At 39.5% G+C, this 72,089-nt stretch overlaps 1 protein-coding gene across 2 annotated transcripts; it reads left to right on the top strand.

Moving 5' to 3' along the window:
• The first annotated feature begins 26,575 nt into the window (after positions 1 to 26,575).
• Positions 26,576 to 68,939, top strand: HAPLN1 (hyaluronan and proteoglycan link protein 1). 2 transcript variants are annotated; one of them, XM_072860704.1, is made up of 5 exons: positions 26,576 to 26,632; positions 34,935 to 35,060; positions 47,180 to 47,554; positions 57,446 to 57,748; positions 64,879 to 68,939. In XM_072860704.1, coding segments are annotated over exons 1-5 (1,095 nt in total). In that variant the 5' UTR covers positions 26,576 to 26,631; the 3' UTR covers positions 65,169 to 68,939. The 2 variants fall into 2 exon arrangements, with proteins under 2 accessions (XP_072716805.1, XP_072716804.1); XM_072860703.1 differs by lacking the exon at positions 26,576 to 26,632 and having other exon boundaries at positions 47,183 to 47,554.
• Positions 68,940 to 72,089: the final 3,150 nt, after the last annotated feature.

Below are 72,089 nucleotides of genomic sequence, written 5' to 3'. Positions count from 1 at the left end.
CGTCGGCCTCCTCCCGCCCCTCGCCCCACCGCCGGCGGAGGTGTGTGTTCGCGCCGTGCCCCATCAAAGCCCCCTCTGTTATTGAAATATGAGGCCGCTTCCTTCCCGGCGGAGGCCGCTGGCGGGAGGCGGGGACCGGCGGGGCGGTCCGGTCCGGTCCGGTCCGGTCCGGTCAGCCGCCGCCGTGAAGAAGCGTCTCTTTGTTCGGGCGGGAGGGACCGGGCCGGTGCCGCCTCAGGCCGGGGCACCCCCGGCCACCCCACCCGGGTCTCTGAGGCACTCCCTCAGCTCTGACCCCGGCCCCGAGGGGGAGCCGGGGGGTGTGGGCAGCCCCGGCCCGACGCCTGGGTGCCCAGCACGAAGGGAGCGCGGGTGCCGCCTCGGGCCGGGGATGCGCCTGAACCAGGCGCCGGAGGGCACCCGGCCTCCAGCCTTGTCCTTGCATCCTTGGCACACGAAATGCCTCGCTTGTGGCCACCTGTGCCTAGTTATTTGACATCGGCGAAATGCATTGCGCCTTTTTTTTCCAGTAATAATAACCACAAACCAATACCCTGATATTTCTAGGCAGAGTCCTGTTTATTTGTTTGCTTTTTTTTTTTTCTTCCAGTGGGATCTGCTGTGAAGTAGCTGATGAGACACAGCAGTGGCTGACCCCTGCTCGGTGACTCTAGTAAAACCCATGTCTTCAGACGTGCTTTTGCACCAGGATGTGTTAGGCTCTGGCATTTCCTGATCGAGTGGGATTGATGAGCTGCAGCTTCTTTTGATGGTGCAGGCTGAGAGTTTGACACAATGAGACAAGCTTAGCAGGGTCCAGGCTGAAAAATGATGTTGGAGAGTTGCAGTGGATGTGACACAGTTACATTCTTCTGTTTAACATTGGAGAAAGGGAGGGGAAAAAGGGATAAAATGAATCCACGAGACCAAGTTGCCTGGGTTACCTGTGTTTTCTAATCTAGCAGAATTTAGAGGTTGATGATTCAGGCATACATTTCCTACCATTATTGGGAGATCAGGCATCAAGAACCTTATTTTTTTCAAGTGGAGGAAGAGCAACTACACCTGCTTTCAATTCAAATGATATTATTTGGGCCCCAATTTGCCACCCTGTAGTACATCAAGGCTTGGCCCTTTTTTTTTTCTTTTTCCTTTCTTCTGTTGTTGTTTGCTTTGCCGTTTTTGTTTGTTTATTCTTTTAAATAACAGACACATTTAGAGATACAAAAGGTGCTGCCATTGTTGTCTGTAGTTGTAAGAGGCAAGGTTTAATGTGTATACTTTTCATGCCATGGGATTTAGGGGGTTAAAGCATGGATTTTAGCAGACTCCTTTGGGGTTGTGTGTCTCCTGATGTGAAATGCACCATAATCCAGAGATTTTTGATGCTGGAGGAGCACTTTGGCCCAAGGTGGTGTTCAGAAATTGCATAAAGACATGGGGTCAACAGTTGCCTGACTTAAGGGGTTTGTGATGCCGGTGCCACAGGCAAGGCGTGTTCTGTGTTTGGGGTGTAATAAGAGAAGCTGGGCTTTTTTCCTGGATTAATAATTCAATTGGAAGTTGGGGGTAAAACAAAAACACAACAGGATCCTGTTAGGTCCAGCTGTTTCCACCCCACTACGCACCCCCCGCCTTTCATGCATCACTTTCTCCCCATCTGAAACCACGTTCCCACCCTCAGAGTTAATGATAGGGTGGGGGTAAATAAGGAGTGGGGGCTGGGAGCGAGCAGAGGCAAGTGGTCAGAAGTATCATGTTTCTCAGGGTGTCACACACCCTAAGTCCCTAAATTCAATGATTCCTTCACGAGGAACACTACCAACTTTTCTTTTTTTTTTTTTTTCCTTCCCTCCTTTTTTTTTTTTTTTTTTTTTTTTTAGCCCCGCGTAGTTTTTTAGCTCGGGACTTGCGTGCGTTGCGAGAGGCTTTTTTAGGCGCGGATCTGGGAGGGCAGGACCTAAGGGGCGAGGACAGGGACCTGGAGGGACAGGGCAGCGTGCTTGGGTGGGTGGGTGTGGGTGTGTGTGAGAGAGAAACCGCGTGTGTGGGTTTATTTTTTCCTCTCATTCCTGGGGTCTGAATGGAAAGCACGTTGAGCTGTAATTAAGACATCTTGGAGGCGTACTTAACTCATGACGTGTTGCTTTTCTTTTCCTCTCGGTGAGAAAGTGGCTCTCTCTTCCCTGAATCAGGTCCTCTGCCACCCAGAGCCACAAAGAGACATTCGGGACATAGGCACACACACGCACACACTGACTTAAGGTGAGCACCAAAACTTCCTCCGCACTTCGCTGTCCTCTGTTTCAAACTGCTGGAGAGTTCTGAGAGCATCTCAACTCGGGAGCTCTGCGCAAGGTAAAAAAAATAATCAAACTTTTGTGAAAGATTTTTACTCCTTTATTTCTCTTAAGTCGGATGGGGATCCAGTAAGCAACGTCTGTGGCATCAGCTCCAGGGCTGCACTGAGGGGATTTTTCAAGCGATCTAATTTGGCAGCTGAGGCGGGGGGTGAGGGCGAAAGACAGATTGAAACTGGCTAACTTCAATGTGTTTGACTTTAAGTGCTCTGTGTTACCAAAGGAGAGATCATATTGCAACTGCAGATTCTGTCTGAAAGACAAAAGTTGTATACTTCTGCTCTGTGGCTTCCTCCTATGGGATTATACAGTTCACAGAGATTTGTCTTTCTTGAGGGATATCTCCATCCAGTCAGATGCTTTTAGAAGTTTTTAGAACGTAGGAAAAGGAGGACAGTAGACAGCAAGAATTTCAAGGGCTGGAAGTAGATTTGCATAAAGTACTGACCATCCAGTTAGAAGGAAAAAGATTTTGATGTGATAAATTACATACTGATGTCATATTTGGCAATTTATTGTCAGAGAAAGGCTGAATAACATTTGTTATAGGTTTCTGTATCGTCTCCACTGACCAAGAAAGTTAGGATACGACAGCATTTTGAATGTGTAGCTGCACATTAGCTGGTCCATGGCTATGATAACTATCATTTTACTGGCAGTTTATTTGTTTTTGGGAGTCAAATACATATAACAGTGTCATTCAAAATGCTTTTCATGGCAAAACTACTTGTGTGGTAGGTTTCTATATAAAGGGTTGGAAAGCAGTTGCATGTTTGAATTAAGGAGGTTTATTGCTATTGTATATCATTAGAAAGGGGATTCGTTACTGCTAGGATCTTTCAGGGCAGAAAATGTTGCCATATATGTTGCCGTGTGATGTCATGTAACTGATATAGCACCTTCAGGAGACTCTGGGAGCCTGGCAATGTGTACAAGAGAATCATGTAGATTGTTAACAGCAATGAGTTTGTATTAATGGCTAGCAAGACTGGTTTAGTGCCTAAAGGTGAAAAGAAGCAATCTGGAAAGATTCCTATTGTTTTGTTAATAAAATATTGTTAGGAATATGTATGATGTGGTAGTTGAAAATGTAGATGCAGTGAGGCTGTGTAACTGGATACACACCCCCTCAATAGACACTGTTTCTAGAGACAGAGTATTTTCAGCACGTGGAGAAATGTATCGTAAACAGGAAAATTATTATCGGCTCCTGTGGAGAGGGAACCAGGAATCAGCAGTCTCATGCCAAGGCATGTCACGCAGAATGCCAAATCCTCGTGCTACAAAGAGACAGCTCATGCCTTCTTTGTTTTTTCATATCTAATGGAGGCAGATCTTCAACTCCCATAAAGCATAGCTAAGTGGAGTTGCTCTGAATGCGTTATTTGAGACTCCAACCCGTATGTACTTACCTGTATTACATTTAGTGACAAGGGGAAAGGGAAGAAGGAAGAAGGCAGGAAGGAACAGAAAGAAAGAAAAAAAAGATTAATTTGTGATACTTTTCAACATAACACTTAAAGCAAAATGGGAAAAACAATTTTGTAGAGAGCAGCTTTTTCAAGTTAAATAAAAAAAAGTCAATGTAATAATCAAGACACTGCTGGTTGGCACTGAAATTGTGCCAAAAGGCCTGTCTTCCTAATAAGATTCCTGAATGTATAAGCAGATTCCAATAAGAAAGGGAAAAAAGCCCTGTGTCATTATGAAGAAAAGTGTTATCCACAGCAATGTCCTCTTCAGAGACGTGACTGACAGTGTAATTCACAGCAAAGCATCCTTTCATTATAAACCTAGTGGGTTCAGTTTCCTCTCATTTTTGGTTTAGCATGGTTAAAACAACTAGCAGCTACTGAAAAAAACATAAAGTAGTACAAAGGCTTGGGGCTGGGTGGGGAGAGGTTTCAGAAAAGGGTGCAGGGTTTTTGTGGCATGCTGCAGTGCACCTTTGTTTTTACAGTTTTTAAAAGGATGAGAAGAGTATTTTCTATTGCAGGTCCCCAGCCTCTCTGATTTTATGCTGATATGTGACTAAAAGAAATATTTTTGTCCACTATTGTTCACAGTCAGGAGCCAAAGAACTGTTATCAATAGTTACTTAATCAAGTCACTTAACCTCCTTGCCCCTCAGTAAAAATCTGGAAATAATATTGACCAACCTTTAAAAAGTGTTTTGAGATCTTCAAGTGAAGAGTGACTTTGCAATTGCTTATGTTTAAATATATTCAGGATTAAAGTGTGAGAACTGAAATTAGTATTTTCTGCTTTTCATTTGCTTTTTCATTGAAGCAGTAGTTAAACTATCCTTGGAAGTTGAAATACTTTGCATTTCTGTTTTGTTGTAAACCTGACAGTGTATTTCATTACTTAAAACTCTCTGAAAATGAAAAGTTTTGGAAAAAAAATTATTTTCATATGACAAGCTGCTTCTGTTGCTTCTAAGGAAGTATTAGACATTCTGTCTCCACTGTTAGTAACTGTAGTATACAGTACTGCGCTTGAAAAGGTAGCTTGTAACTTGTAGGTAACAAAATGTTCTTTGGGGTAAAAAAAAGTCTGAATATACTTAGGATTTCAATCAATGGTGTTTAAGGAGGATTAGAGGAAACAGCTGGCTAAACAAATATTAGGTGTAGAGTGGATGCAGTGGTATAAATTAATAATGCAGTTCTTTATCTGCTGTATGAATGGGAGGTTTTGTGGAGATAAGATGACCTAAACATGGTCACTGCATGCCACCTAGTGGATATTGCAGAGAGTCTTTCAAAAGATTTTTCTTTTATTCAGAACATCTGTAGCGAATCCAGGTGCAACTTAACTGTAAGTGGTTAGTTTTATTCGGTTTTACCATTAAAAACTATCAGCTCGGTTTTTTTTTTCCTTTCTTGATTTCTTAGGGGAGGTTCTTTCTGCTTTTTAAGTGCCTGTTAGATCTGATAAAAATCAGTTCAGCTTTTATTTAATGTGATTTGCCATTAATATCTGTTTCCAAAGACTTGTTAAATTCTTCAGTAACAAATAGCCGCAAATTAACACTTAATTTGGCATACTGAACTGTTACTGTAAAAGTGAAGAGATTTCTGTACAAATATTGCGGCAGGAGAAGCTATGTTCAGCAGTAAGGATTTCAAAGCTCCTTCCAAAACTCCTTTGTCACGTAGGATGTGCTTTTGTTAAATCCGCTTTTGTTTTGTCCCTGAATATTTTGTCAATGATAAGCATAGACAAAGAAAATGTCAAATTATTTCTGATGGCTAATAAAAGGTCATAAACCCTCTCCATCTTCTTTTTCTGTGCATGTCATTTATCTCCGCCTTCCTCAGACCTCACACACGCTTATTGCTTGGACTGTCCTTTCTCTTTATTAGGGAAAGGAAAATTGCTTTTTGGTCCACTGGATTGCTTATTCAGTAGTAGATGTTCAGGTGCTGTCAGTTCTCATAGCTCTGAAGGATCCCATGAAATGACAAGGTTTTAAGCAGGCATACATCAATCTGGATATACTTTGTGACTGTTTATGCTATGTGACCAGCTTACATGCTTCTGCTTACTAAGTTTTTTTAAAATTTCACCATCGTCACAGCTTTCACTGCAGCCATCTCCTAGGCACCTAAACCAAGTGATGAATCTATGGTTCTGATCCTACATTTTTCAAATAAGTTCCACAATGGCTACTGGAGCAAAGAAGTATTAAAATACTGGGCAAAGTCAAGCTCCCTGAGCTTCTCTTCCTCCTGATTTTCATCACTGTCTGAACAGCTGAACAGTAAATCAAATGGCAACATCACACTTAGCAGAACAAACAATTTGTGTCCTTCTCATTCATGTAGCTTTGAAAACACATTTTTTTTGTTTCTTTTTAATTAGTACAACAGAATGGAAATCTTGAATATGATCAATGGCTCTGAAAACAAACATTTAAAACATGCATTAAGAAGTCACAGAGCAGTAATCTGCACTGACCACTTTGAAAACTTTTCTCAAGAAATGTTACCATAGGAGGTTGTTAACATGATGCATGAGTTAATGCCTAAAGTGAGAAGGAAATCTGCCTTTCCATTAATCAGGCAAAGTTTACAGATGAAAGTCTAGGAAAGTAAAATACTACAGGAACAAATGGGCTAATTGATTTGACGCTATGCTTCATAGGTGGCTACCTTTCTTTTTAGTGCTGCCTGGCCTGGTACTGTGAATCACAAGAGCTGCTAACAGAATCAAACCCAAACTGTATTAATGAGAGTCTTTGCAAGGCCACATAGTCTCTCCCCAGACAAAGCTTTCCACTAGTGTCACTGGGACAGAGTCACCACCATTTCTTAGAGCAGGGCACATCAGATATTATGGCAGAATCTACATCGTTAATTGTCTGACATAATAGAAATAAAATCATGAGACCAGAAGAATGTCCCTGGATATATGCCTCTTGCTTCAAAAAAATGTCATCTTGGCATTTGTCTGATAGCAGAAGACCATTATCTTGAGACAGCTTTCCATTAATAATATTTCCTAATTACTTTAAATGCTTGCAGCCTACAAAGAACATATGGGCAATGGAGACGGGTTAGGTTAGAAATGCGTTTGTCAGAAATCTAAGTAGTAGAAAACAAATGTTTCCAACTACTCCAGGGGGAAAAGAAGGAAAAGTTACTTAGAGGTAGTTCAAATTTGGGTTTGATCACTTTTGGTCTGTACTTTTGCAAGTGGAGTATTAAGTTTGGGTTTGTTTGGCGTTTTTTGCATGCCATATCATGTTAATTTACACTGCTTATGTCATGGTACCTGGTAACTCATCATCTAAAGTGTATCAATAAGTATTAGTGCATTATACCATGAGGTATACCAACATCTTTTGTGATTAACATTTCTTTACATGCAGAATTCTTTTCCTACAGCAATGCCTATACACATAGAGAAGAGGCAGTCTGTGTGCATCTATGCCTATGTATATGTGTTTATAAATATATATATATGCTCACATGCCCTATTAGAATGCATAATTTATTTTTTGGAGCCTGGTGATTGAAAATTGATTGTGTAAAATGGCACGCTGCTGTTGGTTTGTAGTCTTTAGCATACAGACTATTACCCTCCATTGTTTTAAAACTGGTGATTCATTGTTCCACTGGTTAGTGGCTATCACTGCTTGGCACTTGCGTTTTGGAAGATCATATACACAAAAGGCATGGTACAGTACCACTGTGCTGTGAGATTCTGATGCAGCAAAACAATGTATAAGCAACTTTACTTACATTAGTAATTCAGTGAAATCAATAGAAACTCATTCCTCAATGAATAAAACTATTCATCTATTTGCAGAATGGCATCCATAATATCGCACATGGCTGTGTGTGATAGCAATACATAAAGCTCCTAACCTGCAAATCTGTTTAGCTTTATAGACATAAGTACCTCAGTGATGTCAATAAAGTGTTAAATAAAACTGTGCACATTTACAAAGAGTAAAAGAATCAAGACCTGCACCTATGGAATCTCTGTGTAGAAGTAGTACATGTTTAATGTAGGAAAAAAACTTTCATTGCTAAAATAACTTCCTAGACTCTCCAGTTCGAACGGAGTAACTACTCATCTCTTTATTAATATTTGAGAAAATACATGCTACGCCCCAAAATATCTATGCGGTGGTTGTTTTTTTCCATAAACATATTTTTCGAGCAAAAGAAAAACTCAGCACTGAGTCACATACAAAAATACTGCCTAGAAATGGGAAAAGCACATTGCAAATTTTCCTGTTTTGTAATAGCTGTGAAAATTTTATAGTGTTGAGCCCAACTAAGAGATTTATGAGACCCATATCGGAGAAAAATAATGTTACAGTAGGTGCAGTAGTTCTTTTACTGAAATTGCAGTGACACATGTGTTGCAACTACAGCAGACCATAACGGTGCTGCCACCTTCTGATACGCACTGCTTATTGCCTAAGGTAATTTGCTCTCATTTTCTAACACCCGAGATGCTGTACGTGCAGTAGTGAAGCTCTTGCATTTTTAATTTCATGCATAACCTGAAAGATTAATGAGCACATGTTATTTTCAGATAAACTATGTTTCCGGATTTCCAAATGTCTGAAGCAAAATGTCAAGTTTTGCTGAATCTTTGTAACTTGTTTCTTTAATAGCTTTGATTATGTAGATTTAAAATAGGTGTACAAAGTGTGATTCAGCTTTTATTAGCAAGTCAAGCAGGCAGGCAGATTTTTTTGTTTGTTTTGGGTTTTTGTTCAGATGTTGCTGTATTAATTCTTTGATTTGATTGGAACACATTTAACTGGTGTACTGAAATAAACTACAGTTGGACTCAATCTTAAAGGTCTTTTCCAACCTAAATGATTCTAGAACCTGTATTAATGCAGTGACTGTGTATTTGGTTGTGCATGTGGTTGTGTGTCTGGCCACATATATCATGTCATGCTGTTTTGATCTTAATGGTCATCTCTGTGAGCCAAGAACCACTGAGAGACAGTACAGATGTTGATCTCTCAAACATTTTTTGGATTTTGCCCAGCTGAAACAGTGAATAGAGAGGATGGTAATTCAGCTGTTATTATGGATAAAGATAACTACAGACTAGTATCTTCTTACTCTTAAATATTGATTAAAAGGCTTAGTAAACCAGATTATAATCTGGCCGCATTGTACTGCAGGTCTGTTCTCTCAAATGTTGTTGCAAATGAGAAAAGAAACATAATTCAATAGATTAGCTTTAGCTTTTGCTAAAGGAGTAGGCTATCAACACGTTTGAGTGCCAGGGTAGGAGGCACCATGTTCAGAGTCATTTACCCAGCAGCTGGTGCCTGGTATGGCACACTGGTGTGACTGCTCCCTGTGCTGGTTTGAAGTGGCCTGGTCCCTTATGCCCCATGCATAAGGGAGCTTGTAGTAGGAGACAGTAGAAGCACTTGGCTGCTGCAGGGGTTTCAACACAGCTCCTTTGAGCCTGTAAACCATGTGCCAGAGAAAAAACAGTTGCACTCCAGATGTGTGACGTGCTGGTCTCATTTGGACAACATAAACTATAAAAAGCAGAAAAGAGCAGGTAGAAGTAGAATGTCTGTACAGGAGCCAAAGGTGCTGTGCAATTAAATAAACAATGATATGTCCTGGGAAATCCAGCAGGAAAAAATGCAGTTTTTAACCAAGAATCTCTCAAAGTAGATCAAAAGAATAATAAAACATTTGTCGATGTGTCTGAATGGTTCTCTTTAATACCAACATCTGGTCTTTTAGGCAATGAATGTGTTGTTGCATCCAGTTTCCAGGCATTTCATTCTGTTTTCCCCCATAAGCAGGCTAAGAGAAACATGCAACTATTACATTTTTCCAAAGCAACCTCCATATCTGATTGCATCTGCATTTTAATGTATGTTCCACTCTGATCAAATCAGACAATAAGAAAAATTTTCAAATCCAGTAGGGCATTCCTCAGTCAGATGGGAGAATGATAGTGGCATGTATAACATCTTCATAAGCAAGCTAGGAAGATATTGTCTTGATAAAACTAGTGTAACGTTTTCAAAACTGGTTAGGAAATCAATAGCTCACTGTGAAAACAGAAGCACATATCAATTGGGATTTTGCCAGGGCGGGTCAACTTTGGTACTCTTCAGTATTTTCATTAGTAACTTGGATAATGGAATGGAAAATATACTTAAGTTTTTAGAAAACACTAAACAGGGAGACATCGAATTATTTTGGAAGCTATGCTTTGAAGTTAAAATGTTCTTGCCTAACTGGAGAAAAAAATGGAAAAAAATCTTTTCAACAAATAGAAAGTGGTAAACTGAGGCAGATAGAAAACAATCTACAAAGATGAGTAAGGTTTGACATCTCATTTGAGCTTGTTCTGGTGCCAGGTACTGCATTTTGAGAGCTGTATAGACCAGCTAAAGAAAGTCATAAGGAAAATAATAAAAATGGTAATTTAGGAAGCATGAGTTGGAGGAACCAACTTAAAAACCTAACCTAGCCTAGCCTAGCCTAAAAATGAGTACACTGAAGGACAGGCATAATAATAGCCTTTAAATCATAAAAAGATGCTACAGAGTAAATCACCTGCTCCCTATGTCTATAGCAGAGAAAAGGAGAAGTGTTGAGTGCACGTTGCAGGAAGAAAGACTGGAGAAAGAGGTTTTTTAAAAGATGAGAAAGCTCAGGCATAGGTTGCCAGGAAAGCCTGTGAAGTCCCATTGTTTCAGTTTTCAATACCACGTTAGACAAAATAGATAGAAGTATGAAGGTGGTGACTCCTTTTGATTCTCTGTTGGACAGCTTTTCTACAATTCTACTGAATTATATAGTTTTATTTGGGAGAAATACTTTTGAAAATTATGAATTGCTTCAGCATCTAAACAAGCAGAAGAGTGTTTAACAAAATCTAAAGAGGTTAATGAGTTTTCACAGTTTGTCACTCATGAAGATAACTCTTTGTTCTTGAATGTAATAATTCAAATACGTGATCTTTGCAGATACAGTTGAGTCCAGTCTGGCTTCAAATATCATTTGGATAAAGGGACCTTGAGAATTACTTATTTTTAATCATGTACTGCAAATCTGAAATGAAAGAAGCATCCTCACCTATGCATATCACTATACTGAGTGATTCATTTTAGGTATCAAGTTGATAGAAACTTTAGATTTACTGTTTTTCAAGAACTATCAGGCAGAAAAAAAATATGCAGAGAATTATAAGATAATGTCACTTGAACAGAACATTGCCAAGGAATAATGGTCATCTATCAGAAGATTAAAGCTACCACATTTATGGAAAGCACTGTAAGTGTCAAGGGAAAGCACAAACATTTATTTCCAGACCAGGGGACATAGATCCTGTCAAGTCATGTTGTGAGGGTGACTTATTTTTGGTGCATCTGATGATTGATGCAGATTCTGTTATTTTATCTGAGGAATGTTGGTTCAGGACTGCACCATTACTGAATTACTGCTATTTGTTTGTTTGCACTTCAGCCTTCTTCTGACATTATATTGGGGAAATGTGACTTTTTATTTCTAGTTGATTATGAGTTAGAGCGAATCTATATTTATTTCTGTGACTTGCATTTTGCAAAATAGTCATCTCGGAAAACAACCCTCCTTCTGCAGACAATGATATTCAATGACTCATTTTTATTTATTTTTTTTATTCCTCCAGAAACTGCCATGGAACTATGATTTACAGCTTTTATGCTTTTATATATATATATATTAGTACCAACTGTCCAGTTTATATTGAGTTTCTCACATAAAAGTTAAATAAAATCTTACAGATGTAGTGTAGTAATGGAGCCCACATGTTGGAGGGCAAGAGCTCACCGTAATATATCTAAAGAGAGGCAGATGGGGGTCTCCAATGTGGAAGCACACTGTCTTTGAGTTTCTTTGATACCAAATAGCCAGTTTACCATGTTTCTTATATCAGGCTTGAATATGCCCTAAACTATGGCCCAAAGTCATTAGAAATCCAGGATCTTGGTTCAGTAAATTTTGGCTTTCTTCTAAGTCCACATAAATGCCACCTATGAGCAATGGCTCTTTTGGCAACGGAGTCACAGTCCCATTGTGTCTGCTTCAGGGAAATTTATAGATAGCCTTTGTAGTCTAGAGGAAAACCAGAAGCAAGAATACGCCTCTTCTTTTGCAATTAAAGGTTTGCAAGTTCAGTTACTGTGCAATGTGCAAATAAATATGAACAAAAGGACGAATTAAACACTCTGCTGGTCAACAGCTTCAACTTTTTATTCCCATGTTTTTAGGATGCATATTGTAATTTTAGGAAATCTTGCAGATCTGAAAAAAATGTAAAAGGCAATTCTGGTTCGCTATAAGCTCTTCCCAGACTTCAGTAAGGACAATGTAGCATGAAGAAATACATGTGGGCTTACCTCAAGGAGAATTTGGTTCATATCTCTCTGTCATGGAAGCTTAAATATGGCAGGTGGCCTAGAAAGCATAACAGTCAACTCTTGCAATTCTGATAACATTTTGTGGGTTTGTTTTATTAGGTCATCAGTTTTAAAGTCATAATATTAGATAAGAGTCTTGACTCCCACTAAGAAAAGTCTTTTTAGTCTTTGTACTTAAAATGGAAAGCTTGAATATGTGAAGTGCAGAAGTAAATTAGAGAGTCCTAACCACATGATTTGGTCTAGCAATTCTCTGTATCACTGGGCTCAGTGAGAGTGAAAGGGGCATTCTCATCTCAGTGGTGCCTAATAACACCAACAGGAGGCAAGGGACCCACAAAGAAATACAAGAAATTCTGTTTAAACATGAGAGAAAACTGAGAGGGTGATTGGACACTGGAACAGGTTGCCCTGAGATGGTGGAAGTGTTTCCATTCTTGAAGACAGTCCAAACCCAAGAGGACACAGCCCTGACCAATTGGCCCTACCTGACCCTGCTTGAGCAGGGCAGTCAGACTAGACTCCTACAGTCAAATTCATACTTGCTCATATATTGCCTAGACTCATGGTACTGAAGAGAAAAAGAGTCATTGATTTTAGCTAAAAAGGGCTATAGATTCTTTCTTGTCTGCTTGGATATACAAAAGCACAAGAATAAAGAAGGACAAGATATTACAAAATGATGCAAAACCTCCACTCTAAGCAGCATTTTCCAATGCCATTTAAGGAAAGAGGAAGAAGGGCAAAAATAATAGGAAAGAAAGAGTAAAAAATATCAAAATTGCAATATTGCTTTTCCTCAGACAAGAACAGAGAGGTGTGAGGAGAATGCTCACCCCTTCTGTGCACGGTAACTACGGCTGTCAAATGTTGAACAGGCCTCTTAAAACTGTGTTTAGCTGAATCTAGAGAAGGAAGCAAAGAAAGGCAGCATACAGAAAACATGAGGCTCATTTACACTATGTTTCCCAATTGACTCTTCAATTTCCTATCATGCAGCCCTTAATTGCTCTTGGCTTTGACCTTTAATGCAATTCTCCAGCACTAAACTGATCAGCATCTCTAGATTGACTCAGGAAGCTATGGGTACTTCATGGTTGATTCAGTGCTAGAAAAGCCTTTTGAAGTGTTATCTTTCATCTCAAAATTACTTCAAATATATTCCATATAGTGTATTGCTTGGACAGTGAGGAATGAACCAACAGATTGGCCTATGATTCTGACCTTTGCTTTCCTCATTCTGAAATAAAATCACAGTAGAGGATAGCCAAAGGTCCGTAGGCACAAAATAGACCATTAGGGATAAGTTAGTGCTTGCTGTATCCTTCTAATACAGTCTATCATTTCACTGCTGCAGGAATTCCAGTATGATTACAAGTCAGGCAACTTTATTGAAAATCTGAAGACCAGCACCTTACCGCTTATATGTCCCTGCCACTGAGACTGAGAATTTCTCAGTGCATAATGGAGTGCCCAGAAAGGACTTACCGGGCATTTGAAGGGAAGAACTGTGGTTGCTGTACTAGCAGAGAGAATGTTACACAATATCAATTTGAGATTCAGGCATCTGAAAACAGATATTAGTTGTTATCTTTTAATTATGTATTACTTGCAATAGGGAAGAAAGTATTACTTAGTATTACTAAAAAGACATTTTACTGTAAAGATATTTTACTTTTGCTTGAGAAGCATAGTTTCAGTTCCCTGGTCAGACTTAAGTCCCTGCATGACCTTGAATAAGTTGGGAGCTCTTAGTCCTTCATTCCTCCATCTATAAAAATGGGATGATAAAACTTCCCCTCTTCAGAGGGATGGTATGAAGATGCAGGTATTAATGTAGGCAACCTCATCACTTTATCTGGTAGTGGTATAGAGCCACCTATAAAATGTGGCTGTGCAACCAGTTCCGTCAAGCAAGGCATATTATTACCTCTAGCTCAGTGCCATACATATTTCTTCTTGTGACACTATTCCAGAAAGTGTATATCTGCCTTCATGCAAGCCCATCTAATCCTGACCATCTCCAATGGCTTTGGGAGGGACTATAATGAAGGAAATCCGGAGGAACTGCATGGAGAGTACATCTATATCATCAAGCGTTGCTCACTTGATACCACTTCATTGTTTTTATGCTAAACTCATGGTTCCAAAGGGGTTTATGAGCTTTCGTGCAACACTGAATCACAGCAAGCTAGTCACTGAGCCCAAAACAACAATTCCTTTAGAAGCTGGAATACTTCTCAGCACTTGTATTGCTTGGGGCTGTCATCTTCTGTAGTACTTCAAATAGTCATTATTCCAAATAAAGAAGAGATGCCTGAACATTAAAGACTACAAGAAAGTAAGAAGATGAAAATGGGAGCGTAGGTAAAGAAAATAATTTAGATAGCTTGAGAGTACTGGGAATTGTATAGTTTAAAAAAAAGTCATCTGCCCCAGACATTTTTCTATTTGCTTCTAGAAAAAATACAACGAACTACACAGAAAAGATATGGAAACAACAACAAAAAAACCTACAAAAAATTCATACAGCTTGTCACTTATATCTATACACATTTTAGTGATCAAAATTAAAACTAAAAAGAATACATATAGTAATAGAAATTATATATGGAAATTTGTGCACCTTTTTCAATGCAAGACAACCCCCATTATTCACCTGGTTTAAGATATATTTTATGTGAATGCTGTGCATTTACTTTACAAAGATATAAATGTCTACACAAGTAGAAGGCAAATAAAAATCTGGTCAAAATGCTTTGAGCAATGAATTATTGCTTCATACGAAGAAGACAAAAAAGGCAGTTCTGGCTCATGCTTTGTTGAAAATAGTCATGTAACTTTCCATTGTTTACTTCTCCAAAGGTTAATATAGCAGCCTGAAAAATGTTAAATAATTACAGTAAAGATTGCATATCCTAATGTCTTCTGGCTCATTGACTCAAAGGCCAATAATATTCCTTTTGATTTTCTGACTTCATCCTCCCTTTAAAGTATATCTAGCTTCTGAAATGATTAATTTATAAATCTGTAGACTTAATGGGAATACTTTTAGGTATTTCTTACTGCATATCCAAAGTAGGTAAAATTATTTTATATGCTGGCCAACAACATGATCTGTCATGTCAATATGTCTTGTATTCCATCCCAGCTCCTTGGGTTAGATGGTTTGCTACTGTCCTAAAGGTTTTATTCCTCCATGGAAGGAAGGATTCAGTTATCAGCATACGTGATCTTCTCAGCATATGTGATCTTCTCTGTGTCAAAGCGTTGGAAGGTGGCTAATTGAAGTTTGAGAAAGCTAAACTTGGGAAGCCAAGCTTCCTGTTGCACTGGTAAGTCCTCGTCTAGCCATGCTACTTCTTAGGCAATGACAGGCTGCAAACCCCACATTGAGCTGTAGCCTTGGGCAGGACTGTGCCATCAGTCTTCTCTCAAGCAGTGTTCCCTTCACAAAACCTCTTTGGCAAACAGTGCTATGGGTCTGACCAGCTAACACGTGTCCAGGCCCTTGGGTTGACTCTCAGCCAGCATGTCAATCCTTGCTCTGCTGATTTCCTGATTATATTTCTGGGGGTATGTGCTTGATAAAGATGTCACAAAATAAAGTTCACATTTTGGTTCCTGACATCTTAGTCATGAATGTTTGCCACCACAAAGGAGACACTGAATTTTGTAATTCCAAGGAGGAGGGTTCAGGCCTTTTCTTCATCAAGCATCTTTTGCCACAGGGCAAGGATGGGAGGCAGACAGAGCTGGAACAGAATGCAGAGTGAGAGAGGGATGGAGACCTCTCCCCGGGCCACTGGGTGGAAAGCAGCAACAGGGAGAGCAACTGCTGTGCCTGGGCGGGTGCAGCTGCCCTTCTCACACCAGTAACATCCATTGTTCCACTCACCCTCCAAAGTGGGTGAGCATCAGCCTTTCCCTTGGATTCTGGCACAGGCAAACAACGCAGTGAGATCATGCCTATTCCAATAGTCCTAGCAACTGCCTGTTTGCATAAGATGCCCTGAGCCACTTTTGATAGCACATGTATCAAAGAGGCTTGACTCTTTAACCACTGCATTAGAAATGCATCTCACATTGCCCATGTCAAATCTTCCTCTATTCTCCTCTTATTCAGCCCAGTCAGTGCAGCACATCTTGTGCGTATTTATTTCATAAGGAGCCTTGGGCCAGGGCACCATTTTACACACCATTAAGTGCACTCCCAAGATACTTTGATATTAAAACCGGTTTCTATACACCATGCTCACATTTTAAGCTAAGTATTTATTGCATAAGAAGATATCAAGGATTTTAGAGAATTTAGGGTATTCAAGATTTTAGCATGTGAGAGAGGACATTTATGACCTTGGAGTTTCAGGAAAGCCAACATGAACTTGAGCAAACAGCAGTAAATGATGCTTTAGGAAGTGTGATGTCTAGTGCTATCCCCCCTGTGAGTAGATATGATACCTGCCATAGCAATGTGGCAGAAGTGGCACATGGAAGGCCCAGAGGTTTAACCCCATATCTCTCAGCAGTTTGTATGTGCCCATCCACCTGTTTGCAGTAGTTGACTTAGGCAAACTAGCTGAGTATTTCTGCTAAAGCTGTTACCCATGAAAGCATTAATTGTGTTGTATTTAAATAGTAATTGCTACACTTATCACATTATACTTCTACCTCTTTGAAACAAATAGGAGCTGTGGGCCCCTCTGAGAGATACCGTTCTAGGCAGAATACTGCAGGTTCAGCTAGGAACCATGGAGCTGCTTGCCACGAGCTCATATTCAGAAGGTTTTCTTCAGAACCATGAAAATAACACTTAGTTCTTACAAATCACATTTCATCCCTACGTCTTAAATTGCATAACAAAGATGGCAACTACCATTGAGTCATTTGGTAAAAGTGGAGGTGAAGTTAAAATTATTTTTTAATTTTTTTAAAATAAAATCTTATGTTCTGTATGACATTTGGCAGTTTCAAAGCAAAGAGAAATCTCAGGGGTTTTGCTTGTTTGTACACATCCATTATGCAGAGAATCCTAAATATGCCAATATATACAGATGGTGACGAACTCCATTTACAGTGTCTGTGCAATGACTGCATCCTGTGCACTGCTTAGAGATATTGTACAGAGTCACCATGATTCTCAAGTAACAGACTAGCAAAGAACACTTTGCCAGAAAACATTTTCAGGACAGGATATTGCCTCAGCTAGCTTGCACTGCTGAAAATGTTTACTAAATTTATAGCATATCACTACCGTAAGCTGTGGATGTCTCTGGTGAAATTAATAACCTTTGCTTCAGTGACCAAGAAGTATAGACAGTGTTGTTTAACCACTCCTCTTGCATGCTAAAAAACAAACAATATTTGTATTTGACAGTACCTACTACTCTGTTTTGCCAACCCCCAAAAGTTAGATCTTTTGTCCTTTCTTCTGATGGCCAGTGAAATAGAAGCTGTGCCTACACAGATATTACTGTATTTTTCTTTATCACTGTAAAACATTAAAAACCAGCAGTGTCAAATACCTTCATATACTTTAGAAAACCTTACTTTAGTTTTTTTTTGTTTGGTTAGTTCATTTTTCGTATGTATTTCCTTTTTTTCCCAGCTAGTAGCATTGTTCTAGGTATTTTAGAACATCTAGAGGATCTATTTCTAGATGCCCTAGGAAACGCTAGGTAGTTAGATTTTATTCTCTTATTTTCTTACCATGTGAACACAAGAAAGGAGAATTTTTAAGCTGAAGGTGAACATGCAGGTGGAAACACAGTGGAAAATGGTTAAAACTTTTCATGAAGAGAAAGAAGGCTTCTGAGGAAAGGTAGAAAAAAATTACTTTGGCTAAAATCATAATCGACTGACAAAGTGAAGGTGCTTAACAGTCACAGAAGTTTGAAGTGAGCACAGAGAGGATGGATATTAAATTGAAGGATACCGTAGTCCTGGATGTTCTTTCTTCCTGGGATTGACTGCTTGTTATGCCATGGCACAGCAAGGAACTGCACTGTATTGCTCACTGAGCAGCAAGTGTGAAGCCTTTCACTGCAAACACATCTTTTGTTTCCTGTCTGAATAATATTATGGGAAAAGTTTCTTACAAAATGTTATTAAAAGGTAAATAAATAGTAAATAAATGGTAGAAGTGATGAAGAATTGTAAAGAAAGAAATCGGCTAAAGCCCAAATATTGTTTCTGAATTCAGAGCACACAATGAAAGTCTATGTTGTAGTCAAGGTGCTATTTATAGCTTGTACGTTCAGAGTTTACACTAGAAATGAGTTTATAATGGAAAGTATGTCAGATTATGAGTGTGCCAGTATCTTTTTTCCAACAAAATCTAATTTGAGACATTTAAACAGAAGTGTTTGCAGTAGAGGACTAGTGTTGAAGGCTTTTTTTTTTCTTTTCTTATGACCAATTTGAAATCCTTCATAAAATATGTGTGCCAGTCCTTTTATAGTAAAAATGAAGGGAATTTCTCGGCTTTTAAATAGCATCTGGCTTTACAGCCTTTGATGTCCCAGTTGTAAAACAGAGGTCACCCACTAACTCACACAGTAACTGTAAGGAATGGTGCACAGCCACAGCACATTCTCAGTTCTTTCTCTGATTTTGGTTTTCTCCTTTTGCTCTCACTCTGCTCCCAAGAGATGCTATCTGTTGCAACCACCCTCTGCTTTATGCAGAATGGTCTGTCAATTGGCTATTTGTGGGTATGAATGTTAGACTTGACTCAGTCTCCACTCCTGTTCTCCCACTTGTTTCAGCAGGGAACCTGCAGTCCTTCCTACAGTTGTACTTTTGCCCTCACTGCCAAAGTCTAGACTACAATCTGCTTTGCTTAGCATAGCATTTATGCATTTAGAGCTGCATTACAGCTGAGTAAGAGCTGTCTTCCCTTGGGTGACCCATGTAAAGCACACCTAGAACTGAAGTCCCAATCAGATGCTCAGCCAAAAAGTGTTCCTCTCCTCTCCCCCAGCTCCGCACCCACATTCTTGGAGAAAAAACTTGTTTTGTTGCTGCAATTGCTCTCCCCTTCCCATAGAAGAGAAAGTATCACATTTCTTTAATTGGTTTTCCCTGCAGCACATCTGAGACACTGTGACTCCCTAAGAGTAATATGCCTCTGGTAGCTAACGGCAGGAATTGTTCCATCTTGACACCAACAAAGATCAAAGCTAAATGCCGCAAGTTAGTCTAGAAGTGCAAGGAAAACGGTCCTTACTCTACATTTATATAAAACAGATCCATTACTATACCTCAAAAGATGTGTCATGTAAATTTCAGATGAAGATAGCCGGGTTCAAAGGCATTAACTCTATGTAGTGTAATCTTTTAGTGGCATGTTGGAGGTGTGAAATTGTTCTTCATTAAATGCAGGCTTTATATGCATGCTTTTATGTCTATGTCACATTTAATTAGAGCAATGACCTGATTTTTTAGAAATAGATTTCTACTGTCTACAGCTTTTCCAGCAAAACTAGATTATTAAAAAGCTCATTTATTATATTTATGCTTTTCAGATTATTTCATTTTGAGGCTCATTAAAGTACTTTTTAAATAGTATCCATTCCTCAAATTGACCAAAAGGCAAGGGTATTTTATAAGATTATTATCATGTGTCAGCCAATTAAACCATGGTTTTTAATCTTCTGCTAATTTCAGTGACGTTTTCTTTACTACTTTTTGCTATAGTACTAGCTATGGCCCCTAAAATGACAAACTCTTCTCCCCTTGGATGTTCAGTCCCTGTGAGAATGTTAAAATAGCTGTTGTACATGAATAACCCATTTTAGAAACAGATAAACCATCACAGAAGTATGAAGGAGAGGTGGGCATGGAGGTTGCATCTGGGACCTGCTCAAATCCATCCTGTGAGTTTCCAGTCCCAGAGAACAGCAAGTTAGTAGTTTGTGAATAAGTATTCACTTTCTGCCTGGGATCCATAATAACTGCATAAGTAGTCATTCTTTTTTCAGAGCAGATAATAATGTGTCTTGGTGCTTCAAGAGTTAAAAAGAGAGACAAATTATTTTACTGCAGATTTTGTGTTTGGTAATTTCTCTCCTTGTCTCAAGTAGACGTCTCTAGAAGGAGGATGACAGAATTCCTGCATGCTGGTTTATCTTACCAGCTTTTACTGGTGCAATCATGTCAGCTAAAAGCATATCTTGCTTTATCAGAGTATGTTCAAGAGCCAAAGTTTGAATGGTCATCCATACATACGTACATATACATATCCTTGTACATGTACATATACATATATACACATATATAAATATGTGTGTATATCTATGTAGCATTGTATATGTACAATGGGGGACCTAGGATAGGTTTCACTTTTTTTTCCTGTTGCGGCTCAGGCGGAGCATCTGCCCTCCAGTTCCCTACTGCAACAGCAGGTACACCATCATGGCCAAAACAGGGGCAAGTTGCTGGGCTGGTTCAGGCATGCAAACTGTAGGCTTTCTGCAAGGCAGCCATGGGCACAGGAGAGCAGGACTCAGGGTCTGTAGTTGCTCCACAGGTCACTTGTCCACTGTGTCATGTCCCATTGATGTAGTTGCACAAGTGTAAGAAACCTGTGCTTTCTATAATAGAGCTCATTTTGCTCACCAACTGCTATCAGTTATGCTCTTGGAGGCTTTTTTTCCTCCTACAGCTATTCCTACATTAGGACTGACCTGTCAGCATTGCTCTACCTATCTAGCTAAATCAACAAACCTTCTCTAGTGTAGATTAAACTTAATTAGGGATTAGCACAGCTCCCAGTCTCTTGTTTGGCAGCCCTCAGGCTGGGAGGTGGAGCTCTGTTAGGGTTAGTTTATGGAGGCCTTCACAGGGATAGGTTTGGGTGTTTTGGGCTCTTTTTTAACCCCCGCTATTTTACTCTTTAAAAACCCTACCCTGGCAAAACAGCCTGGAGAATGGCATTTAGACTGCGAACCCTGACATTTGGATATAAGTGAATCTGTGCATTTGGCCTCTGAGAAACAAATGAAATTGAGCTGCCCTACAAGACTGAAACTACTGGTAAGTGAGAGATCCTAGAACAGTGTCCCATGCTCTGTGTGCTCTGCAGTTTATGTATCTTGGGAAATTTCTACAAGTCACTGAGACGAAAGCTGGCTTAAGTAGAAGCCAGTATCTCAGTTAATTTATTTGATAATTTGTGGTCCTAGTTGAGAATCACAACCCTAACTTCTAAAAGCAATAAAGAAACAGTAAACCCTGCTGATGCTTAGCACAGATTTCTCATGGTCTGACAAATACTTAAGGTACGTGATGTTACATGTGGTGTGGAGAAAAATCATGATTATTCCGTAGTACAGGCTGTGGAGCATCTGAAAAGAAATGAGCAGAAAGACCAGCTTTCCAGGGCAATCTTTAGTAGTTTCTTCTGTTTTCTCATCTTCCCTGTGGGGCAATGGAGGCTAGCGGCAACAACCCCTGCCATTAGCACACCAAAGGGAAAATTAGTCCTTTTTCCACTAGCAGCACTTTGGGGCAGGGAGCCTCCACTCAGACAATTTTGGAGAGAAGTAATGCATTGTTTCCACTGCTTTTCAATTCTTCACCCCAGGCCAGTTTTAACACTCCTATTTGCAGTGAGTGGAGCTTACTATGGAAATTTTCCTGTTGTCCTCCCAAGCGGTTTGTCAGTCTAGTCTCTGGGACAGGTACGTGGTGTGAAACTATCCGTGAAGCTTTCGTAACTGAAAAAAAGAGCATGAGAACGGCTATACTGTGTCAAGGCAAAAGTCAACCTTGTCCAGTGTCCAATGATCACCTGCAGTAATTGCTTAGGGAAATAATATATTTTTTAAAAAAAAGGGCGGGAATAGTGCAGACCTCTGGCTCATGTTTACAACATCTTTGTAAGAGATCCCTATCTGTAGCATATGACTGTTCCTAGGATTCCCACCATCCTTCACAGTGTGACAAACCCTGCCTCATGAGCACAGCTTCACTTCAGATGTGAGTATGTGGATTGGATAACACTGGTTGGAGGGTGTTCAAAGCCTTGACAAGTGCTATTCGAGAACTGGGAATTATGTCTGTGAAGTTGAAACAGCCTGCATAATCCTGAGGACATTAAAGCACAAACAAAAGCCTTGCATTTATTCTGGATGACTGTAGAAATGCTGATCCCTGTAATTAACTTGGTTGAGTGGCACTTGCAAAAAGTATGTGAATCCTATCTGTCTGCCATTTATTTAAACTGGATATCCTACTTATGTATCTTTGAAACCCCATTCATTTTCAGCCTACCAGTGTTGCGGGTATTCTTATTACTGACTAAGCAAGGATATGGCCTTGTCTGGCATAATCCAAATCAATACAATTTGCTTGTTAACTGAGTTTTCCAGTTCAGAGATTGTCAAGAAAACTGTTGTTGGGTCTATGTTGGGGTTTTTTTTCTGAAATCTGCACAGGTTTACTCTACCTGAAGGACCGACCAAAAGCCAGCAGATATTGCTGGCAGACAAAATAAATGTCAGAACAGTTCAATTAACAATGACATTGATTTTTTTAAAATGTCTTCTGTCTCATGTCATATTTCAACAAATTAAAACCTGTCCTTAGGCTTTTGTTCTCACAATGCCTATCTTTGTGTATATTAAACTCAACTCTGTGCTGTCTGTGGCTTTCCACACATTCTTTTTCTTAATATATGCTTATATGTTACTTAATTTTGTAATGCAGAATGTAGGTGTTTCCTGGATATAGATTCTTCAGTCACGTCTTCCTACATCTGAATATATCTGAATCTAAAATATGATGTACTTTTGTTCTTGTACTAGGTGCACTAAACTGCATACTCTGCAAGCTGTTTTGCTTACACAACTTAAGAGAGTTTTATTTACCATGATATGTTCTGCATTATGATTTTATCAAACAGTTGCATGTTATTCAGTTAATCTTAATTCTATATTTTACATTTTCTGAAATTTACTCAAACCATTATACTATTTCCCTATGAGGGTGTTAAGCCACGACAGGCTGTTTGGAGGAGCTCCTGTATTCTATTTCACATTATATCTTTGATTTACAAGTATGTGTTGAAATTCTCTTTATTTTCTCAATTTAACACCCTGAGTCATTCTTCTTACTGGTCCAGAGTGGAAATGGAACTGCCATTTTCCTGTATTTTCACATCATCCTAAATCTCAAAAGCATCACAACTAAAATGCATTGTGGAAAGGTTGCATTGCCCTACCACACCTCTGGAACGTAAGAGCTGTCTTCTTCACGTTTTGCACATAACCACTGCAGCAGACAGAGCCAAACCTTCCGTCTGACTGAGCATTGCAAAAGTCAGGCCATTAAGCCAGCCACATGTGTCTCCATTTCATTTGCAGATATTTAATGATCTGTATCAGGGACAGCAGCATTGTTAAGTAAAGCATAGACTCTACTTAGGAAATTACAGGAGTCAGATACCAAGTCAGAATATTAAAAGCTGCTTTGAGGTATCTCTCATAAGAAGTCCCAATGATGAGAAAGGTGCTTTGCTGCCAGTGCTGAGTATTACTGAGAGCATGTTTGTAGCTGTATTTGGAGCAATAGGAAGCCCTGTCTGAGTATATTGGATCATATCATTAATAGCAGTAGCCAGAAGACTTTGGACCTGCCAAAGGGGGAAAGAAAAAATTTCTGCTTGAAATAGGAATTGATTAACCTACTTAAACTGAGGCCTTTGCCAAAAGCTAGGTATACAAGAACAAACAAGAGGGATCCCCTGTGTCATTACCTAGTCCTTTTCTATCCATGTTCCCCTTCATCCCAGGCAGTTTTTCATAGAGCACGCAAGTTCTGATTTAAAACTAGCTGTGTTTCTTTCCTCCCTCCTAAAATGTCTTTAGGAAGACTGTGATGTTTTTCTACAGCTTAAAATAATTTCCAGTTTAAACTTATTTATGGCCCTACTTGTTCTGTTCCTAAATTTTAGCTGAAATGGTCTTTTTCTTCTCTGGCATTTACTCTGTGATATATTTATAGAGAGCAATTATATCCTTGCTCAGCTGTGTTTTGCCAGAGTAACCAAGACAAGCTCTTTTGGTCTCCTTTTATAAAACAGGTTTTCCTTTCCTCTCATTGCCCCAATAAACCCTTGCCTGCTTGTGTCCCATTTTAAGTTACTACCTCCTCATCCCATGGGACCAGGGATGCAGGCAGTATGTCTGAAGCTGTTGCCAGTGGTATGGAGTTGGAAAAGAGATTCCCAAGGTGATGGTGATACAAAGTGGTCAGTCCAGCTCTGCGATGCTCCCTGGCAGCTCCGTTGCCAGAACTTCCAGTTTCTATTGCAGGACTCATGGAGGCCATCTAGCTAACCATCCACTTAATCCAGTACCACGTGCTGATTCCACTCCATACAGACAATGCCTTTGACATTTTTCCATCCATAGCTTAAATTGGTATGTATCTACTTTCTGTGCCGGTTCATTAATTAAAACACTCCATGTTACAAATCTGGTCCTGAGATTGCTCCTTGAACTCATCTGTGATGCCCTGTAGCAAAATTTGGGTTTTAGCACAACTATAATATAATCTACTTTTTTAAAAATTCTTTGCCTCCTTATACTAGTCTCTTCCTTCTCTGTCCTAAATAATAATTTCCCATGTTGAGTCACAGCCAATGTTTTGATGCTTTCCTGGAAGCCAAGTAGCGTAACGGGATCAAGTTCTTATCTAAGCACAGAACTAGTCTGGTGTGATCTACCTGTAGCAAACCTTTTCTCCTTCGCTGGCACAACATTTACTGTTCACTCATCACAAAGAACTATTCCAGTGTCCCAGATGTATTTCTTTAGGACTGTCAGTTTACAACTTGAGTTTTCAAATTATAATCTTTTCCTCTTGAATCCAATAAATTATTTTCCTATTTATTTCTAGTGCTGCTGTTAACTTACTTAGTTCAAAGTGCAGAACAGCAATCACTATTTGCCAATATCTGCAAGTGATAGATAGATGGAGTCTGGACCCTTGAATAAAGACTAATTTTTGGCATCTTTCTCACATCTGAGTGACCAAAGATGTCTGTGCAAGTCTCTGTTATCATTGCTGTAAACCAGAAAAGAATATTTTTTAATAAATAATTGAGTCATGCACTTTTTGACTCAAAATAAAAAGTAGCTTTCAGACCGTAGTTTGAATTTGTGGTATTATTGCTGTTGTTGATTGTTTTAACCCAAAACAAAAAAAAAGTGTACGCATAATACTGAGGTGACGCTGTTTAGCAATAAAGTTTGAAAGTGTTGCCTTTATTTAAATTGTCTTACAAACATCCACAATCTTAAAAATGTTTATTGTTTGTTTTCAATAGAATTTAACTAACAAGAAGTTAACTAAACCATCACATGACTCATGGTTTTTTCAAGTGCTCTCAGGCTTAAGATGTTGGAATGAAAAGATATTTAAGAAAAGCAGGGGGAAACTTGGTACGAGTAGATGTCTGCATGTTTGTCTGCGTGTATACATATATGGTCAGCTGTCACACGGTGCTTCAGCACGTGCGTGTAGTGTTGTAAGTTGTCCCCTTATGAAGAAGTCCCCTTCTGTTCTAGATACTGATATGTCTCATTGCAGCAATGTGAGAGCTCCTTCTAACTGTAAATATATTCACTTCCACAATACCCTCTGAGCAACAGAAAATACTGTTACACTGCGTCACAGATAGCGAGCTAAGATAACGAAAGCTAATCCTCCCCACCGCTTCCACACCCCCCAAGGTCCCATATGAAGGGTAGAGAGGGCAGAGTTGAACTCGTGTCCCCCAAAGTCTGAACTCATGACCTAACCTCTAGACCTTCCTCCTCTTTAGAATAACTGATCTCAGTAGAAAGTATGTTTTCCCATTGATTGCTGATTAATTCAATTAAAAAATTGTTGAAAGCATTGTGCTTTTCCAAGTGATCCCCATATGGCTTTGATCTGGCTGCACCCACAGCTGATTCTTCGTGACCAAATATCCAATGGAAACTTATGTATCATTGCACTAAGAAGCAGATGTTTGATGAAAACAGTGCTGTTGTAAAATTAGTGTTTACCTTCTTAGAAGCAATGATTCAATGGGGACTTGCACTGGCAATGTGTAACAGCAATTTAAAAATATATATCACTGTTATTATTTCTTTAGGAAACTGAGTGGCTTGTTAAAGTCATTCTCAATGACATTGAGAGTGCAGACAGTGCAATTCTCAGACCACAAAAAAGAGGGAGGACAGGACTAAGCGCTCATGGTTGGCTGGACAAGGACTCCCGTTTTATGCTTTGCACCAGGATCCATGCCAAAAATGGTATACTGCTAGTAACTCCTTACAGCAGGCTGGCACCGGGCTCCAACTCAGTAAGTTTGGCAGTGCATCTGTTCTCTCACATAGTGGGCTCCTTCAAAGATGTGAAAGCACTGTTAATGTTTTTAATTTTTATTTTTATCTTGCTGGTACAGTCGGCTTAGCTGGGGAAAAGGAATGAGAACTTCATTGAATTAAATGTGGGACACTCAGAATAGATAAAACAGATAGGATCTGGCCTATTTGCATATCTCAAGGTATTATCATTACATGGACTGTTTCCTAACTTTACCTTTCCAATAACTTCCACAGTATTTCCTAAGCAAAAAGTATAAGACTAAGTTTTAAGTTCTGATTACATCATTTGGCTTGAGTGACTTATCAAGAAGTTTGAATGAGTTTAGAAAGCTGCTGTCTACAATGACACAGAATTTCTACATACAGTATCAACATGTCATTTTTCTGGCTTCTCTTGAATTCATTCCTTTTTGCCGTGTTTCCAGAAAGGAAACTTTCTTCTTTTCTTTGCCCTTATAGGGGGTAGTATTTGGGGCTCATTTTGTTTTTAATGTGTAATAACAGTTTTTCCACCAAGTTTACACTTGTACTTTGTGGAAACTGGTGAAGACTTAGGTTGTGTAAATACATCTTCTAGGTCTGCTTCAAAACATCGGCAGTTTTTAGGTGGCTGAGGGCACAGGAGGACCCTTGGGAGAGACATGGCATGGGTTGTAGTATGGATGAGCAACCATTCACCACAGAAAACTATGAAATGAGACTAGTATTTAGAAAACTTGTTTCTTGTCATCCTGGGTCCTGCGCCTGGCAGAGCTTAGTGGCGAGGCAGCCATTAGTAGTGCTGCTTTGATGCTCAGTAACCTGAACATTACCAATGGGAACTAACAGTCCTAAAGTCTCCCTACTCAAATGTCCCAATCTAATGCTAATTAATTAAATGTCAGAATGTCCACTCACCTGAATTGGCTTTGAGTAAAATTCTTTGCCCTTTCACTGTGTACAAAAACCTCCAAAATTCTGTCTGACTGCTTAGAAATGGTCCATGGACTGGACTAAACATTCACTTTAAAGCATTAAATCTGGCACTGCAAGTTTAGATACAGAAAGGCAATTCAAATTCCCAAAGACAGCAATTATAATAATAATTAAAAATATAATCATATTCTTATTTAGTATTATAAACAGGTCAAAAGAACAGTTTGTAAGAACCTGTCTAATGATATATCATATATGAGATTTTTTTAATGATTTAGGCATCTAGCTTTCATTCACCTTTGGTAGGGGAACAGAGCACTAGAAACTTAAGTCATTTATGCCCCTGTAGAAATCCAAGCATCCAGAAAAGAACTGGCAGAACTGGAAGCATCAATAGGGTGAAGGTTAGAGAAGCTGAAAAAACTCTGGCAGACTTGAAGTAAATGGCCTTGCAGAAGTTACGCAGGCAACTGGGAAGTATAGCTGCAACCAAGAAAGCACCTTGAAGAAGAGGTGTAGGTAATTGGAGGGGACCTGGGAAGCAATGAGGGCCTGATGAAAAGCTACCTTTGTAAATATGACCAAGAGGCACGAAAAATGAGGGAGAGAGATCAAGTTTTCTTACTGACCTTCAGTGACCTCCAGGCTTGCATGCTCAAGGCTAAAAGAGGCTTTCTGATGAAGAAGATGTCAAAATACAAGCACAATCTGGGTGGAGAGCCAGCTCTTGAGCTGGATTGCAGAAAGTTTTTGAAGACCACTGATACGTGGCAATTGCAGTAAGTACTTTCTCTAAAGGAAGGGACTGCAAACAAGTGGATCTGCTTTATAAAGCAAAAAGTGGAGTTACCTTTCTATGGCATCACACTATGTTTTATGAAAGAACATCCCATTGCCATACTTCAAGCAAAAACATCCAGATTCCTGAAACTAAAGGCATGTCTATATAGTCCATTATAAAGAACAAGAAAGAAAACTACTCAAAGCACTGAGTGACCAGTATTCCATCAATTATAGACCTTAACTGCAGCACATTTGCCTTATCCTTGTTTGCATTAAACCTAGAGCACCAAATTTTCTAACTTCTAGTCATAAAGCCGGACCACATGACCTTGGCTAAACTCTATGAATAATGTCAAAAGTATTCTTACCATTGTTACCCTGTGTATCTGGAATAAATTTCGTATCTAACACAAGGCAGATACTTCAAAGACTGTAAAGATATTTTCTTTCTCCCTGCAAGCAATTTATCAGCATTCTTCCCAGGGAATTAATAGACTCTAGGGGATTCCAGATGTCTTTGAATGGTCATGCTGCTTTTCCACTGAACTGTTCTGCCTGTGGTTAGGGAACTACTATGACAACCTGTTCTCCAGACATTGACCGTCTGGCACTTTAGATGGCCCCGAGACTCACACAGTCTCACAAATTTCCAAATTGGCTTAACTAATGAAGTAGCATGGGAGGAGGTCTTGGAAAGCTTGCTCTAAGTCATTCTAATAAAGCATGTAAACATTATCATTCTTATGCCATCAATTGCCTTTCTTTTTGCCGTGGCATCGGCAAAATTTCCTTTGTGAGAACAGTTCAGCCTGGGGACCAGTCTGCTGAATCTGTCTTGCCTTAATTCCATCAGCCCGGGGGCCTTTTTCACTGAGAAGAACCTGTCTTCTTAGCAAAATATGCGAAAGTAGAATCAAGACTAGGTGGTGTAAGGGCATATAAGGGCAAGAAGTGGATTTTTATTTGATTTTGCTAACTGAGGTCTTAAGTCTGTAGCTGGAACTGAGTATTTTACTGTTGCCTTTGAAGAATGGAAGATCTCTGAAGGAGACTCTGAAGGAGTGCTACCAGGATGAGTCAGAACACTCACCCTCCTTCTGCAATCAGTAGAGAGATGAGTATTTGTTTCTTAAAGTGTTGCTTACCATGCTGAGTGGGAAGCTGTCTAGAGCTAGCCAAAAGAAATGCTAATTAGGAGAGGGACTCTGAATCCCCGCTTGTAAGGAGCCCCTGAGATCTGCTCTTCAGGCACCTCTGTCCATTGCTGTCCCTTTAATCCTGAGTGATGAGTCCTTGACTAAACGAATTTGCATCTGTACCTTGTTTGCAAAACAGCTTCATGTCAGACCACTCAGCCAAAGAGGCCATGCAAGGTGTGCACTCCACGTCAGTATTCAAGATTCAAGCCCACAATTCCCGCTTCTCCAGAGAGGCCACATTGCATATAGAGGAAGTTATTCAAACACACGTGAATAGACAAAAGGCATCTTAGGTCAACTAAACACACATCTGCCTTCCACTGACCACATTGGTTAGGTATAAACTGACTGTAGTAATAGCTTGGACTCCTAAGTGAAATGTAAACATTATACATACAGACACACTAACTTAGGTGTCCACAATCTGGAGCTGAATTCCATCCCTGTGGCTTGACTCAGTTGCCTAAACCTAGGTGTCTATACATATATATATGGTATGATCTTTAGGAGACTTGGGCCAGTCATTTGATACCAGAAGTTTGTCTATTAGCTAGATTGAAGTAATCTACTCCAACTTCCCAGTTTTAGGAAAGGCTATTGAAGAGAGTGTGTGACTACTGCCTAGGCTGGTCTTCATCCTATCCTATTATCTACCAGCAGTGTCTAAGGATGAGATACTCTCACTTACTGCAGCTGACACCCTCTCCCTGAAAATACATAATTTTTTTTTCATTAATCGATACTTATCTAATGCTTAGCAACAATTCCCAGATGAAATAGAGCTCCTGTAAAGAGAGGAGGCCTGTAAAGGCTTATATTATACAGTAGGTTTGTGCATGGATGTGAATAGTCCACAGATTTTGGGGCTATTTCAACCCTAAATTATTGAGATTGATTTTACTGATTCTGTTACCTGTTTTAGATATCATTGATTACTGCCTTTACTTGCTGGGTCTCAGTGTATTCAATATAGGAGACTCCACAGAAAGAGCCTTTTATGAAGAAGTCCCCTGTGTCTGCCCTAGGAGTTTGATTTTCTCTCTGTCCCTATGCACTGGTACCTCATCTCCTTCTTCCACAGGTATCTGCTTTTGGCCTTTTCCTAAACCTGCTTTGCACCATGAAGTTACACACATGAGAAGATGGCATAGTATGTTGTTGCAATACCCTCTTCTGTGAGGGTCCTGTGGATACCTGGGTAGCTCTGAGGCAATCACAGTCCTGCAAGATCCAAAGCAGCAGGGATGCTTCCACAAAAGCAGCCAGATTTTTGCATGAGTTAGGTAAAATCTAGTTCAAGCAGCCATCTTAGTAGGATGATAGTGCCAGCAACTGGATCACAGGAGATGGTGGTTATAGTGCCATATGCTCTTGAGCCATTGTGAGTCCAGGCTTCCATAGGTCTTTCTTCTCAGGGAAACAAGCATTTGATATAGGACATCATCAGGTCTTAATATAAGACAAAAATTAACTCCTGTGAACAAAGGCATTCCCCAGGCTTTTAACTGCTGTCAGAGAATATTGAGCTAGGTGGACCTTTGGCCTCACACAGTGGATGCTCTCATGTTCTGTAGCTAGAAAGTAGTTGCAGTAGTAAATAAGAAATATGTTACTTCATTAAAAACAGAGCTTGGTATGTAACATTATTTTTCAGTATTCTGTTCTCCAGAGAAATGCTTGTTACTTATGCAGCTGAATTACTTGAAGGCATTCCGTTAATTTTCAGAATATTATATTAAAATACAAACATTGGTGCTTTATAGCCTTTTAGATTTGCCAGTGCTAGATGAATTATGGCTGGGTAAGTATGACAGAATGGTGATTAATATCAGAATTTCAAACTGTATCTAAGAATGAACAGTTTTTGAGAATTTAAAAACTAAATGCATGGTCACCTTGACCACTTCCCTGAGCCTTGAGGTCTTCCTTTAAAAACTACTTTTCAACTTCTTTGTGTCCCTGTCCAGGGAGATAGCAAATACATAGACTGCAGTAATTGAAACCAGTGCAAACTTCTTGAGTATGACTAATCATTACCATTTCTTACTGAAAATTCACTAACTCCCAGCCAAGATTTTATTAATTTTAATACGAAAACATCCACACCTATCATTTCTCCCCTGAGGTCTTCCTAGGCTGCTGCAGAAAAGGAGTCTGACTTCTATTGCTTTGGCTAGAGTTGAGGATGTGAATTCCTCTGGCTAATTGCTTTTTGGATAACCTACAAAACACCAGGGGTCAGATTCTTGGCCTGGTAACGTTGCTTTGCACTGCTCTGGCTCGATGCCGCAGCTCCCATCACGGGGAATCCCAGGAGGAGAGTGGTACGAGGTTGGGTATTCCTGACTTCAGACATTTTCTCTGCTGCTGCTGTGCGTGGCAATAAAAGGGGGCAGCCTTAAAGCTGCTCCGATTTAAACGGAGGGTTCAAATGGCCCCCAACAGAATGCTTCTGCCCAGCTAAAACTTTACTCTCAGTTGATGGACCTCAAGTATGAAGCATCTGGTGACTTAAGCAAAGATATGCGATGGATACATTTTCTAAAATGTTGATCAGGCTTTTGCTCCCCTGGGAAATAGTTTTTAAGTTCTTGCTAGTTTTGTGCAGTCTGACAAACACACCTTGGCAGTGCAGATGAACTTTACCAGAGTCAAAGAATGCGTAAACGTGCACACACGTGCTATCTGTGTGTGTGCTCGTGCACACACAACGAACACTTTAGGCTGCCCTTTATGTCTGCAGCAATTAGGGAAAACCAGAAACCTAGCCACTGTAAACTTTGCCTGTTAACAAAGCTAAAGTACCACCATCTTGGGTATACCCCTCCAAAAAACATGTCAATTTGTAACTATAAGGTTGATTTTGTACTGTGTCTGTGGCAAGTGACATATGAAATTGTTCAGCTGCATCCAGGAAATTGAGGAAAAGGAAGAGCAGATCTCCAAGTTATCATTGATCTGACTTTTATCCTGTTTGTGTGATGCTATCGCATAAACTCTATAGAGTAACATCATATTTGCCTAAGGTATAGGCAAATATCTCCAAAAGCGCTATTGTGCCCCCTCAGTGCACCAGACTAATCCTGAAACTAATTGTTCTGACAATCATCACCTGATGATGCTACATGGAGGACTTTTTCCCTCATCATATTAGGGAGAACTTGACAAGGAAGGAGGGCATATGTGGAGTTCTCCATCCATCTAACGAGAAGGCATATCTTTCTTATTCAACAGTAGAGCCCCAGTCCCTGTGCACACAGAGTTTGGTGGAGATAGGGATGCTGTCCCCAAAAAGGGTGGTACTACCTGTCATCTGGTTACGTGGCTGTTTCTTTTCACTAGTGCCATAGAAAAGAGCAGGTTTGTGGCAAGAGGTAGAGACAAAGTGTTAATGAGTGGCTAAGGCTCTCCCAGAGCAGGTCTGTAGAGCCCCTGTGGGCTTTACCCCTACTCACTGGGTCCAGGAGGTTTTGCATCCACCATAGGCTCCAAGCTGCAGATTGAGGTGGGAATACCCCCGTAAACTTTGGTAGCCTTCAAAATCAAATCTTCTATGTTAACCAGACTATTTCTAAATCAGTAACGCTCTCCCCCACCAATAAAAAAAAGAATCGTCAGTTGTTAGTCAACAGCCAAATAAACCAAACCCCAAACCTGAAGCATTTTTCACTCGTAGAGGAAATACATCAGGTGCCTGGTCTGGGATTTGTGGGGGAAAGAGCAGTGTGGTTTTACACAGTGTGCCCTGCTCTCCCAGGCAGGCAGGCCGGCGGTCCCATGGTGCGGGAGGAACACCCGGCTGCACTTGTGTGACCGCTGCGGTCAGCCCAGGCTCGGGCTGATGTGCTCTAGGGGGAGCCACATCTGTCCTTGCTCTCCGGCATGGAGGTCATCAGCCTGCCAAGCTTTCCAGGAAAGAGGGAGTGGCCGGAGAGTCTTGAGCTGCTGAGCATGGACCACCTGGAAAATAGCGTGCAGTGAGCACTTGTCCTACCTCTAGGCACTCCACAGTGAGGAGTAAGGGATGCTGAATTGGCTTTGAACTCCCACTCAAACTCGCTTTGAAGAAATGGAAGGGCAGGCAAGTAACATGCATGTTCTGTTATGAAAAAATGGCAATAGCATTTCTGCATTTTAGTCAGCAATAGAGATTGGTTTGGATTACAATATTTGGATCTGGACTTGAAACACTTAGGTGTTTGAGTCTATTTGGGGACAGGGACTGTTTGCAAAGCTCAGACCTTGACCCAGGTTCTGACCGAGAGTACCCTGCAACTTTGATGTGTTTCTAGCTCTGATAGAGAAAAAAGGAAAAAAATAAATAAATTTCTCTCGGCATTAGAGAGAAAGCATGTTAATAATGCTGCCACTATTTGATGATTGGGGAAAAAGTCCTAGTCTCTTGAAAGGCAAAGTTGGGAAATAGCTGTCTTTTATTTCAAGAAATCAGGCTTTTAAAAATTATAGCTATAAAACACAGAGCAGCCTGAACCCTCTACATAAAACCTCTTGTATTTTATACCTCCTTTTCTATTTCAGGTCTTCATTTGTCTAATTACTACTCAGAGGCTGGCAGAGATTTTCCCTGCAGCGCTCAGCTCTGCTGACTGCAGAGACCCTACCTGGCACACTAAGTTAGTGCGTCAGCATTCTAGGTAGAAATGAATGAAAAATCAATCAGGGCAACTGCAGTGGTAGCATATACAACTCTAACCTACTTTGTGCATGGTTTCGAACATTTCATTGCGTATTTAGGCATCTTTTAAAATGGTAAGTGGATCTGAAATAAAATAGATCTTTCTAGTCAGCCTGAGAAATGTTTTGTCATCTTTACTGCTTAGCTCAAACAAACTTACCACCCTGACTGCTAACTTAACTTGCAGTCTTGATCGAAATGCCAAAACCTACGAGAAGATTGTTTTGATCTTGAAAATCTGTCACCAGCAGATTGCATCATGCAGCCGATATAGATATAGTGATAGCTTTGATTGTTTTAACTGTATTTACAGACCAGATCTAGAGTAGGTCTAGAAAAGCAAAAGTACACTAGAACCTTTTTTGAAACACAGTTATTGCTTACATATGGTCTTGCAGGGAGTTTGGTTTATGGATATTTGTGTGTGTGCTTTTATTTTTTCATGTTGTATTTCTGCATAGGCAGAGTTACATGTGGATTGCCAGTTTCATTTAATGAAAGTCCATGATAAAAAAGTGCAGTCTTCATGCCTAAAAAATTAGTAGCTGTTGTAACTTTTTCAGCTGAGTGGGTTAAATATGTTATAGATCCCTCATAAGATCATTGCTGTAACAAGTTGTGCGGTGCAACACTGTAAAGGTTTCCAAAATTTCACAAGCCTTTTTGTATGTGATGCCCTTACAGTGAAGAAGATTCTTTTAACTATAAAGATGAAGAGTCTACTTTTTCTGGTGCTGATTTCTGTCTGCTGGGCTGAACCTCACCCTGACAACTCAAGTCTGGAACATGAAAGAATTATTCACATTCAAGGTAAGGAAATACGTGAGAAAATACCAGTATCTTCAGATTGCTGAGGCAAACAAAATAACATTCTTAATGATCCTAATTTTTTTACTCTGCTGCACTGTTTTTTAAATATTATTATAAATGGTGACCAAACCTTTTCTTTTCTGGTTCTGTTGCATTATTATTACTCCTAAGGAAAGTAAAAAAATGAAAGTTGCCCTGTTTAATAGCACTTAGTCACAACCTTGCAAAGATTAGTGAGTAAAGTACAGCATGATTTAAGATAAAGAAAAAAAGCATGCATCCTAGAGTAATAAGCAACTGCAATGGGTTGAAATACCTTTAGTTTATTGTGGATTATATTTGATTTTAAGAAGACTGTCATACATAGTTCTTCACATTACAGAAATTTATTGCTGTTTATTATTTAAAAAGGCTCAGCACATCTGAGATCATAATTGGGCAACTTAAACCAGAAAAAAAAGTAGCTTACCCTGAAAGAAATGTGTCTTTCCTCACACCTTTAATTCACACTGAGTATTGTACTGGCCTTCTGCATAATCCTGTTTGGTTCATGTTTGAATCCTAGAGCTTATAGCTGTAGCAGGATCTGAGTCTGCAGTACAATGCAGCTGTTTTTCCAGTCCCAGCTTCAGTCGTTGAGGGTCATCCTGTATAAGAAAAAACAGGGGATTTATGCAGTAAGGACAGGCAGAACTAACAGAGATTTTCCTGCTTTCTTGAGGCTGGCTAAAATTAATCTTGCAAAGTTAAGAAACACAGCATTATTGTTCTCTCTCTCTCTCTTTAAAGTTTCATCCTTTTCTCTCAACAGCTGGCAAATTGTGTTATTTGAGTGTTTGTATAAATATGATTTACCAAGTTAGGGCAGGTTACTAAGAAAACCTGAACATTTAGAAGTTCACAGGAAAGTCACAGATGTTAAAGGTACCCTGCACCTATTAAAACAGGCACTCGGATTGTCAAGGTCAAATAAGGAATAACAGATAGCTGGTTTCACTCTAAGGAAACTCACAGGATGAAGGTCAAATGAATGTGTTATATCAAAAGGAAGACACATCACTGTTGTGAGACGATGAACATTTGTTCCCCAGGGTAAATTTCAAATTTGACACCAATATCTAATAAACATATAGTTTGCCTTTCTTTGTGTAATGCAGTTTCTTATCTCTGAACTTTATTTATCTTTTTGGAAGATTAAATTAGTGGAAATAATTAAACCATATAAAATTATTTTTCTTTAATCGGTGTATGTTAACTTGCTTAGTCAGCAGTTTAGTGTAATTTGCAAGTCATACATGTTGCTTATTACTAGTCCTTCAGCATGTGTACAGTGCAGTCTGCAAGTGCTAAATAGTTCAAGCTGATAAAAGTTTCAAGATGGACCATTCTCCCTACTCATGAAAACTCATCTGAACCTCAAGAGTTTATTCCTTCAAGGAAAGCTGGATAAAGCTTAAAATTGAACTCTACCATGAGCTTTGTACAATAGCTGATTCAGGCTCTGAAATACAGACCACAAATCAAAAAGAATAAAACTGCTTGGAACTTGGTATTTTTACAATTATTTTTTTCATTCGTCTCTGCATTGTGGAATCCCATCAGGGTTGGGATTCCACTCTGCCCAATGCTGCATAAACATATACGATGATCTACACCTCAAAACGAGCTGGAAATCAGGGAAGCCTGTGGAACATATGTGTTATAGCTTCATACAAAAGGTATTTTATATTACATTAAGGCATGTAGCATCCCCCTCCACAGCTGAAATCCAAGAGATGTGTAGCTAAACTCCTTCTGGATTGCATGCTTTGGAATGCCTTGGAATTACAAAAGGTGCGGATAGATGTTGTGTAGTCAAGTACACGGAGCTGAAAGGGATCTCCTGAGGCAATGAACTAAACTGTCTTCTGTTCTCCTTTCTTTACATCATGCAATCTCCTGTAGGTTTAGTTTCATTTTTAAAAAAGCTGGGTTTCAAATCTCATTACTGCAAGGTGGTTTGGGACCCTATTTTTCTGATATGAAAAACACTCTCCTAATTCTACATGTTTATTCACAGCCATTGTATGGCCTTATGCCTCTCCTAGTGTTGTTCCTTAGCTTCAAATAACAATTTTTCTTCTTTGATGTGCACTTTAAAACATTAATAAGGTAACACCATATCCTCACAGCTATCATTTGAGTAAGCTTTTTCAAATTCTTCTCTAAGTGTATAACCTCCAGTTACCTGATAATGTTAGTAGTTCATCTCTACAAGGGTTCTTGTTTGAATTTATACTTCTTGAGTGGGCCCAGCCAGGATTTTATTCCAGATAAGATTTTAGGCTGGCATTAGTATTTTTGTTTTCCAGCTAACAATGCTTTGTTTTTCAGACCTTGGATCAAATTTGTACTCTTCCCAGCCATACTGCAGTGCTCATTGATAGTCTATTGTGGTGGACAATATTTAGCAGTCATTCTCCCTCATTATCACTTGCAATTTACAAGTACAAGTTTTATATAAATAATTCTTCATACTAGGCCTAAGAAATTTAGATTGTGCATTCAGTATTAAGTGTTATACTTTTTCCACCCTTCTTTCATCAAACATTCTAAATATCCATTCTCCTCCCTTTAGTGATGCTTAATATGCCATGTGAAAATGTTATTAATTCAATAGTCACATTTACTTTATAAGGTAAAATTAGTGGAAATACTAAAGAGTCTCAGAAATTATACTGGAGACAGTTCACTGGCCTTTTTGTAGGCTAATCATTTATGTTTCAGCACAACCAATTGCAGTCTCCTCTGTAGCTAGTTCTTAGACACTTAGCAAAGTTTCTACCAAAACATCTATTTTCTCCATCCTGTCTAATTTCATATATTTCCCATATAATTCGCTTGCCTGAGCTCCAAGCAATTGATATATCACATTTTCCTGGCCTTATACATTTATTTTTATTATATAGTTGATATCAAATTAGTCTGACACCCTTTGGTAAGTATCTACTGCATTTTATCCCTCTTTCTAGTGACTTACTCTATTTCTGTTCTTCAAGAATTTTTCTTCAAAAATTGTTCTAAGGTCCTGTTCGCTGTTGAGGTCAGATTAATCAGCCTGCTAGTGGTTAAATTACTTTCCTTACATATATTTGTTATTTTGCTGTTGTCCAGAAACACATGGTACCATTCTTAAAGTGATAGATGAGCTAATATCTCTGCCATCAGGTTTGCCATACCAAGTGTCAGTATTAATGTCAGTACTTCAGGCTGTGAGGTTTTCTACCCTTTTCTTTGAACAGGCTATATTTTCTGAGTTCAGCTTCATCTTTATGTTTTCATTTCATATCGATGCACTCATGTACTTCAAACAACATCATGCTTTTAGAGCATCAAAACTAACGTTATTAAAAAGAGAGGATTTGTTAATATAGCACTTGGGGCATTTCTCTATTGTCTTCCACCTTTATCTGTCTAGTGACTCCATACTACAAAATGAACCTGTGCCTGTTTAAAAGACTATTTTTCACTGCTACAGTAAGATATTTTACAGTCCGTCCTGACATGCTTTTGATGTATGCTCTGTTTTGTCCTCACTATTATTTCTTATTTCTTCACAAACAGCTAAAGTATTAATGTATAGTGCCACCTCATCACTTTTATCTTTCATTTGGCCTTCCTAAAGAGCAGCCACCTATTCATACTGTTATAGCGGTTTGATGGCTATTTCAGCGTGCTTCTGACTCCCTTAACAACTCTGTGTCAGGAACCAGAAGACCTAGTTACCCCACTTTGCTACCCCTCCATTAGTATAAAAACTCCCATCAGCTTGCTCAGACTCAGCATTTGCTAACCAAAATGAACAGTATTTCATAAATTGTATTGTTCTCTGATTATACCGTTATAAAAGCAAGGTCATTGCTTTTATGAACACAGAGCTCTGTCTTTCAAATGTCCACTTTCTTGAACCTGTGGATTTCTTCAGCTTTACTAAACAGTTGCAAACCTCTTTAACATTGCAATAGGCATAGATATGTTCTTTCTTAAATCTTTCAATTTTTCTTAGAAATTAGTCACTGTTCCTGCAGTCAGAAATGAATATCTCTGTTCCTGCAGTCAGTGTCAGCTCTAGTTCCTGGCTCTCCCCTTGTTGGTTAATACAGTGAAACTGGACCTCAGTCAAATTTCTCATCTGCTAGATGAGAGATTTACCTCCCTACCTTTAGCAGTATTCCTTTCTGCTTCTTTCTTCTGGCCCACTTCTTTGGTTTATATCTTTTCTTCTTTGGTTTTATTCCAATATCTATGAACAAAATTTATAAAATCTCTAAAGCTGCATTTTATCTCTTCTGTGACTTTATTTCCTTTCCTGAAGCCTGTAGTGGATTTCATGGTTTTGGTCAGGCAGCTCTGTTATCCCAGACTGCTTGACCATATCACCTTCCTCTCTGGTAGTTTGCATACAAAAGTCATTCCAGTTTAACTTTTGTGGATATAAGCAAACGAGAGAACTACATTTAAATAAGATGTGTTGTCCTCCTCCCTATCCCCACCCCAGTAAACTGTGTGTGCCTTAGGGGATACCAATTTCAGTCTTCAGAAAAAATCATAATCCTAAATGAAATCATCTGGTGAATGTGAAAATGGGACAAAAGCATACCCTAGCCACATAAGCGTCCATAACAAGAAAACAATACTACTCTAAGCATATCAATGTAATTAAAGACTCACGTTTTTCTCTGATGTCAAGATGTGCAAAGGACTCTCTGGCCCATGGGAGAGGAAGATGATTCTTTTCAGTGCTCAGCTTTGTGTATCTCTCTAATCTATTCATAGTGCTAGTTGCTGACCAATTATTCAAAGAGGCACAGTACCCTTCAGAGATAAGGGCATTCTTCTGTGTGTAGCCGTGTGTTTGCTGTTCTGCAAAATAAACGAAGTTGACTAAGCCATTACACTAATTGCTAAGTTAATTACTTAACAGTGGCAGGCACCTTTAACATATGCCTCTAGATTGTTCAGGTTTTAGAAGTACAACAAGAAAGGCCAGCGAAGAAAGTACAAAGTTTGTTTTGTGAAGGATCAACCTTGAACTTTTTAGCTTTTCCTTGAATATAAGTGAATTTATATTATGCAGCATTTCTTTACCTTTCAGATACAAGAATACACCCATTTGCCTATCAAGATCTCTTCACAGATTTGTTTATACCTACCAAGAAATATGTCAACATGGAATGAGCAGAAAAGTTTCTAATATTGCCCTATTAAAAAAAAGAAAGTTAAATCAATTAATCAATCACAAAAGCAGAAGAAATCTTTGCCCAACTTGTTCTGCATGATAATGACTTTTATTTACAGTCCACTTCCTTTTCTTCAAAACAAGCCAGAACCAACAGAGAGAAAGAAGCTGCATAGACTTTCTGGACTAGCCAAAATATTGTAAGAGATTAGATGCGCTACTGATTTGACCTCTCACACTAATTCTTATCTTCCCAAGTTTCATGCTTTTCCACTTTCCTTTTCACTTTCTTCCTTTGGTCCACCTTTCTGCATTCTCCCATTTTCAGTGATTTTACCTGTCATTTCTTTCCATTTTCTTGCATTTCTCTTTTCCGCTTAAAATTTCTTACTAGTTTTGTTGCCATTAAGGACACTTTAGATTATGGCATGATACATTTTGCAGTCTCGTCTTATAACTGAGCTGCTGCTATTACATCAACACAACTTGCTTTCCTCTTCAGAGCATGGCATGTTGCAACAGCACGTAATAGAAATGTCAGCAAAGAGCAACTTCACCTGTTGGCATGTTGGTTTTATTAAAGGCATTCAGGACTGCATATTGTGGAATAGACATTAAATGATAGGTACCAGTATATTTGGCTTGTAAAAAATTATTAGAGAAGCAAAAGGATTCACATTAAACATAAATTTAAATTACTGATTTGCCCTTACTTGCTACATCAGTCTAATTCCATATATATAGCATTTAAAGGTAATTAAAGAACTGGAAAAGTTCCTCACTGGTTCTGTGTGATATTTTGGTTTTGTCAAACAGTCTCAATGCCAGCGATGAATGCTTCCTTCTGTGCAGAAGAGGTGCAGAGACATTGCCATGATTTCTGTTCTATTCTGCTCTCTGAAGCCTGATCTTCGTGCAATTTCTTTATCTATACTGAAGTAAACACATACTTGAAGTTTATTTAAGGCAAAAAGTGGTAATATTTTAGAAGAGCTGAAATTTGTTGTTTCCCTGATGGTTTTATGTGCTGTTAGGTCTCCTAGAAACCTAAACTTGAGTTAATACAGCCCCTTTAACAATTCCCTCCAATGTGTTACTCAGGTCGAGTAGATGGGATCAGCTGAAAAATGTTTTACCTCAGTCTTGTCATCTATATGTTGGGGAGACAGATTTCTTCTCTTCCATGTATAAAACTGGTATTTTTAGCTCTACTATTATTTGGAACCATGTACCTGAACTTTTAAACTAAGATTTATCTAGCATCTCTCTTACCAGTTGTAGGTCAAAACGTAAAAGTAATGTGTAGAGAGTATTTTATCCTGTCAGTTTAGAGGTAGGAACACAGGAGTTTGATGCTTTCATTTTCTTTCTTGTGACATAAACAAAATGACATTAATGCTTGGGCCAAATAAGAACAGCTTTTCCTAGTCTTACAGCTGTTATACGAAAGTTTTTAGATTTTTTTTCCAAAAGCAAAAGTAAAAAGGTAGTTAGTTCAAACATAGTTAGAAAAAATGTAGCAGGAAAAGTATGTGGAAAAAAGTCTGTGTGTAATTCTTCCTCATGTTTTTCCCTTTGGATTCTGTGAGTAATACACACATATGTGTATATCAATAACGCACTTCAGTACCTATTATAGCACGTGGGAATTATTGTTATCACAGAAATTGTTTCTGAGTCTTAAATAAGCATGGTAGGATAACAACACATGCCACCTCTATAGGAAGAGTGAGGATATTTTAGCACGAGAGTTATGCTCAAGTCCCTGGTAACAGCAAAGCAAGAAACAACTCTGTGTTTATTTAAAGTAGGATGGCACATGGTGTTATTAACCTAATGGCTTGCTAACAATGTGGAACACTTAAGTCAATACAAGAGTTTATCTGACAAAACACATCTATGATGTGATCGCCAACTTATGATTTTTTCCCTCTAAAAATGCACATTTTTTTCTCCACTGTTGCTCTGTAAGTTAGTCCATTAAAATGTGGGAATAATCAAGTTTCATAGCCAGGTCAGCATAAGCTTCTGGACAGTTCTGACAGATAAAGTGGATAAAGCTGTTTGCCAAGGGTTGCGATGTGACTCATCCTCTCTGCCCCACACTATGTTCCTGGACTTCCAAACCTGGCTTGCCATTACTCTTGAGTGCATAAGCCAGTTAAGAGAGAAAGAAAAAAAAAAAGGGAAAAAAAAAAAAGAAAACCCCACATAAAAAACCCCAACTAAAACCACAAACAAATCTGAATACGTGTCCAGCAGTAAAATTTGGAAATAAACCAATAAGCCAGCAGGTGAGACTGAGTTGAGAGCTCTAGCAGCATGAGAACAAGTCCACTTACTGTCCTTGAAATGGGAATCACACTGAAGTCAAGGTTAGATGTGTACAAAGTAATGACAACTAGACCAGCAGCGCTAATTACATAGCATTCAGATAAGGGAGAAAGAGAGGTGGAGAATAAAGCAGAGGTGGATAGCATGCTGCTGCCTGTGCCTTATTACTTAAGGTAGCAAGATACCCTTGTCCCTGCAATATATACCTGCTTGATTTGGCGCCGCTGAGATACAGCAAAGCGAACCCGAACAGCAGGTTTCCAAGTGAGTTTTCCTTTGTGGCAGGCAGTCTTTCCCTACAGCTTGGAAAAGCAGCTCCCAGAGTTGTGTCCATGCAGCTGGACAGCTTCTGCAACTTGGACAAACTCATTTTTAGCTAGCTTAGCAGTTTTTGCATTATGTTGCCTTTGTCATCCATCTAATTGCATCAAGAGGATTAACAAAAGGCCACAGCCTCGATAGTAGGGAAGTAGGAGTGGAAAAAATATGGCAAATTAGTCAACAGTGGTGCCTGGTTCTCTACCGACAGCTAAGCTGCTGCCTGTCTTACAAGGCAAAATATACCTGGAAGGGTGAAAACCCCACCTAGCAAACCTTTCTCATCCCATTTCTGACTTTGGAGCTGAGACCAGAGCCAATAACCAGGCTGTTGCCATTTCTGTTCCCAACAGAAGGAGCAGCTGGAGGTTGCCCAGCTCATTCCTCACCATTAGTCCACTGTCTGAGGCTCTTGAGTGGCCATGCATGTGGTCTGTCTTGTCTCCAGCAAGGATCCAAAGTGTCCTGTTGCAGACAACTGTTCAGTGAGGGATTATCTGGGGTTTGCAGAGCTTATAGTTGTTTGGTCATTCACCTCACAAATTCTCTGATTGTACTTCTGGAGAAAGTAGTTCTGGGGAAAAAGAATTATTGTCTTCTTCAAGTATCATGCTGGATTCTGTGATACCACTGTGTGTCCCATCATTTTCCTTCTTGCACTCATCTTTTAGATATCGCTGCCATTTAGATACAAAGATAATTTTATTCAGAAGGAGCAGCCTTGTCAGAAATCCCATGAGGAAAGCAGCCAGGGAGCCACTCTGACAAGCCTTTAAAACAGTGTTCACGCCATCTTGCATGATCAGATCACTGTTTCACAACAGATCATTGCTCGTTGTATTAAGGTAACCCAGGAAGCAGGATTCATTCCTCATTGAAACTGACTTTCACAACAGTAAGCTAGAATGCTGCATCCAGAGCGCTAAACATATTGTAAATTAAAGGATTCTGGTTTGCTCTGTGGGCATTTTTTTGTTTGTCGTAGGTTTTTTTTTAACTCCTCCTCTTTTGACTCCAGAGAGACCAAGACCATTGATTTTGTCATGCTCCCAAAAATATGCAGTTAGTTCTCACTGGCTGCTGGATAATAAAGACCTCTTGGCTTCTTGCCAAACCCCAGTCATCTCATTTTTAATCCCAAATCCCTGCTGCCTGCATGTCTTCTGCATGTCTTCTAGCCCAAAAAGAAACTATGCAGCATCCCCCAATCTGACATCTGCTTTTCCTCGAAAGCCAGAGATTCTTCCTTCCTTCTCTCCTAGGTCTGGGAGCAGCAGCAATGGAATTTTCTGCCCCATTGTCTTGCCAGAGTGAAGGGCACATCATCTCTTTTTCTGTATAAAAGAACTGGCTTTTACAAAACTTCAGGGTGGAGGCTTATTTGAAGCGTTGCATCTCCCTTTGAACCTCCAGGGATGTAGGAGTTGTTCCAGGCTGAGAAAAGCCATGCTTTTCTTTCCTTTCCCAGGTTGCCATCTCCTCTGTTCTTTACACTTACTGAGATATAAACTCAGGTAATGGCTGCTGCAAAGGGCCAGAGGAGGTGGGAAGCAGCCAGGAGAGAGGTACACCACCACATTAGGATGCTAATGCTGGAGTCAGGGGTGACAGTGCTCTGGGCAAGTCTCCAAGCCTTGCTGGCACAGACTAGCTGTTGTTAGAAAGAGCGAGCATTAGCAGCCTGAGTCAGACTCTCCCTCCTGCCTCAGTCCTTTCTGCTAATATTTATTAACTTGACTATTTCAGTATTAAAGACCCAACATAGCTGAGCTCTGATTCAGATTTCTTGGTAATAACAACCCTAAAGCATAACATTTCTCCTCCCAAGGTGGACAGAAGTCTGTGGAACATCTTTGTCCCTGAAGGAAACAGGGAAATTTGCAGGCAAACCATCCTGGCTGCCTTCACTTTCTTCCTTCTCTTCGTCCTGTGGAAACAGTGTTAGCAACACTTTCCATGGTGCCTTGCCTCAGATCACCTCTCTCCTTGAATGCTCTCCTCTGAAAGGGGGAAGATGGGTTATTGGATCAGCCCCGAGCCTCTTCTCACCTCTGGGAAGAAGGGCAGTGAAAAAGAAAACCAGTTATATGGAGCTGCACGTGATCTGCTCTGCAGTAATGATTTTTCACTAGGTAGGAAGGTCTCTCATCCTGGTAAAACAACTTGCAGTGCTCAAACTTGTTCATTCTTGAGGAAGCTGCTGCCCTGGCTAGTCTGTCCTGTGCAGGTAATAGCAATGTTCTTGACACAGCATCTCCTGACAAAGAACTACACATTTGGGATACCTATTTTTCTTAAATGCAGATGCAAATTTGCACTCAGCGAGCTTGTCTTTGCAATTACCACCCCTGAACATGTTTGCATAATCATAAAATGCTGCATACCCTGGGGTTTCTTCTGCTGCTTAGCATAGCCAGCGTGGACAGAGAGTGAAGTCAAGCTGAAACTGCAGTTTAGGTGGATTTATCATTTAGCCAGCAGACCTGTCAACAAGACTCAGAAGCCTAGAACTGTCTGGAGACATTTATGAGCGGCAGATCCTAATGTCTCCCTGCACCTCCCGTCGCTGCGGACACACCGCAGGCTGTTGCAGTGCCGTGAACCGACAGCTGGCCAAGTGGGATACTCCCGGGTGGGCTTGTCACTGATACCTCGTCTGTCAGCCCATCTCCATCCCAGTCCTTCCCTCCTTCAGTCATCCACACCTCTCTCTGGCTGATGACATTTTGCATGCATTTCTGCGGTTTTGTCCTATCAATCCAGATTCACCCTCATGGACGCCAGCAGAAAATTGCTGCTAGACTTCATAGGGTCAGCCTCTCAGCAGCCCCCGCATTTGGGAACTTAGCCTTGGCTTTTGTTGAAGTTAGAGGGAGCCAGACCGAGCCTTAAAGTCAGGAATCACATTTCTAGGCAGTTACATTGACTTGCTGAACACACACAGGGAGTTACGCAGTCTTTCTTCACAATCTGTTATGTAGGGTGAAGTCTGTAATTCTTTCCCAGCGAGCAGAGCACTGGTGATTCATTGCTAGTTTCAGTCGGTGTCTCAGTGATAGAGGACGGCAATATCTACAGAAGTGCTGAGCTTGCTAAATCAATTTTGCAAACTGTGCATGAGAAGAGAGGCAAGCGATACGGAAGAAGGAAATATTCTTGCTTTTGGATACATCTGCTGACTGCCACCATGAAATCTGTGCTTTCCAGGGTTTTCCCAAGGCAGCACAGCCTGTCAAAGAAGCCCCAGAGACTAAGGGTTGGAAGCGAGCACCCGCTCAAGCTGACTGTCCTAAACATAATGATTTCATAGAGCAACGTCAGCCGTAGTGACCTACTAGAGGGAAAAGAGAGCAAGGAGTCTGGGGTGAGGGAGAGGAGGAGAGGAGCCAGCCAGTTAGATACAGGTTCGTGTGAAAAGTGAGATCAAAATATCAAAGATAAAATAGTGACGAGTTTGAAGGAGATGAGGAAAACTGATGAGAAAAAAACCAGATTGAGATGATCAGGAAAGGGGCCAGGAGAGGACCGAATTTTACATTTGAAGATAAGTTGGACTTCCTTACTTTGAGGATTAAGTCCTCGTCCTCAAGTCAGACAAGGAACTTGAACTCAAATGTTAGAAGAAAATACATATAGAAAACTAGACATTTTAGAAATATACTGACACTTCGTGTCAATATAAATAGTGCTGTATGGTACAGTAATGCTTTTTCTCTTTTGTGAGTGTGATTCACTGCATCCCAGATCGTGAGGGGCTTTGTATGCTGCCGCCTGAATAAGCCAAGTCCAGACATAAAAATTGAATTATGAAAAAAAATGCAGCGTTGATGGACAGCTCTGGAACAACCTGCAGGGAAATATGGGATTTTTGTGTGGAGCCTTTTATGGATGATGACATTCATCTACCAGCTGTACAACACTGTCAGTATATTGATACAACGCTATCTTCATGACTATGGAGTATATAGGACGGCCTCTGCCCGTATGAGGGGACCATGCTGCAAACCAGTTTTCCTCTCTGCCTGTCTGGGAGTGCACACACACAGACATACCTGCAGCTAAGTAAATAATTATATGTAACTGGTTTATATGCCCTACTGCTGCATAGGTACAAAATGATTGCAGGGAACTGCCTCTGCAGACCGAATGTACAATATAGCTGGTGGTTGTTATGGCACTGATCATATCCGTTCTGTAAAAGGTAGATTGCAGACTAATTCTTGTTTTTGTTTTTCTCCTTGAATCCTAGCAGAAAATGGACCCCGTCTACTTGTGGTAGCAGAGCAAGCTAAAATCTTCTCACACCGGGGTGGCAATGTCACACTGCCATGTAAATTTTACCATGAACACACATCAACAGCTGGCTCAGGAACCCACAAAATCCGGGTCAAGTGGACCAAACTCACCTCAGATTACCTCAAAGAAGTGGACGTCTTTGTTGCAATGGGACACCACAGAAAGAGCTATGGAAACTACCAGGGCAGAGTGTTTCTGAGGGAAAGCAGTGAAAACGATGCCTCTCTTATAATCACAAATATAATACTGGAGGATTATGGGAGATATAAGTGCGAGGTGATTGAAGGATTAGAGGACGATACAGCAGTGGTAGCTCTGAATTTGGAAGGTAGGTAACACCTGAATTACACTTAAATTCAGATTTGTGCTGTGTTAAGGAATACCTGCTTTTTTCTCCTAATACTGCTGATATTGTATTATCAGTGATAACTGCAAGCTGAGAAGTGGGATTCATTGTGCTCTGGGGATCTTGGCTGGACAGCCCATGACAGCAATCATAAATTAGAAGAACATTAGGACTTCTATAACTTACACTAGCCTACGGCATATTCAGCTCCCAGTGAGACCTGGTGTGAGGGGAGCCAAAAAAGAATGACCAAACGTAGTATGAAGAACTCCATATGTTTTTAATTTGCTCCTATCACTTTACAGAAGTCATTACATGTTTTTACAGTAGACTTAGGCAAAATTATATTAAATATTCTCCTACTAGCCTTTTTACAGAATTTTGGGACATTTTAGATTACTGAGCAAATATAAATCTTCTTACAAAGAGGAAAAATTTTGAAGTATTTTCCAGACACAATGGGTTTGTTTTTTCCAGCCTTATAATTACATAAAATAGATCTCTGTATTGCCTGCCAAGACAACTCCTACATGTGGTCTGTAGTCATTTCCCTCAGCAATATTTTTGAAAACAATAAAACACAAAGCATTAGAAAAATTAGTGAAACAGATTTAAAGAGGACCAGAAATTCAGCTTTCCTTTACTCTTTTGAAATTCAGATAAATTTTACAAGATTCAATACATGTAAATGAGCATTTGGCCTTTTTTCCCAAAGCACTGCACTGAACTCAGCAGTAAACTAAAAGTTGCATGAAGATGTCTCCCTTACCCTTATACTTACCAGCGAGTGTGTGCCAGAGAGAACTTTATAGAAGCCACGTTATCTGTGGAAAGTGGTTAGAAAGAAAAAAGAAAAGAAGAAAATCAAACCCCTGGCTCTCACATCTGTAAACAGGTGAAATATATGACTCTTCCACTGGGGGTTATTGTACATTATGATGGTTATATAGTTACCTTGCACAATAAGAATGGCTGAGAGGTTCTTGGAACCAAATAGATGTCATGGGCTGAGCTTACTTCTTTACATCTGTCTTTCCATTCCTGGATGCTGCTGAAACCTTCAATTTCTGAGTGCAGAAAGGCCCTGCACAGTTTCTATGCCAGCAGGATAGTCAATTTAGGTTGTTTCACCTCACATAATCCATCTTTAATAGGAATGCACACTGTTCTTTTCAAATTTAGTATATATACATGTCCAGTTTAAGTTGTCTAAAACAGTTTTGAGTGAAGACAGAAATGAGTAGGAGGAAAAAGCATTTAACTTTATTCTTCTCTGCTAGCCAAAGGCTCTGGAGTGTTCAATCTCCTCTTCACTCGGGCAGGCACTGCAGTGGTTGCTGGTTGCAGCTGCTGTCATTGAGACAAGCCACTGAAGAGCAGTCTCTGCTTGGCATGCTCAGCTTTACCTAAGTGAAAGCAAGGCTCTGGTCAGCTGCCCAGGCTGCAGGTATGGGCCCTGTTATTGGGAGGCACATCACAAGCTGGGCGGCCCCTTGGGACAAGAGTGATCCACCTCACAGCATGGTTACCAGACAATAAGGATGTAAATAAAAATGTGATAAGTGCAGCTGTTTACTGCACATGAGGAATAACGAGCACCACGTAATCCAGGTCAGAAACATGCAGCATCTCTTTAGCTGTGTTTGACCCCAGCACGTCTCTTCTCCTTTCGCGCTGTTGTGCAGACAGTCCTGGAGCCAACCCCTGGGTTGCCAGGATGCTCAATAGTTTGATAATATTCTTCTGCCAGTCTCCTTACATCCTAAGTGCAGACCTGTATCAGGCTTTGAGATATTCCAGATAAATAACTGTATCTTGTTCCCCATCAGATACTGGGATTTCCCTGCGTTTTATGGCATTATGGTATTTTTGCCAATGTAAAAGGGTCAGAGCCAGTGTAAAATTTTTAAAGTGTTCATCACACCACACATCTGGACCAGATACTCATCTGGTGCCACTTCGCATTGTGCCTCTGAAGCAGAAGTTCATTAGCCTTCTGCTATTAAAAGCAAGGAGGTTCCAGTACAAATGCTTCCTGCTGTGCCAGGAGTGCTTGGGGAAGGGGAGATGCTGACGGCTGTAGTGGCAGATTGGAAAGTTTTGCCTAAAGCTTGGTATAAATACTTGTGCACATGCAGAGATCCACATTTGAAAGGCAATATTTGATTGATGCTAGAGTAGGAAAGCAATGAGTAATCTTTTCTTTACTGCATACAGTAACACAACTGAAAAAAGGAGATTTTTCTACCTTTTTTACTGTGACTGTTTCGTGATATAGCACCAGCCCATTGGATACGAGGTCTGGCTCCCACCTCCTGATATACACTGTCCTCTCTAGCTCACTGCTGTTACTCTAAACAGTGTCTCCCTCTGAAGTATGCCAACTCCAGCCCATCCTGTATAACAGTACCACTCCTTCCTGTTTTCCCCCACCTCCAAAATAAGGAGAATCATAAGGATAGGAGGAATCATATTTCTTCAACCAAGTACGTTCCAATCTCTGCTCAAAGGAAAGTTTATATATTTTAACTAAGGTCTGACTAACATAAGGAACAATGTCTTTTTAATTATTTTTGGCAGGCATGGGACAGATGTCAAACTGTTCATTTCTGACATTGTAGAGTGATGTTTCCTAAGCAGACAGGAAAATTTCATTTGAGAAACTTCGTGGTAAAACATAACCTTTCAAGAAGTGAGATAAGACCAGCGAGTGTGTCAATGTCAGTTCTGCTTATGGCACCTAAATGAAATTATTCTGGGTCTAAGTTTCATTGATGTTTCCTTCTAAAATGATAACTATTAAAATGCATTTATATTTACAGTGGACATATACAGTTGGTGGAATGTATTCCTCTGTTTGCATGCCCCTGTGCTTATTTTTTCATCTCATCTGCAGCTTTATGCAGTGCTGGCTTTAATTGCTGTTTCATGTCTTTGGGTAATGCAGAACAGATCAAGGGAAAAAAAAAGTCAATCTTTGGACAAAAATAAAAATATATCAGCCCATCCTAACATTCTACATCTGTTATAAATAATAAGGTTAATCTCACAGTGGGAAGGATTTGCATCAATAGCCTGATGTCCTGAGATGGTGGCCCTAAGGATGTTAAATTGGCAGCAAGACAAAACCATTTATATCCAGGAATGCCCGCTAGCAGTGCAAAACAGCTGATCACTCCAATGTGAGCTCACTGTACAAACAGTAAAGCTTTGGCTAGGCGAAAGCATGTTAATATATCAATATGAAAATAGTTGACCTCTACCTCAGTGGACCTTTTTTCTTCTCCAAATGTGGTAGTGTTTTATTCTTATTAGACTTAAAGGCCTCCTGGGATTGCCATTAAATAAACTGTTCATAATAATTGAGTACTTTTAGCTTTGAAAAAATAGTAGAATTAGATTCAGTCTATATTTGTTACATACCTTACATGTTTTTGGTATGTTTTCTTCGCAATTATTTAGTGCTGAACCACACCATTTTCTCCCTACACTAGTGAGACAGTGCTGTCTAGCAGTTAAAGCTCAGGACTAGGATTCAGTGCAATATTTCACAACCACCAGCTTTAAGAACTATTCAATCATGTCATGATTATCATCCTGTTTGCAGCCTTAAGTATAAGGACTAGTCTAAGGGCAGGAGGCTTGGGCTGGGCACAGTGGCTGCAAGAAATGTCAAGTACTGCAGACAGCAGGACACTTTTTATGTTGGCCTTGTCACCAAAGCCATTTTCTCACTGAACTGGCCTTACTCTCCTCCTGCACATAAAATACGGATCATGAGTTTTACACTCTTTGTCAAATGTCCTGAGAGTCAAAAGCTTAACAAATTAAAAGGTCTCCTATGGCAGGTAGATATTGTTGCCTGAGTCATAAGCAAAGAAAGAATTCTCAGCTTACATTAAATTTTCTTTATGTTGGTGTTTTACTGTTCTATACTAAATTTGCTTTATGTTAGTGCTTTACTATTTTCCTTTCTTATGAATACTAGGCACTGTAATGAATCTCAATACATCAGGTTTGTGTGCTTCGGCTTCACAGGCATACGAAGGCTCTAGCACTGGCCCTCAGTTGTACTGCTCAGGCATAGATTTTGTGTACTATTCCTTTGTGAGATTCATGGGCCAGGTGACAAAGGAAATGGAACATGGCTAAACTGCCAAAGGCAGATTTTTACTCTATTAGGATTTTTTTTATAGTTTCTGTCTTCAGGGAGAGGTGATAACTGAACACAGTAGTTTTGCAATACAGGCTATAAAATAATTACTTTGTACATTCAACAGTACCAGAAATATGCAGATCTAGATAAAGCCATTAAAAATCTGTGTAGAAAGCTGCTTCTAGATAGAAGCTAACTCTTTGGGTGGCTCCACATGAACCAAAAAACCCATCAGGTTTTATGATATTGCTTGGAGCTATGTTAGTCTTTATGACCGAGATAGAGTTAGAAAAAGAGCAGGCATCTCTTTAAAAAACAGATTTTATAGTTCAAAATAGATCAAACAAATCCATAAGCTCCATACAAACAAATTCTTCCAAATTGTCACAGCAATCATTTTCTAATCTGTCATTTGCTCTTAAGTTGAATGTAAGCAATGGGGAATTCGTAGCTGAAACCAATATGAAACCAACTCCATGCTCTCAACAGCAGGATAAATCAGATTTAGCCTAATAATGTAAGTCATATTTCTTTCTTCTGTGTATTGGTATTACATTCATATACAAAAAGCTATTTTAAATGTCCTTTGCGTAACAATCTTTGTTCTCTCTGTTATAAAACTGATTTTATAGGACACACTATTTGTAGGTGCCTAGAAGACAACAAAAAGTCTTGTAAAGACAACAGGAGTTTGTCAAGAGTAAGTCATGACAGACCAACGTAATTCGTTCTGTGACAGGGTAACAGGTCTTTGCAGACACAGCTGTGTTTGCAAGTGCTGTGAGAAATGGTACTTGAAAGATGCACGTGAAGTAAAAAGTTCAAAATAAAGCAGCAAAAAAATATCTGGAAATGATGGCCTGAAAGGAAAATGCTAAAAGAAATAGGACTAATTAGCCTAAGGAGAGCAAAGAAAGACGACAGTACCCAAATTTTGATAAAAGCTGTAGAAAAATAAGGGAATAATCTGCCCCCAGACCAGGCAAGTCTAGTTTGTATGCTTGTATTTGTCAGAAAAAAGCAACCCCACTGGCAGCTTGGTTACGGGATACCGTGGGCTGGAGGGACACCATCCCAAGCTTCAGTTTCATTTTTAGGGAGGCTGATACCTGCTGATGGCTAGTGGCCCACCCATGGAGTCTGTGCTGAATGATCAAATATCTGACAGTCCTGAAGGGCAGAGAAATGGAGATGGATTGTCAAGGAAAATGAAGGACTGACTTACCACTTTTCACTGAATTTTAGAAATCCAGCGTGGAAAATTTTGCCATTAAGTGTATGAACCTGCCAGCATAAAACTGTACCCTACAGTATAGTATATAGCAAACTCTACTGTTACCCAGTGTTTACACTGGCTACAAGAAAACTTACTTTTCTGTTTGGGCTAGAACTCAAGGAAGTCCATTTCTTTACTCTGGCTGTGAAAAGACCTTTTTTTCCATATGAGTCAACAGAAATTTGTGTTATTTTGTTCTATGTGTAAATACTTTAAAAACTGCTAATTGTGTATGGAGCTGGCTTAATAGACACCCATAAATTGTTACAGGAGTTGAGCTTTCTAAGGTTATTTCATCACCTTGTTGTCTTGGGTAACCGTTACAGCTCCTTGCACTGACCATGTGTCTGTAGTGAATGGGTAATTGCAAAGCACTTGCAGTGAATATTAGGGATTGCCTGCATATAAGACTCTGAAATACAAATAGCTTACAAAGGACACACAAATATAATATCTTTTGCATTCCCTAAAAACCACAGTAACAGAAGCAGAGTTATATATTTGTGGAATTGAATGTAAAGCATTCATGGAAATATAGGTGTGCATATGGGGAGGATATGTTATACATCTAGTTCTCATGTTCCGATTTGGTAGAAATCCTCATTTCTGTTACAATAGTCATTTTCAGGACTGCGATTGCATTGTCAGAGGTACATACAGCAAGCCTCATGCAGCCCTCCTCTTTCACTAACAGATTTATTCTCCACTGAATTGATGTGTCTAGGGTTCTTCCTCTCTTGCTTGGAGGAAAGGAGGTCCTTCCCTGGGAGTAGAATTATAGGATCATAGAATGCTTTGGATTGGAAGGGTCCTTTACAGGTCATCTAGTCCAACCCCCCTGCAAGAGCAGGGACATCTACAACTAGATCAGGTTGCTCAGAGCCGTCCAACCTGGCCTTGAATGTTTCCAGGGATGGGGCCTCCACTGCCTCTCTGGGCAACCTGTGCCAGTGCCTCACCACCCACATTGTAAAAAATTTCTTTCTTAAATCCAGTCTAATGGTAGGACCTATTCCAGAGAACCACATGTTTGGGAGAGGAGCCACACTGTGAAGTCTATATTGTAAATTAATATTCCCCATGAAGGCTCCACAAGTGTCTCAGCTGCTTCCTTAGGGTAAGGTGATTAATCACGAAGGTCAAGTTAAGGCTCCTCAACTCAGTCTTCCGACAAAATAACCAGATTTTAACCATCTGAGGCTGGAAGTTTTTATCTTCCTCCATTTACTAAGCTGAATTTGTTAACGTTTGGAAGTGAGTGTTTTGTCTAGCGGTAAAACACAGTGTTGGAGTCAGGAGTTGAGGTTTAGTTTGTAGTTTGGGAACAGTAACAAGCCTCAGGACAGCTTTTGTCCATTCAAGAACAGATGGGCTGGATTATCTTTTGACAGGTTATAAAATCCAAGACCAAAGATGCTTTGCAATTAACTGAAGTTCAGCACTGCTAAATTGTAACAAAAGGAAGATGAACAGTAAGATCTAGCTATGAATTTCACTGTTTGATAGGTTTGATAGGGAAATGAAGAAGAAAAAATATTATATTAACAAAATGCACGATAATGCAAAGCTACACAAAACACATACCCAGTCATTTTTGCTATACAAAATCACCAACAGCCACCCCCATCTGCAGGGTGAAATTAATGCTAATCAGTTGCAGGCTTGTACTGCAGATGAACTCAAACAAAAATCAGCTTCTATGCAGTCTACCCAACTATAGCCCAAAGCTAATATTACAGTTTTGTGCATATTTATGTTATTAAAACATTATGTCCCAAACTGTCAAACTCAAGTAGATTTGTAACAAAATTACATACATATTTAACGCCTTTTAAAAAGTGATTTTGGAAACCTTAAGGAATCAAATCTGTTTAAATAGTTTCCAGTTAATTGTTGCTCAGTTTTTAGAAGTATATAAGTTTAGATCGTGATTAAAAAATACCGACCTCTGATGATTTTAGCTGTTTTTTTACATGTATATGCAAATCAGACACATGTACTAGACAAGGAGTCGGTTGTCTGGGGAAGTGTAGTTCTGGAAAAATAATAAGTATTGGATTTCTAATAAAGTAATAAAGGTTGGACTCCTCTAACTTTTGCTACATTTTTATTATAGGCAGTGATATTTCTATCCATTAGTACTGAGGAGGAATGAATAATTTTTTAACAAAGAGGTGAGGAGGAGGAAGGAAAAACAGAGATCCAGAAAAACATGAAACATCTACAGCTTCTTGTTTATGAAGTTACAGTTAACAGCAGATGTTATGTTACATTTCATTCGTGCTTTATAGTTCAGAAAGACTAATAACTGAAAAGTCCTTTAACAAAGGATTTACAAAAGGAAAGAACCTCAACAGACTCTCTAGTTAATTGCTGAAGGAGAGCAAAATACTGTTTATTATTACCCTGCCAAGTTTACATTTGCATGCTTTATTTTCTTGGACCAAGTCACTGAAGTTTAGTAATAACAAAGATTTTTGTTATTACTAAACAAAAATATCATTTATTGGATGATAGAAGGGTGAGGGAGAGAAGGGAAAGATAGGAGACATTAAGATACCAGTGGAATAGACACCGAAGTGGGTTTGAATGTTTGGAAAGAATGGCTTCATTGCATGATGACGGTCTTGCATGACCATAATGTAATTTCTCTGTCCTATGCTACATTGCCTCAGAGACAAGGAACTTGTTATAGGCAGGAGAATTCATCAGCATGGAGAAAGTAAAAAGAAAGATGGATGTTTATACCAGTGTAAAGTTTTTGGCTCATGTTGTGTGTTATCTTGTCTTCAGTCCCTCTGCATCCTACAGCACTTAGTTCTACAGAAATGTTTGAGAATAAACATTCTGAGCTGGATCTTCTCTGATGCCGTTTTATTTCAGCTTAATATGAGACTGGGCTAAAGCCAACTGTAAAATTTAGATCTTGGTTAAGTTCCTAGGCCCTGCCAAAGGTTAGGGTGGTCTGATCCAAACTTTTGTTTCCAGTCTCTTTCTTCTCTTTTATCAGAGCCACATGGGGAAGTGGTTCTCCAGCATTTTCTGAAACATCTTTCATGCTTCAAGAAATAATCTTTAACTACAGATCTTTTTCATGAAACAAGCAGAAAATATACTGTGGAAAAATCTGTCAGATAAGGGCGATGACTTCAATTAAATGTTGCTGCTGAAACAATTCTGGAGGTGTCCCCACATTTCCCATCTCCACTTGGATGTCCTCTGTTATGAGAAGGTCTCTCTGCCATACCTGTCTGCAGTGGCTCACCACTGATGAGCAACAGACAGGGCTTCAGGCTGGCCTGTGGCTGGTCCTCGGGGGTGGAAGGAAGCATTTGGCAGGTCCATGCTCCTTGCACAGTGGCTCTCCGGCAAGCGTCCTTTGGCTAAGCCAGCAGTGCTTGTGGCAGCCATAGGGGTAGCGAGGGAAGGTGGTGTCTCACGTGGCTTCCTACTAGGGCTGTCTTGTGTGGCTGCATGCTGTGTGCTACATGGCTCACCACCTGCAATTGGGGAAACCTGTCTTCTGCTCAAGGAACCATGCTCCCTGATGGCCTCTGTGAGGAGCTCTCCCTCCTTGACTGGTGACAAATTGCCAAAAACCAGCTTCTGCTACAGAAAAGGAGCAGAAAAGTCTCCCTAAAACCACACACAACTTCACTGATTTTATTTCCCTATAGATTTCCTACTTTAAGACCTCAGGACACTAAAATTATGCCTCCTACCAGTCTAGCCTTGAAATGTTGCTATTAAGCTGGGCATGAAATACCTTCCCATTCCTAGTATGATGTGAAATAAAATAAAAACAAACAAAAAACCAACTGTCTTGAACCGCTCAGAAAATCCATGCAAAGAACATAGCACTCTTTTATGTCAATCAAAACATTTCATTTTAATGTCTATGTGTAAAAAGAAATAGTTCGTATGCCTCTGTACTACAATTTCTTCTTTCTAAATGACTGCCAGAAAATCCCCAAATCCCATCCCACAAAAAATAGAACTAGGCTGGGTTTTAATTTACTTTTTTTAAATGAGAAATTGATCTTACAGCGGATAAACTGGAACTTTCTGATGAAAAACGTGTAGTTGCAAAATTTTAGCCAGCTCTGCTCATCTTTAAACACTCCCAGAGTGCACGAGGGTGAGATCACAGTGGGGACAGCAAAGCTGCAGATGGGCGCAACGTGCAGATCTGGCACAGTTCCCATTGGGAAAGGGATGAGGTTATGGGGAGAGGAGCCAGCATAGGTAAGGCAGCAGCCCTATCCCCTTCTCAAACCTAATGGCTGATGTGCTGACGGCGCGTTTTTCCCCAGAAATAAAACAACAGTCTGACACACACCATGGCCTTAACCTTTATTTCTCCTTCTGGTGACCGTAAATGCTGTTTCCCTTTCTTCTGCTCTGTCAGTGTCCAGTAACTCACCCTCTTTCCTCCACTTAGGTGTCGTATTCCCTTATTCTCCACGGCTGGGTCGTTACAACTTAAACTTCCACGAGGCTCAGCGAGCGTGTCTGGACCAAGACTCTGTTATTGCCTCCTTTGACCAGCTCTACGATGCCTGGAGGTCAGGGCTGGACTGGTGTAATGCCGGCTGGCTCAGCGACGGCTCCGTGCAGTACCCCATCACCAAGCCCAGGGAGCCCTGCGGAGGGAAGAACACAGTGCCTGGGGTCAGGAATTACGGGTTCTGGGATAAAGATAAAAGCCGATACGATGTTTTTTGTTTTACTTCAAACTTCAACGGTAAGAGCCTTCTTCACCCCTACCTCGTAAATGACTGTTTCTGTGCTTAGGAAAGAAACTCCAATGGCAGCAAGTGATATTTGATTTGTCAAAGCTTATGTTAGGCTTGGAAAATGTTATTGTTGAATTTGCAAGGACACATGCGCAGAGTAAAGTTGTCTTTGCCACATGTTCACTTAGATCGTTTTTAAAACTCAGAACTTGTATTGGCAGGAGTTTCTAATATCTCCACTTTCACCCCATTAAAATTTATATGTACTCTTTTAATGTTGATATATGCCCAGTTTATTTCAGTTAAAGTGACGAAGAAACCTGCGATTCATTAATTGAGCTTTCCTGTTGAATTCAATTATAATTATGATGTTTTACAACTTAAATATATCACCAAAACAAAATTCTGATCACCACTTCATCTATGCTGTTGTGTCAAGCAGCTCCTGCTCATATACCAGGTCTGACTAATACTTCCTTATCAGCAAAGCTATTTCTAGCTTTTATGCCTAATAATTCATATTCCTAATCTTAGTACACTGCCAAAACCCTGTTCACTTTTGCTCTAAACCTTATTTTAGTGACTGCAAGCTTTTGTGCTATTAGTAGATGTTACTTTAGGTATGAAATGACTTGATTTCAGCTTGCTATCATTTCAGGTTTAATCTAGTGGCTGAAAAGGATTTAGAAAGCGTAGCTGTGAATGAGAGGAATGCTGCAAGTGAACATGTGCAAAAGGAGTCTACAATCCTCTACAGCATCATACTTGTGGATAATTGCTACGCAACTTTGCACATGTTTGGCTTCCAGCCCACCCAGACCAAGGAGCGTGGCCTTTTTTGTTTATGCACAGATTGCTTATCCACAATGAAGCATTTTTGTCCTACAGCACACCAAAAAATAAACATAAGCCTTGCTCTCAGAAGATATGGTCCAGTGCTAAGTCTGCTCCACCCTCTCAAAAAAAACCCAGATCCTCAAACCAACAATATTAAATTAGGCTGGATGTGGTCTGAAACAAAAGTTTAGCTCATTTTTATCATGCTACATCATTCCATGAAATGCTGGCTCAGTTTTTTCCTGCATCATTTATCCAAGGTGAAATCCTATATGAGCTCATCTCTTATATGCAGATTTAACCATATACTATAGAAATAGCGCTGACGAATAAACTAAACAAGGAAAAAGAATTAAAATGTGATAGCTGCACTATTTATAATGCTTGCAGGGTAAATGCTTGTGACTACTGGTCACTAATCACCACCCTTTTCCACACTGGCAGCTGGACAGTATCTCTTAAGGAAAGAGAAAAATCTTCTCTGGAAAAAAAAAAGAAAAAGTACGTACAGATAAATATCGTCTGTGCATTGATACAGCAAGAGAGAGAAAGAGGGAGAAAGAGGAATGAGGTAAGGTAAGGATAAGGTATACAGGTAGTAAAGAAATCAAAGACAAGACACTAAAATGAAGATCATCCTTGGTGAGTCTGTTAAACTGACCTGCAAGACAGAATACTGCACAGCACTAGGATTATATATAGAGCTAAACACCATCTTTTCTGGTTCCCTACAGCTCAGTGCCATGTAAGTCTCTCAAGGTGTCAGCAGAAAATCTGGACTTCTGTTTCTCTCAATGTCCATTTCATTAACCAGCAACTCACCAAATTACGTTATCCTCACATGTCCCTACTATATTCTCCACTATTCATGTCCCAAGCTTACCTTAATATCCACAATAAACCCAGTCACTCTCCCAAAATGCCAACTCCCCATTTTCAGCTCAACACTTCAGATAGCTTATGTACGCTTAATAGCATAAGTTAGCTTTTTCACTGTAAAGGGAAAAGTTTATAATAACCCATTTTGCCACCAGGTTGCAATTGCTAAAGACAGTGGCTACGGGCAAAGAGCTATTTCTGCAACACCCAATATTGATTCTCTCAGCTCAGGAACAGCCAAGGAAAATGAGAAGTGGTTAGGACACCATGCATTTCCAGCAGTGGCAGTGACTGCTGGACTCTCCTGACGGTATGAAACAGAGAAGCCTTCAGCTTTACGTCAGGGAGCTGGAAAAATGCCAAAGGCCCCAGGATCAGGGGAGTATAAGCAAGCTTAAAAAAAAAATAATCTCAAAGAGTGTCAGTTGTGGAAGCTGCTATGAAGAAAGAGGGTGAGTGAGGTTTAGATTTCTGCTACCCCAAACACATTATGATCTCAGGGATCATAAAAAAAAAGGGGGGGCTCAATTTTAAATAGTTCAGCAGTCAAAGCTAAAAAGTCTTTGTCTAAAATACACGCAAAGCTTGTTTTTTACCTGAAGAAGAAAGGTGCAAACCAGCAAAATTACAGTCAGCCATAAAAAATGAAAATGTAGTCATCAATGCAGTGAGTTCAAATCCAGGTTCAGTGTTTTCACTCTAGAACTGTTGGATCCCGTCTGTGATGAGCTGAATATAACAAAAAATACTGGTAAAAAAAGGTTTTTTATACCATTAGTGAAGAATTCTGCCTGCATTCCTGTTACCTGCACAGGGAAATTGTTTTAGCAAAGCTTGTCTGCAATGTAAGATAAAATAATCTTAGTACTTTATGAAATTACTCTCTGCAGTGTCTTTCCTTAGACTAGTATAAGTGCAATAGTTGAACATTTTGTTCTGCCTGTATAACTGCTTCATACTCAAATCATTCTGTTGGTTCATAGAACTGTTCATGTTTTGTGTCTGCAGGCAAAGCCAAAAACCTGAAAATGTTTCATGCACTTTGTAAATCGTAGTACCAGCAATTTACCAGTTTATAAGAATACATAGTGATGTGTTGATGCATTGATAGATACAATGCAAAGAGTAACATTAGCATAATGCTATCCATTAAATCCATCAAAATATTATGACATAACATAATTTATTTGCCTCCATAGAAATAACTATTGGATGGCAACATGTTTCCCAACCTGCTTTTACATTCCTCATGTTTATAAAGACTATTGAAAAAGAATATGCACAAGTGGGGAGTATCTAACTTGAATTTGGAAATTCCATGTTGGAATTTCCTGATGTCTGTGTGCTCAGCTCCACTCCCTCACAGCCGATTTCTCTTCTGCTTTTCCTTCACAGCAGGAGCACCTTTAGTCCATGTTCTCTTTAGAAAAGCTAAAGGTTCCTGCCCCACATGGTGGGACAACCTGCCATGATCCAAAGGTTTGCAAGGGCTGCAGACCACCCCAATTTCTCTCCCATCCCTGTGCCAAGAAATGGGGAAGCTCCTCTTCCATACATTCCTTCTAGAAGGTCAATTTGGGCTTCTACACACCAACTCAGGGGAATAAATGCAGCTAAATCCTTTTGTTGCAGTCTTCCTCACAGAGCCCAAAAGGCATGGGACAAAGAATATATGATAGTATAGCCAAGTGGTTATTCTTTGCTTAATTTCAAAGGGTTTCTGAAAGAGAACAGTGAGTTTCTTGAAGCAAAAACCATGGGAATCTTTTGCACTGAAAAATGTTAAGTCAGCTAAATATAAACATATCTATCAACTCCTCTATAACTAAGCATTTTCAAAGAAAAAAAAGTATAAGTAGAGCTTGTATCACACTTTCTGCTCATTAACATTTTGTTATATACTTTGCACACAGAACCACAGTGCATAACTGATTTTTTATCAATCAGCTCTAGCAGAATCAAGTAAAAATCTCATGTTAAAAAAGTTAAAAATACAGAGAATACATTTTAGGGGTCATGTTAAAAGTGCAGCTGTGAACCACCTGTTTATTACAGTAATGCATATGATAAGCTAACCACCTCTGCCATTTAAATGGGAGAAAGGTATAGAAAGCTATCTCTGAATAATGCATGCTAACTGCTCATTTGACCATTTCAGAATATTTTATTGCTGGAAACATGTAGCTATTGTTCCAAAAAGAGAAGCAAACCTCCCCAAAAGAAAATTTCATAACCTTTCTTAGAAGTGGTTGCTTCTGAGTCACCAGATTCACTGCTGATATTGGGGGGGGCTGGAAAAGGATTTTTAAAAGTTGTTCCCACATCACAGATTTTTAACATGCTCTTCAATTTTGAGGAACAACGGCCTCTCTCAACCATTTAGTATTGCTATAAGATATACTGAACCGTGTCTGCTGAGCAGATGACAGGGTCTACCTATTGTGCAAGCTACAGTTACAACCCGCTGGCTGCTGAGAACGCCTTTTATGGCCGTATGAAACCACAAATTAGAGCAGTTTGCTCTTTACACAGTAAAACAACTTAACTGATTTCTGTGGTCGTAGGCTTTTCGGCGTACGTGTCGATCGCTGGCTGCAGAGGCAGTCCTGCACTCAGCATTCCTCCTACGTGTGCTGCCACCCACCAGGCAGAGCTTGCTGCTCGGCTGCCCCTGCGCAGCATCGGAGCCAGTAACCTCTCAGGAGTTATCTTAGGGCTGAGCCCAGGTGCTTAGATACTCGATGGCTGGCTGCACACAGAGGCATCCTCTCTGAGCACTCCACCAAGAATCCTCTTCTGAAGGCGTTGCATTTATACTTTCATGCAGAAGATAGTGAATGGGGTGGTACTGCCTTTCTGTGCCTCTGAATATGGTGGACCACTGTCTAGTACATCCAGCTGCAATATAAAAACTTACTCTTAAATCTCTCAATTTAGAGATGAGCTTGGAAAAATCTCCGAGGGTGGTGCATCCCTCAAAATCCCACAGTCACAAGGGTGCAAGGTATTTAGGTCAAGTGCTCGAGTTTTCCCCTTTAAGCTGTTCTGTTACATGCAAAAGCTGAAAATAGCTGTTATAGATGGGGTTTGATTAGGTTTGCATAAACCCTCTGCCCCGTGATTTGGATGTGAGAAGTCAAATCAAGCATGCTCATCCTCTGTAGGAGTGACCCAACTACCAGATATTAATGAGAGACAGTTAATGCCTCCCTCTCCTTCCACATCAATTAATAAATACTAAGATTGAATGCTTAGGAACCCTTCTAACCTATTAGCAGGGGAAAACCACCAAATCTCTACTGAGTTTATTAATAGAATTTTATTTAATCAGAGATTCCGGATACACATTGCACCCCTGTGGAGTTTACTATTAAAGTTCTCCTCTTTAAGAGAGGGCAAGGTATAAGAGCTTTTACTATTGATGTCATATGTCAAAAGCCTGACCTTACTGCAAATCCCTAGGAAATTACATTCCGTTGACATATGGTTTGAAGAGCAGCTAATAAGCTGGGTGAAGTTTACATACTATCAGTCCAAATCCCTGTTCCCCTAAGTCTGAAATCCTGTTTGCTTTGGGGAAACCTCTTAATAACATAGTAGGAACAGGTTTCCACTTAATAAACATTCTCTTTAGCAACACCTTGTAAATGCTCTAAACTTGCTGAAACGGAGTTGAGCAAGCATTTTACAAAGCGGTAGATTATCTACTCTGAACAGTTTTCTGTGGAAATACTGTAGATATTGTCTTTGACAGCAATGAGATTTTTTAAAAAGTTTCTTCTCCACCACAGCTGCAATGTAAATGCCTTTTTTTTTAATGTACTTGTCATGGTATACAATTTCCAACCTTTACACAAAGTTAATTCAATTATCTTTATATTGTCATCTGACCTGACATTTCTTCACTTAGAAAAAAGCTATGTGTTTTTTGCAGGCATCTGGAGCTGACGTAACTTTTCATCTTGCTCAGTGCTTTTTCTTCACCAAGAAAGTAATCTGAAACTGAGCAGCATTCTGGTTGTGTGTTTGCCTGGTTTTTATGAGGAAGAAAAAGGCCATTATTCTGGAGTACATTCTTAATTAAGAAGAGTGTGCTCCGGAATTACAAGATCCCCACATGAATAAATTCCTTTGTTTTTCAGCTAACTTGCCTCTCACAGGACAGTCAGATTGAAAAGTTGTGAATTTACTTGGAAATTATTATTCCTTCAAATAAACACTATTCCTCTGCAATCCATTTCTACCTCACACTTGGTTAATTGTCAAATCAGTGATGATAAATAACCCTAACTATAATGAATGAAAGGCTTACAATGAATTTATATTGCCTTGATAAATGAAATCAATGTTAGCGTTATTGCTGCGTACGGATTAGTAGGGGAGACTTCCTTTTTGAGCTTTACTCGCTGCCATATGTTTTCATTACCTTGAGACAGAGGCACATTTTTCTTAGCGGCACTATCAGTTCAGTGCCGTCTTACGGTGAGGATATACCCTTTGATGCCTAAAGAGAAACAGAGCTGCAGAACTGCTGCGCGTGGTTTTGACGCTGCTAATGAAGACTTACGACAGGCATGGTTTTGATCTACCACAGGCTCAAACTCTGCTTCTGAGAAGCTGCGCAATATCTCAGCTTTCTTACAGAAAAAAAAATAAAATTGCGCTTGTACTTGATCAGAAACAAGGTCACCGCCTTGTCAGGGAGTAAAACTGCATGTGTTACCTGCAGCCACCCTCACCCAAATGCTATCAAAGGCCAGATCTTGCTACGCCATGCTTCTGAGAGGAAAGCTCGTAAAGGTTTTAAGCTAATGCTGGGAGCATAATGTAGAAGTGCACTGCTTTGGATGTTTAACTGATTTCCCTTCTCTGACAGTAAGCTACACATGCATGAGGTCTGCTTTGCCTGAAGTCTGTGGGGTTCCTCAGACATTTGCATTGTCATTGGCACCTTTTTGGTAAATGCGTCCGGCACCATAAAGTCAGATGCAGAACAGGTGCCCTCCTCCGAATCCCAGGGTGTCTTCCATCATCCCTCTCCCCTGACCTTTTTCCTGCTGTTTTTCTACCTCCGAGGATGAACGTGCATCGCAACAGTTCAGTTACCACTGAAAGCAAGTGAGGGTGCGGATGCCATGCTGTGCTAAGTTAGCAGAAATAACTTTAGCGCTACTTTTTTTTTGTTCAAATAGTCTGTTTTCTTTACTTGCCTTTTTTTTTTTATTCCTGATATTTATCAACTCACTATACAAATAATTAAGATATTTTTAACAGCGCAACGTAGAAATTGCACAGTCCCAAATCAACCAGTTTGATATGATTCTGTAGTCGAACATCCCCATTTCTCCTCAAACCAACTTTATAATACCACATCATCTTAATCATGTCGCTAATGACCCTCTTTCCTTCTTTCTCTTACTAGGTCGTTTTTACTACCTGATTCACCCGACCAAGCTGACCTATGACGAAGCTGTTCAGGCATGCTTGAAGGATGGAGCTCAGATCGCTAAAGTTGGCCAGATATTTGCTGCCTGGAAGCTCCTGGGGTACGACCGCTGCGATGCCGGATGGCTGGCTGACGGCAGCGTCCGCTACCCAATCTCCAGGCCAAGGAAACGCTGCAGTCCTAACGAAGCAGCGGTTCGCTTTGTAGGCTTCCCTGATAAAAAGCACAAGCTGTATGGTGTCTACTGTTTCCGAGCATACAACTGAAAATACCTAGAGCACAAAAGTTTTAAATTCATTGAGAACATGTGAAAGATTTCTTTTCGATATGAACTCATGCAAGTTACCAAAACTGTGATAAACCTTTTTTACTTACTGTAAAGAGTCATTTTCATAAACCCAACCCATTAATTTGTTGGGGTTTTTTTCTTTGGTTTTAATATTTTTGTAAAAGTATCATTCCATAGATATTTTAAATTAATATAATTTAATGGAAGCTCTAGGTAAGGAAGTTTTAGAGCCAAATTCTTTAAGCTACATCATCCCAACAAAATATACTTTTCATGAATGGGGCATGCAATAGAGCTTGATGATTGCTAGGGCACAATTATGGAATGTAAGGCTACTCAAAGCAGAAGCTTTTAAAAGCACAAATTTTACGTGTTTCTATCAGTTTCTCTAGTTTGAGAAACACTGCAAATTGATTATATCAGGAATTTTGAAATAAGATAATCTTTTTGTTAAAGGGGATAAGTGAGGTTTTGCAAAAAAAAAACCTCGCAACAACGTAGATTAGAAAATAACTGTTTTCACTGGTTTCACATGGGAACAACACAGAGTTTAATAAAAGCAGCTAAAACAGTCCACAAAAATAGGACTAGTTTTACAATGTAGAATCTTGCCTTTCTGAAAAATAAGCTCATGGTCCTGTGCATAGGAACAAGCACAATTAGTTCTCCTGAACATTTCAATTGTGGTTTTGTTGTGTATAAGTCATTGATGAGGGAGTGAATAATTAACTAATGAGAAAACCCTATTTTCTTCTTAACTCCAATTAAAGATGCCTGAGAAGTGTTGTATTACCTTTGAGTAGCTTTACTGAGTTATTTTTAAACTCTTAAAGGCCATTTGCTAAGCAGCATATAGCATCTACTCAGGGCAGTTGTATAAATGAACTGCTGGACAGAGAAATTGTAAACTTTAGCAGCTTGATTTTACATTAGCTTTTGAAATGTTATTGTGTTAATGAAAGAACATTACAATATTTAATATTTCTTACCTATTTACATATCACACGGAATAAAAATTAGAAAAAAAAATTATTAAGTCTTAGAACAAGATTACTAAATAAAATCTGAAACCAGCTATTAAGGTTTAGAAGAGAAAAAAAACACTTTTTTTCCTCACATCTCATTTTTATCTAAAAATTACATCTGTTTTTTAAACTATTGATGAAATAATAGTATCACTAGCCCTGAATTATTTAGTTAATCCTCTTTACAGGTAACAGAAGAAAGTATGGAAATACTTCTTTTCACTAAATCTGCAGTGGTCTAGGTGGAAGATGTTTACCTATATCTGCCAGTGTCAGAGATAAACATGTACTGTGCATGGTGCCTAGGATTTTCAGAGCTGCCTAAAGCACTAGGTCCTCCCTAAATACCGATTTGAGGGAATCTGGATTTCTGATGCAAACTTATTTTGGATGCAGCAATTCTTGGTGCTCATCTTCAGATACCTTAACGCAACCAATTTTTCAGAGAGTGGGTGCTCAAGGCTTTCTGAAAATTTACTACATTTATGGTGTCTCAAGCTGGATATCCAAAAAGCAAAGAGGCCACTGATGAAAAATATCTTGGTCTTGAGTAACCTTTTAGGCAGTTTTGACATTCTCTATCCAGTATTGGTTCTACCACTTAAAAATGGAGAACTCTTTTTTCCTACTCTACGCTTGCTGACTATGAAGATTTCAGAGGACCAATATTTGTATTAAGCAAAGTTTTATAGCTTCCCATTGTTTCTGTATCTAAATGAGATATAGTGGTATTTATCCCAGTAGGACACAAGTGGTATGCTTTCATGAACGGTTTAGTGTAGTTATTTTCCCATGGACATGAGCAAATAAATCTCTTTCCCGGAGTGACTGTGGTCCTGTTTTAAAACTCTGTGAACAAACCAGGAACAATATATGGTAGGATTGTAGTGGAAAGATACCGTAGTGTAAGAGGTATTATATTGGAGTTCATTCCATCAAGCTCAGAGGCAAATTTCCATCCTTCTGGGGATATTTGTATCCACTGTGGATATTTGCTCATACTATACAGATGAAGCAATCTTGGTGCCAAACCCCTCCTCCCCCCCTTTTTTTTTAATCCACTAGGAATTGGATTTTCTTGAAACTCTATCACTTAGCTATAAATAGAGGCTTATTACAGGTCAAGCCCCTAAACCCATGTAACCTTTTCCGAACAGCCATTTTCTAAATCACTGTCCATTTCACACATTTTCTCAGGCCACTCAGAATCCTTTCTGAACCCTTTGGAGAAAAAATGGAAATGGAAAGAGAAATGGAAAATATCCATACAGGATAAAGAATGGGGTATGCAAGACTGGACCATGACCAAGAGGAATACATATTATTCCCCCATCCAACCTTCAGAAACATGGAAAGTCTTTTCTGAAGCTTGGACAGGGAGGTTGTGGGATGGGAAAAGCTATAGGGAATGTCCCAGTTGTTACCCCAGCTAGATCCAGAGTTGCTGTAAAGAGGGAAGCCTTTTATGCAGCTGGCTCTATCCTCCCAAAAGATCTGCTAGATCTGGAGGAGGCTGCGTGGTTTTCCTATTGCACAGAGGTGAAGAGACCCTCATGAAATTTTTTTTTTTTTTACCTCTCCAGGGAAACCCTTTAGAGGGTTTCACCCAGACACATCTTTTTTGCAGGAATGGGGATTATATTTTGCCTGCATAAAAAATGTACACATCCAACCCACTCGTGGGGCTGGCTAAAGTGCCCTCACTGCTAGACCAAAGGCACTGCGGGAAAGGCGAATTCAGCCTTTCACCAACTTTGCAACGCTCTGGAGATAGCTGGTCAGGTCCTAAATCACAGCAATCTCAGGCTTGCGCTAGCTTATGCCTTCTGCGTCCACATCTCCGGGCTGCCGCTGTGACAGCCCGGGCGTAGCATCCCCCTAACCCACCCCTGCTTTGTGCGTCTCCCATACCCCGGGCCGGTGGCTGAGCAGGCTCTGCACCACCCAGGTGATCCCTCAGCTCCGGGGAAAGCCCCTGAGCTCCCAGCTCGGCAGCACAAAGAGACCACAGGACAACAAGGAGTTGGGTCTCTGGAGAGATGCCGAGCTGGCCTATGATCACAGATGGCCGAATTTATCGTTCAGTTATGCCTGTAAGTTCGCATTGAAGATATTGCTTGCTAGGAATCATATGTTCATGTAATGGAGTCACAGTATGTGAATTTGCATTTGTCGTGTTACTTTATGAAGAGCCCAATAGTCTAATTTGGGAACAGGCTAGATTTAGATCTATGTATTGATATACAACATTATGTATTATTATAACAGATACAGTTAATTGGATGGTTTGATGAAAATACGTTCGTATGAAAAAAATAATTAGTTCTAATGTAAGCACGTATAAAAACCATAAAAAGTGTATGATTACCTGAGAAGTGGGCACAAATAGACAAAAAGACACGAATTATATTTATTTTTACAGCTACTGACTCCATTTCCTTTTATAACGTCAAATGTCAGGATGTTTTCTTATATTTGACTAAGCTAGCTAGGTGCTTGGATAAAAACTTTAAAAAGCAGCTTAAGAACTGGATAAAATTCTGTGCTATTTTCTGTTCATGAAAGAATATTCTATCATTAGAATCAATTAATGTTCTCTGTCATTATCTTGTATTTCACAATGTATCTGAATTTTAATGCCCATGAATTGACAACAATTAAATCATGTTGTTCTTTTCAATATGATGATTTCTCCTTATTGACTGGCCATTCTTCTACTTCTGTCCCAGAAAACACAAAAAGAAAAGGAATAGACCAAAGTATGAAAATACTTACTTTGCCACAGTAAAGAAAGTGACTAGAAGACTAAGGGGAAAAAAAAACCCAGACTACTCTGTGAATATGATTTACAATGAAAATAAAGAAAACTGTAATCCAAAGCCTTTGTTTTATGCTTCTTTGAAGCATTTTGAAAGTAGAAATGCAAGTACCAATTTCTTCTTTGTGTTCTCTGCCATCTTCTAAAATAAAATAAAGCATAAATAAGGAAGGCTTTTTTTTTTTATATGGTTGGTGTTACACTGCATATGCATCACTAGAAATTGGATGTAGAACAGTGTTTTGTGTATGGAAAAATTTATGAAATTATTTATATAATTCTATGGCCTTGGAAATTAAAAACAAACAAAAATCACTCTTTGTAATGTGCAACAAGAAAGATTTCCAGTGTCTAGCAAAGAATTAGTTATTCAAAGCACTGGGCCAGCTTTTCAGCTTCTGTAATCACAGTATTTCTGCATTCTTTTATTGATCTGTGCTGGAGAGTTAACCCTGAAAGTTACCTACACTGCACCACTTCGCTGAGAAATACTAATCTTCCAGAAGCTTTCAGTATATCGGCTATGTTTTAAAATAGATGAAAAAGAGCTTACGAAAACTTGTCACTCAGAATAAGGGAAATCTGTATTACCATTAATACATGATTGAGATGAACACACTTTATTTTCTAACAATTTAGTTAAAACAATTTTAAAATTAGTAACATTTTCGCTTTACAACATTAAGCATAAAATTAAAACTGCCTTTGGTAGAAACAGTCCCTCAGTAATTAGGATTTTCATTAACAGTAGCAGCTTCCATTGAATGACATCTCACTATTCAAAATAGACACACTGTCTTCATGTTTGGAATTGGCTGGATTTAAAACTTGATGGAAGTACCGCAAACCCAGCAGAGCAGTAAAATTCCAATGCAAGGTAATTTACTATATGAAAAGAGACAAGATATCTCTGGGTTTCAAATCAAAAATACAAAACTAACAAATAGTTTAATTTTAAGAGAAAGGCCAGGTGAACTGATGAAAAATAATTACTACTGAAAAATAATTAATAATTACTACTGAAAAATAATTACTCTTCTTCCCATGCCATGAATAGGGACTGTCCCTTTAAAACAAGGGTGACCTGAAAGATTCTTTAAGAAGAAAAAGGAAAGACAACAGAAAGCAATACTACAGCTCCTGATCTTTCACACTGAGCTTGCCTTTGTTATATTTTGCCCAATAATTATTGTCACAAGTTTAAATATATTATTAAAAAAAAAACCCAAATATATTATTAAAAAAAAAAAAATACACACAACAGATTAATAATAGACCAAGAGTTTGAAAGGGATTTCTTATTTTTCTTCATCAAGCCTCAAACTGGAAGTAGGAAATTCTCATTAGAATTCCTTTGAGTCTAATATTATCCCCTTTTTGTCTGAGAATGTCTCAATCCATAAAGCTACAACAGGGTAAAATATAAAGTCCATCTATTTCTTCAATATTGTGCCAGAGGCAAGCAATTGTTTGACTAATAACAACAGCCCTAACATAGGACTCAGCTAATGAATTATGCACTAGCATATTTTCCAATGTGTCCAGTGGGTATTTAATGGATTCATTTTTTTTTAAAGGCCAGCAAACAAAGCCAAAATGGTATGCCTTAATACAAGTTGAATAAGAACAGTTTGGGTTTTATCCTTTACTATAAAGATATATTGTAAGGCATTTCAGCGCCTTACTTCCTACGCTGCTGTTCACTGTACTTACATGCATGATGCCATTTGCTTTCTACGCAACTTAATCCTGATTTCTTTAATAGTTAGAAGAAAATTAAGTTTCTGGGTTTTTTAATATAGAAAAAGATCAGATTTCAAAATTTTGAAGTTTCAGCTCAAACACAAGATAGACAAATTAAGAAGTCTTCTTTTCAGCAGAACTGGCTTTTGAATCAGTGGCTGCTTCTTACAATGGCAAACTTCAAAATCCCAGTGTAAAATTAATTAATATTCTGTGTTACCAAACATAAGCCATCAGTGACTATTCTTTTCTTGACTTTCAAGGATGTTTTTTTGGAGGTTTTAGTGCTTTGTCAGCACCCCTGATTTGGAGGGGGTTTTTTTCACCAGCAATTAAAATAAAATTAACAAGAAAACCAACCCCCCACAAAAAAACACACACAAAAACCAGGGGAAAAGGATGACAGGAAGAAGCCAACAAACTAAGAACACAACAAACTAAGAACAGTGGATGACAGGAATATCTTAATAACGATACTGAAGTATGAAAAACAAAGGAATGGTAGTAACAGGTAATTTCTCAGTTCCTGGTCTCGGAGAGTGACATTGCTTCCTTCTGCTGAAGGTTTGCCAGCAGACCCAGGTCCTCACAGCTCCAGTGTAGCCCCGTGCTGATCACCTTCATGCCACTTTGCTCTCCGTCCTGCACCTTGCTCCAGCCCCAGGAAGCAGAGCAGGGATGGGAATACCCATCAGATAACACAACAGGGTGCTTGCACTGTGGGAGGGGTGACGTTGCAAACGGCACAGCTGGCAGGAGCTCTGAATTCAGTCTGCTTGCTTGTAGATTAGGAGAGCATCTCCTGTGTAATGCCCCAACAAGCCCATTTATTAAGGTTTTGTGAGTGAACATCAGAGACAGGGACGCTCATTTGCACACCGGGGTGTCCCACATGCTCAGGCAATTTCTATCATGTTGAATTTCGTATTTATGTTATTAATGGTCTCTAGTGGAAGAAATACTTAAACTGCTCACTTGACCCTGTTTAGCCCTTCCTTGAACTTAAACATCTGCTAGCTAAGTGCTTCTAAATTTGTGAATATAATGAAAATAACAATGATTTCTTTAGTTAGATGACAGTTTAAATGCTGTGCACACAGGTTAAGGTCACAGCTACATATGGCTGCATGTACATTAAAAAAAATCACTGCAATTAATTGAAGGCAGCTATGTGGTTTTGAAGTGTATCTTCTGATCATCTCCACTTCTTGCCCTCTATGTTGTTTTAGAGGGTAGTTTTGGTGTGCATGAATTAGGTTCCCTTTGAAGGAAACTAAATTGGAAGCTCAAGCTGAGGTAGACATCAAATGCA

The sequence above is a fragment of the Ciconia boyciana genome, chromosome 4 (genome assembly GCF_034638445.1).
Source record: "Ciconia boyciana chromosome 4, ASM3463844v1, whole genome shotgun sequence".
Lineage (NCBI taxonomy): Eukaryota > Metazoa > Chordata > Aves > Ciconiiformes > Ciconiidae > Ciconia > Ciconia boyciana.
Note: the sequence above shows the minus strand (reverse complement) of the source record. Positions and strands in the feature narration are given on the sequence as shown.

Coding starts and splice junctions, on each gene's coding strand:
- HAPLN1 (XM_072860704.1), top strand. Junction 47,555..57,445: donor GGTAGCTCTGAATTTGGAAG/GTAGGTAACACC, acceptor TCCTCCACTTAG/GTGTCGTATTCCCTTATTCT. Junction 57,749..64,878: donor TTTTACTTCAAACTTCAACG/GTAAGAGCCTTC, acceptor TTCTCTTACTAG/GTCGTTTTTACTACCTGATT.